General features: G+C 37.2%; 2 protein-coding genes and 2 long non-coding RNA genes across 28 annotated transcripts in view; 2 read left to right on the top strand and 2 right to left on the bottom strand.

Annotated features, from left to right (window-relative positions):
- Positions 1-11,042, top strand: part of suco (SUN domain containing ossification factor) — a 97,678-nt gene extending 86,636 nt beyond the window's left edge. For 4 of the 20 annotated variants that reach the window (XM_073933335.1, XM_073933332.1, XM_073933329.1 and 1 more), the window contains 3 exons: positions 731-822; positions 5,732-5,784; positions 8,937-11,042. In XM_073933335.1, the coding sequence (XP_073789436.1) occupies positions 731-822; positions 5,732-5,784; positions 8,937-9,389 (598 nt within the window). In that variant the 3' untranslated portion in view covers positions 9,390-11,042. Of the gene's footprint in view, positions 1-730; positions 823-5,728; positions 5,785-8,933 lie in introns of all 20 variants that reach the window. The other 16 variants (XM_073933333.1, XM_073933330.1, XM_073933327.1 and 13 more) reach the window with 4 other exon arrangements.
- A 3,662-nt stretch (positions 11,043-14,704) lies between these two features.
- scrn2 (secernin 2) lies at positions 14,705-60,206 on the top strand. Of its 6 annotated transcripts, none has more exons than XM_005160433.3 (9): positions 14,705-14,765; positions 21,734-21,896; positions 22,206-22,387; positions 24,072-24,271; positions 24,663-24,878; positions 30,557-30,722; positions 45,867-46,035; positions 59,565-59,723; positions 59,804-60,206. In XM_005160433.3, the coding sequence occupies exons 2-8, from the start codon at positions 21,735-21,737 to the stop codon at positions 59,715-59,717; spliced, it is 1,248 nt and encodes a 415-aa protein (XP_005160490.1). In that variant the 5' UTR covers positions 14,705-14,765; position 21,734; the 3' UTR covers positions 59,718-59,723; positions 59,804-60,206. The 6 variants fall into 6 exon arrangements, 4 of the variants coding, with proteins under 4 accessions (XP_005160490.1, XP_005160491.1, XP_073788810.1 ...); XM_005160434.3 differs by having other exon boundaries at positions 59,565-59,727; XM_073932709.1 differs by having other exon boundaries at positions 21,734-21,977; positions 22,153-22,387.
- On the bottom strand, positions 34,202-38,494 carry LOC141379266 (uncharacterized). The gene is made up of 2 exons (XR_012395779.1): positions 38,352-38,494; positions 34,202-35,886 (listed from the first exon to the last, which is right to left on the bottom strand). It is a non-coding gene; the product is annotated as an uncharacterized lncRNA (long non-coding RNA).
- Positions 59,601-65,687, bottom strand: LOC141379267 (uncharacterized). The gene is made up of 3 exons (XR_012395781.1): positions 63,164-65,687; positions 62,823-62,928; positions 59,601-60,363 (listed from the first exon to the last, which is right to left on the bottom strand). It is a non-coding gene; the product is annotated as an uncharacterized lncRNA (long non-coding RNA).
- Positions 65,688-72,089: the final 6,402 nt, after the last annotated feature.

Below are 72,089 nucleotides of genomic sequence, written 5' to 3'. Positions count from 1 at the left end.
AAGTCAGTATAGGTGAAAGTCAGTAGTGAAAAGCATGTGTATGGAAGTGTACTGAGCTCATGATCCAAACACAAACTAAAACAAATCAAAAGCGCCGAGCAGAGACGTCTGGCTAATCGAGCTCTCTCAGATAGAATGCCGGACTCCTTATAAATCACACACGATGAGTCTCAGGTGGGATGACCCACCCACCAATCTGCAATCATCATGCAGGCTCTGCAAATCACAAAAAACACACACATACAAACAGGTCCCACATGGGACCTAACTATTATATTATATTATATTATATTATATTATATTATATTATATTATATTATATTATATTATATTATATTATATTATATTATATTATATTATATTATATTATATTATATTATACTTCTCTGATGTCAGTTTGACACTTCAGCCACAATATTCTTAACCACCCCTCTCTTACCGTTAATTTGCTATGAGCGAATGATGTGCAAAAAAAAGCCCCGCCTCTTACTCAATATTCCGTTTCAGTTGGAAGTACATCAACATACTGTAAGAAATCGGTTTACGCAGTTGAACTGATCATTTTCATGTGTGGCCTGTTAAATTCTATCATGTTTATTATAATAGAAAATATTTATTTTGAATTGTAATAGTATTTCACAATTATTCTGTACATTTTATGCATGAAAAAACAATGCATTATATCCATGTTATACGAGTATATTTAGTGAATAATTCCTCTCTTTGTCAGGTGTTTTTCCTCATATGATGATATGAGTCTAAAACGGAGAGTTTCTTGCCCTCTGGTTCGTTCAAAGTCATTTCAGCTGCCTACGTCTGAAGGTAAGAGTCAACTTCGATTGCCAGTATGTTTTCTCTCTTTTTCTCTAACATTCCCTTTTTCTCTCCAGTAAAGCGCATTGTTTTACTCTGCTGTGTTTCTGTCTATTTCAGCCAGAATTAATTTCCCACATTCATTTCTCAGCTTAAAAATCAAAGATAATCTCACACCACCATATCACACCTTCCCACTTTACATTGTGCGCTCTCATTTCGGCTGCCGCTCTCAGAAGAATCAGGCCTTTTGTATTCAATTCCACACAGATCACTTTACAGCTTGATCTAGTTTTGCGTCCAGCTGTCACTGGTTTCCACAGCGTCTGGCACTGGTTCAGTGTCAGTGTGAGCTGCACTGGAGCACAGTGTGGTTTATAAATGAATGCCAGCACTGGGTTGCCTCGTGTTTGGTGGCACTAGGCCTGTCACAGTAATCAACATATCGACTTATAGACACATGGACATGCCCTTAATCATTTTTGGTGATGCAATATATATCGCCCATACATAAAAACTTATTCTAGCAACATTTTAGCTGATTTTGCAGCCTCTCATCTCTACTGGAGGTGTCAATATCAGTATGGTTAAAACACTATAGTGTTTACTATAAATTACTATAGTGTATTTTTATGTGTGTGTCTGACAGCTCAAAAATAAATCGGGTAGCAGATATAACAGCCTCTGTTACTTTTTACCTTGCACTTTTTTGTTAACGATTGTTATTTATTTTATTAGGATATGCATTTTCACTAGGGCTGCATGATATTGAACAAAACTGACGTTGCACTATTTTCATTTACTGCAATATATATTTTGATTAAAAAAGCAATTTCACCGAACAACTTGAAAAGCTTTCATAATTTTTGATTGATTGGCATGACTCTGTGGGGGAGTGTATCTGCATACAATATTATTTAAAATACGACAAGCAAAGTAAAAATACAACTTCTTGTACCCATACAAATGAGCAATGATTTATGAATTCTGGGGAGTTGAACAGTATTTAGAAACGGAAAATAAAAAATCACTGTATAATAATAATAATAATAATAATAATAATAATGCTATATCATTTTTATTTAGTAAATAATTCTATAACGTACAATTTATTTTTCTGCTACAGAGGTTTAATTTATTGTGTCCAATAGGGTATATGCAGAGCTAGTGTTTCTTTCCATACTAATAAACTTCCGGTGAATGGTTAATGTGACTTTTTCAAGTTTATATGGTTCCTTTTACAGCATCGATCTTGTAATTAAAATATTATCAGTTTAATAGCCTTCAGCATTCATTTAGTTGTTTAAGCGTAAACAGAAATAAAAAGCCGTTTACAAGTGCAGAAACTCTATTGGAAATACTGGAGTAAAATACATATAAATATTTTAAAGACATGGCAGGGGAAATGTAATTTAATGCAGTGCTTCTTGTGCATTCTGAGACCCACTTTAAATCATAAATTATTTAGGCAGTGAAGATTGTTGATTTTTAAAGAAAACAGATCTTAATTGCTCTGATTTTTGTTGTGATATAGAGTTTACTGGAAGCCTATGACCCAGGTTACTGACAAATCAAAAGTCCTTCTCCATATACCATATTGGGTTAAATTAGCTTGAAATGCTTAGTTACAGGGCTTAAAACACATGCAAATAATGAACTTTCACTTGTGCTGCATTTACACTGGAGACCTTGACAGTCAAATCCAATTTTGTAACTGTACCAGATTTTTTTTTACAACCTGCTTACATCACCTTTTATATTTAACTCGTATCCGTTTGTCTGTATTTACACTAGACATGGCAAAGACACAATGACAAGGAAAAAGAGAACGGGTGCTGACTAACAGCTGATAATTAAAGAGCGCTCCTTTTTCCACTCCTGTGTTTAATTTGTTTGCAGGGTAACATTTTTTATTATTCTTTTTGGCAAGTTATTTTACTAAATTTTAGGGCAGAGAAGTTCTCATTTAGCCATCTTTTTATCTAGGCTTTTTTAAACTAGTAGGCATCTTAATGCCATTTCCATGGTGTCATTTGTGCACTTTATTTATGCAACAGTTTTAGTTTATATTGTTTACGTGGCTTAAACATGCTTTAATTCTTGTGCTACATATAAAAATCCTTGTGTATGAGATTTAAGGTTTGGGACTCTGCTGAAGTCTGTCCCCAAATAAAAGCGTCCGAGTCGAGGTCATTCGCTATGGTTTTTAATGTTGCCCAACTTGCATTGACAGCTGAAAATCCAATCTACCTGCTTACAGTGCAGACACGAGGGCATGGATCCGATTCATATCAGATAAATTTCCACATATGAACCTGATTCTGGTTTGAGTAAATAATAATCCATGTTTTTTTTTTTCCTGCTTACATGTACATGGGCCACATCCCATCTGTGCCACATGGGAGAAAAAAATCGGAATTGAGTCACTTGAACCATGCAGTGTAAATGCAGCCTTAGATTAAAATTTGAACTGACTCCACTATGTTGTTAACTGTGAAGTCTGGTCAACTACAGTATAATCCCAACTACATTGCAGATCCCTGTGATGTGACTATGGACGATTAAATAGTTAAATGACTATAATAAATGAAATATTCTTAAGAATTTAACATTGTGTTCTTTAGAAGAGTTGTTCTTGCGTCAAGATGCTATTATATTATCAATCTGGCATAATAAAATGAATGACATAAAATGGTCTTAAAATGACAATAATATTGGTTATCACGATATATTTTGGTGGAATTTATCATTAAACAAAAAGTAGATATGGTGACAGTTCTAGTTGGCACCACACTTTGCTGATTAGATTTAAAACTCCTTAATGAAAAGATTTAAAATTAAATGAGTTCATTTAAGTTCATTATTATACAAATTAAGTTATAAAAGTAAAGTATTTTTTATAATATAGCTAAACCAGGGTTTCTGCAGGGTCTTAAAATGTCTTAAATCCTAAAATCAAAATTTTAGGCCTTAAAGTCTTAGATTTACTGAAATATTGTGTTGTAGGTTTACTTTTTTTCCCCTCCTTTGTTCTTGCATAGCTACCCAATCTCTCCAAAACCCATACAATCTCCAACAATCCAAATTTAAACTTTATTTATCAATAGGGTTTAAATATTTTCCTTACAATAACATTTGTTTGAAAGTGCTCCATCTTTTCACTACTGAGGACACCGACCTGGAGAGTTTACTGTCCACACTGTAGATTTAGTTTATTATAGTTTTTACAACTTTTTTTGAAAACAATATTATGTTAGAAAAAGTTTATGGATACAAGTGGATTTCGCTTGTTTTTACACAATATTCAAAATATTTTGCTAAGAAATATTAAAAATATCTATTTTTTTATTATTCATTTCTGATTGTATCATTAAATGTATTAAATAACAATATGCATATATTTATGATAGTAAATAAAATTCATTTCCATCTGGGCCATTTGAAAAATTCCTTAGCCTTAGCACTTTGAGTCTAACATTTCATTCAATATGGTCTTAAAGTCTTCAATTTAACTTTGTGAAACTTGCAGAAACCCTGTGAGTGTATTTTTGAATGTAATATGCATGAATTAAATATGTTTTTTTAATAAATACAAATAAATACTATAAATACAATAATATATATTTATTAATTTTACTTTTTAAATTAAGAAATTCATCATCATAATCTTGCTTAAACCTGTATTTTAAGGTAAAAAGAAAAATAAACATTTAATGTCATTTAAATGTGACTACATTTACAGCATCTTAGTCAATCTGGTGTATATATTCCTTTTTAAATGTAGAAATACGTCATATTTTTATTTCATTGGTCTAATTTCATGTTGAAGTTAAGTCGATATTAAATCTAGGGCTGCACGATCATTTCAGCATGAATATCCCAATGTGATCATTCACAATAAGCACATCGCGAGTATGCGCAATGTTGAGTCAAGATTATAAGTGATCATTTTGCAAGTGTTTTTTGAGGCCTGTGGTTGTGTGAGGGTTTTTAATGTGAAATTGTACCGTTTTTAATTTATTAATGATTAATTTGATTTAATTATTTATACAAAGAAAGACTATGCAGTATTATTTTACATTTGATTATTCGATTACTGTATACCTGAATATAGTTTGACTCCTCTGGAAAACAATAAATTTGTGTTTATTTAATTAGTATTTTTCTTTATTGAATTTGTCTATGCTATTGGATTGTTCAATATACTTTATGCACTCCATTAATCATCTCAACAATCTAAAATTATAATTTTTTCCAAATAGTTATTTACAAATCTAGTAAAATTGTATTCATATTGCAATATAAGTGGCAGAATAAAAATATCACAATGTTATCTTTTTCCAATATCGTACAGCCCTAATTAAATCTAAAGTATGATTACAGATTGAATTTTTTAAAACACACAAAAGATTGATTAATTGGTAGTATAATCATGGCAGATAAGCTGAACTGTCCTCACTTCTTTGAACAACAGATCCGTCCTGTTCTTCTTGTTTCTTTTTTTCCTGCTTTATTTCCTCTCATTTTGCTTCTGTTGTACATTTGTGTGTGCGTGTGAGCTCATCAATGGTTTGTCTTTGAGGCAAAGTTTGGATATTTTTAGCACATAATGCTTCTGGCTGGCACATGTTGGACATTTGCAAGTAGTAACAACAGGAAAGCGTGACACATTTTGCATCATTAAATGATGAATATGTGCATATCTCATATCAAAAAATGACTTTCAAATGTGTTCAGATTGTAGCCGATGATTTAAGTGAAATCAAATATGTGCAGATTAAAATTGAGGAAGAGTTTTGAGCACAGCGAAGGCTTTGAAGTGTCTAACCTGAGCTACTACTTGCAAGTGCTGTCATGCTTGTGTTATTGTTTGCCATACCATTCCGTTAACCTGCCCCCTTTCTCCCCTCTTTAGTAGGACCCGATGACTTGTACATTGTAGAACCTCTAAGGTTTTCTCCAGAGAAAAAGGTATGCAGTTTGTTCAGGCCGCTGTGTGTTTATGACAGTAGTGAGACTGAAGCTGACTTTCAAAACCACCCTGCGTCTGTTTAGCAGCTCTCTTGCCTTTGGTTCAATTTTACAGTTTAACATGATTCTTACTTATTTCTTAAGTATTTCAAGGGAAGCAGTGAGTGTTTTGGAACGCAGCTCTTTCTGGATAGCCTGTCTGACAGGCTGTGAAGTGAACCGTTTCTCTGCTAACTGACAATTTAGGGGTTAGGAATTATTTTCTTAAAAAGATTAAACACTATTTTTTAATTTTTTTCCACTTGAAACAGAATTGTTCCAAACTCTATACTGAATACAAGTATGTTTATATGAATATGTCTTTGAAATGACATCTTAATGTTATATTTTGATATAATCTTAATCAGTAAAGGGATAACTCACCCAAAGCTGAATATTCATCATCATTTATTGATCCTTTTCTCGTCACAAACCTGTTGTTGAACGCAAAATAAGATATTTTGAAGAAAGCTGGAACCTAGTGGCCCCTGACTTCCATAGTATTGGTTTGTTCTTACAATAGATGTAAAGGGTTAGTGGTTTTTAGCTTTCTTTCTAATTCCTTCTGTTGTGTAAAAAAATAAACTCAAACAGGTTTAAAACCAATTGAGGACGAATAAATAGTACATTTTCATTTTTTGGGTGAACTATCCCTTTAAAAATTGATGTCAGTAAATTTCCAGCCATTTACAGAGTGCATTAATGTGTGTCCGCTTTTATACCAGAATTGGTTCCAGAAGTATTCTTCCCATTTAAAAATCCAAACCAAAGCCTAACAGTGCATCCGGAAAATATTAAAAGCGCTTCCATTTTTCCACATTTTTTTAATGTTTCGTTCTTATTTCAAAAAGGATTAAATTCATTTATTTGCTCAAAATTCTACACACAACACCCAATAATGACAATGTGAAAAAAAAATTTAATGTTGCAAATTTATTAAAAATAATAAACCTGAAAAATCACATGTGCATAAGAATTCACAGCCTTTGCTCAGTACTTTGTTGATGCACCTTTGGCAGCAATTACAGCCTCAAGTCTTTTTGATTAAGATTCCACAAGCTTGGCACACCTGTCTTTGGGAATTTCTGCTCATTCCCCTTTGCAGTACCTCTCAAGCTCTATCAGGTTGGATGGGAAGCAAAAGGTGTACAGTCATTTCCAGATCTCTCCAGAGATGTTCAATTGGATTTAGATCTGGGCTCTGGCTTGGCCACTCAAGGACATTTACCAAGTTGCGGTGAAGCCACTCAATTGATATTTTGGCGGTGTGCTTTGGGTCATCATCCTGCTGAAAGATGAACCGTTGCCCCAATCTGAGGTCAAGAGCACTCTGAAGCAGGTTTTCATTCAGGATGTCTCTGTACATTGCTGCATTCATCTTTCCCTCTATCCTGACTAGTCGTCCAGTCCCTGCAAATATAGGAAATAAATGAATTTAATCCATTTTGGAATAAGGCTGTAACATAAAAAATGTGGAAAATGTGAAGCGCTGTGAATACTCTCTGGATGCCCTGTATATCCAAAACCTCCAGCTACAAGAAAAATAGCCGGTTCACACCAACACTAATGTTGTCTTGGTCAGATTTAGTCCAATGTTCTCATTAGATGATTGTTTGATGATAAAACAGCTGTTTAGATTGTTGTATGCATTTGTTCATTAAAAATTAGTAATATAGTCACTTAATAAATTTTATCACTTAATAAAAATGAATTGTTCATGAGGAAGAGCTTATGACCAAAAATGTGAAACCTACTGGTTAGACAGATTTCTTTGCAGTCCAATGCAAAAGGGATTGGAATTTAGAGATTAAAGATATCTGTTGCACTAACATGCAAATTTTTGTAAACTACAATTGTGAACACAACCAAATGTTTGTGTTGGTGTGAACGGGCCTCAACTTCTCCACCAATGATGCCTTGTGTTCTTTGCCCTCGTGTTTATCATCATGTTCCTCATATAGTGATTGTGCCATCAAATGTTCAATCATGCTCAGCACAAAGACGGTTATAGCAGCTTTAGATGTTTAAACAGTTAGTTCACACAATATTTAAAATGTATTTATTAGTTACTCACTCTCTTGTAGTTTCAAACCCCTGAAATCTTTCTTCAACTTCACTATTAAGATACTTTAAATGCAATCTGAGAGCTCCCTCATCCTCCAAAGACACCAGACACATTCAAAGTCAAGAAGAGGAGCCAAAAACATTGTTAAAACACTTCAACTTGAATCAAACGATGCTCCAAGAACACTTTTCTGCTCTTATTAAAATGTTAAAAATGAGTTCATTTGCAAATATCATCATCTGTCTTTTGGATGAGACGTTAAATAGTGGTCCTTCTCGTAAAGACTAGGGGTGTAACCCTGGTGTCCTGGCCAAACCAAGTGTCCACTGGCCCTTTACTCATCATGGCCTCCCAATCATCCTTATGCAAAGAATTCTCTCCATCACTGTCTCTCTACTCCACCAATAGCTGGTGTGTGGTGAGCGCACTGGCGCTGTTGTCCTGTGGCTGTCGTTGCATCATCCAAGTGGATGCTGCACACTGGTGGTGGTGTGGAGAGACCCCCCTCTTGATTGTGTAGCGTTTTCAGTGTATGGCCATACACAATAAATGCACTATATAAATACACATTACATTACATTCTCTTTCTTATCAGGTTTTCAGGGTGCATGTTTAACACAGGCAATAGACCTAATAGACCTAAAAGTTCAACACGGAAGCCTCATATTGCTGTTAATAAATGCACGCCATGATCTGACGCGGAAAACACTGGTGAACAAAGTCCTTTTTTACATACTCTTGACACACAAAGTGTTTTTGGAGCATCATTTAATTAAAGTTGAACCACTGAAGTCACAGGAAGTGTTTTGACTTTAAACATCTCTGGACTGTTTCTGTCTATGGAGGAAGAGAGAGCTCCAGGATTTCATCTAAAATAGCTCAATTCGTGTTCTGAAGATGAAATGAAGATCTCAAAGGTTTGAAACAACGTGAGGGGGAGTAATTAATGACAGAATTGTCATTTGTGGGTGAACTAACTCTTTAGGTGGCTCTCTGAATGCATGATGTAGACATTAAAGCACATCTTCACTTGCGTGTGTTTCAGAAGAAGCGCTGCAAGACAAAAGCAGGAGAGCGCGTGGAGACGCTCCGGGCCTCAGCGACGGCTCCTAACGGCCTGCTCAAGCTCAATGGAGAATCCTCACCTCCTCTTCAGTTCCTGCCGTCGACCTGCAACGGCTACACGTCCACCTGCTCGTCCAGAGACTGTGCTTCAGAGGGCAGCTCCGAGAGCTCCGTGTCCACACTGTCAGAGGAGTCGTTCGGCAGCGCCCCTTCAGTGAACGGACATGAGCTTGTTCTATATAACGGAGAGCCTCCGCCAGCCTGCCCTCCAGCCAAGAGCAGGACGGAGAAGAAACGCCGCCGCTCCAGACAGGGAGAGCAGGACAGCATGCTGAGCGCATCGCTGCCCCTGCCCGCGCTGGAGGAGCTCATCAAGGGCAAGACGGAGCTCGGCGTAGCCTCTTTCGGAAGGACAGCAGTCACAGGACGAGTTTGACTTTACATCTCCTTTCCATTTCATCATCATTTTTGAGATTTTATTGTTCACTACACCCCGGTTCTCAGAGCTTTGGTTATGTGCCTTTTTTTGAATTCCTTCAGGATCTCGTTATTCCCTTTAAGTTTTTTTTTTTATTGTTGCTGGGGATTAAATTATGACACAACGTGAGTATGAATGAGACCATGTTGTTCATGAGCCTCAGGTCTGCTTTCGCATTTTCACTGTCCTGTCAGGCTCTCTTCTGAGTCCTTGTTCATGTGAGATTGTTGACTGTGGTTGGTTTGTGGGACCAGTAATGTCCAGTGAATCGAGCTGAATGAAGAACAGATCCAGTCCTCCTCTTCATTTCACTCTTCTGCTCATTCATTATTTTCTTCTAGAGCCAAGTTACGGCCTGTTTGAATCATAATGTGACCAATGAGTCCAGGCTGGGCCTGAACACACACACACACACACGCACGCACGCATACATTGTGACGCACACAAAGTCTCCAGCTCTTCAAGTGTTTACAGCTTATTTTCTCATGTATTTTCTCACTAGTTGAGCCGTCATTTAAAAAACCTTCATGCAGACATGCATCTTCCTTTTTTTACACACACACACTTTCACGTGGGAGTTTGTAGGGGACATTCTGCTATTTTTAGCGCTAATTATTTATCTATTTATTTATTTAAAAAATGACCTGGGCTCTATGAGATCACGGTCATGTGACATTCGAGATCCCTCCAACCTCCACATTTAGATTTATGATAGATCCACACACACACACATGGTACGGAAAACATTATTCTGTCGTCTCATTTCGGTGTACTATTTGATTTGTTTCACCTTACTAGATCAAATCAGGCTGGAGGTGAATCCATTGCTCGTAATGTGACCAAGGAGATGTCGTACATCATTTTTTAAAGACATCTGGTTGGCTTAGCTTTTCTGGATCTGTTCCGACAGGCTTCGAGTGACTGGAGCTCTCGTCTTTGTGCTAAATATTATGCATGTGTCCGACAAAAGCAACCTGTCCTCTATCACTGTGTGTCTCTCCTCACACACTCCATGTCCCTCTTAACACACTTTATATGTACATGTATGTGTTGTTGCTGCTTTCGTAGTTGTTTTTAATGCACCATTTTGACACCCCAGTGGAGTTTCTCTGAGATTGTAAGTGTTTCCTTCATGCAGGCGAATCACAATATCAGTAAAAGGGAAAGATTGCGATGGTGGACCATCTGTGTGTGATTTCCAGCACACTTGTTCCAGCTTACTACATTTGTTTTTCTGAATGGCAGATATATGTGTGTGGGACTTGTGCTCATGTATGGATGGTTTTCTGTATGTTGTTGAATGAATTGGAGATGAATCTTTCCAGGATGAGAGCGTGTCTCTGCTGTGCACTTTGGAAAACTCCACTAGCCTTTGTGTTTTTCTACACCACACCTTGTACAAGTGCTTTTCTCCACGGGCTTTCCTCAGTATGGCGCCCTCTGGCGGCTGACACCAGACTTATTTAAATGTCCAAGAGGCGCGAAAATAAAGACTCACATTCTGTGGGGACGAACTGCACAGTATTTGATTTGATTTTTCCAGTTGTAACTACAGCGGCGTAGTGCCATTAGAAACTGTGAATTTATAAATAAAACACTTTGTTGTCTTTATTAACTGTGTGATTTTATTATGTCTTATTTCTGTTGACCTGTCTGTCAGTTTATCTAGTCTTATCAGGCGCAGGGGTTCTCAAAATCAATGCCGCACTGCTCTGTAAAACCCAAAAAAGTTAAGGTAACTTAAACCATTTAAGGAAACCGATTGCAACAAACCATTTAGGTTCAACAACTAATCCTAATGAGTATTGTGAAATTAATCTATGAGTAAATGAAGCAATTTGAGCACAGTAAAACCCAATAAATGAAGAGAACTCAAACCAACTGAGTACTGTAAAAATAAGTTTAGGCAACTCAAGCCATTTGAGGAAACCGATTGCAACAAACCATTAAAGTTAAACAAAAAATAATAATAATATGAGTACCGTGAACTTACTCTATTAAGTTGAAGTAATGAGGTATTTAAAAATTCTTCAAAAAGAGTTCAAAATTCTTTTCAAATGAGTAGAATTAACTTTTAGTCAATTTTGAGTGAACTACACTCATTTTGTTTATTTAATAAAGTTGACTGTTGGGATTTACAGTGTGAAATCCGGTGTCTTTACAGATTTTTGATTCAACTTGCCTCAGGACATCTGCAAAGATGCTTTTCGAAAGCCTGTAATAGCTTGATTAGCTAGCCCAGGTGTGTCTGATTGGGATTGGAGTCTGTTTGTGTGTGTGTGTGTGTGTAGAAAAATGCAGAATAGCAGATTGAATGATATAAGAAAAAAACTGCGAAATAATAATAAAAAAGGTGCGTTTTAGATCTTTTGGGCCTCAAATCATTTGTCAGGGGTGCTCAACCCTGCTCCTGGAGATCTACCTTCCTGCTGAGTTCAGCTCCAACCCTGATAAAACACACCTGAACCAATTAATCAGACCTATACAGCCATGGATAATTACAGGCAGGTGTGTTTGATGTGGGTTGCAACTGAAATCTGCAGGACGGTAGATCTCCAGGAGCAGGGTTGAGCACTCCTGATTTATGTGGTATAAAGTATCTGCTTTAATGTTTCAAATAATTTAATAATCTTAGGGGTGCTCAGTTTAATGCTTATTTTTGCAATATCTTTAAATAGAAAGGAAATCTGTTGCAGATATGTTTGATTGTTTTAGAATTATTAGAAATGCAAAAACAATGACAACAAATGGAAGGTTAGTTGTGTTCTCTTACTCTTGGACATATTGAGAGAACGTTCTTACCTTATTACCATAAGGTGCTCTATTTAATTTTAAACAACAAATATCCATAGGTTTCAACACAAGTTCCAGATTTGAAGGATCAAAACACAGTTCAAGGTATCATCAGAAGCATTTAGTCATAAGCACAAGTATTTAGTCATTCTTTAGCAAAATATCGATTTCATTTAGCCTCATTTAAATGCGCTGTGGTTGTGAGTGTGACCATATCAGACACAAATATGGTGGCGAGCGTAGTGGAATTGATGTTTTTTGTCCCTATGATATGAACACAGCTTTTTATTTAAAGTTCCTCACAATCACTCAATTATTTTGTTTCACTTTTCAACTGATGGCTATACAAAATAATTAACACAACTTCACACATGATCACTAGAATTCACCAGAACAGGTTTCAACATCGGAAACTAAACCATGTGTATGGTTTCCATGCTACTAATTTCAAGTATATAATTACAGTGACTGCACAGGATGAAGGAACTATTTTCACTGTTTAGCAGTTGTTTCTCTAATTTAAAGACAGTGCGCTTTAGGTAACTTAGCATGACCATGTTGGCAAGACAATGGGCTATATGCACAGTTTTTAAACCTCCAATAAACTTCCAGTTTATTTGACTATTTTCATTTTCAAAAGGTTCCTTTGAAAGCATTGTTGTTGCATTATAATTAAATTAGAACCAGTTAAACAGACCTTAGTATTAATGTAGTTGTTCAAGCATAATTAACGAGATGTTTGAATGGAAGTTCTGTCAGGAGCAGTGGATCAGAAACTCCATTGAAGATACTGAGGTGAAACAAATTTCTATATTTTAAAGACATAATGTGGAGCAATGGAATTGAGTACTTTTTGTCCGATATGATACCCACTTTATTTCGTACCTTAGTCAGGCAGTAAAAATCACAGATTTTTAAAGATATCACAGCGCAAATGCATCCATTTTGTAATGGCGAATTCACTGGAAGAGCTGTCTGATTTAAAAATAAAAGTCCGATATACCCAATTGAACTACAGTAATAAATATTTGCTGGCGTTCTGTCCATACCTGTCAACCCTCCCATTTTTCCCGAGATTTTCCCATATTTTACAGTTCTATCCCGCTATCTTCTCGTAAAGGTATTTTCCCGTATTACTCTCGTATTTTCAGTCTTTCTTTGAAGGGTGGAAATAAACATTAAAGAGCTGAGCCTCCTTATATGCAGCCCATACCACCCTTGCTCTACATGTGAGTTTGTTCTGTTCTTTTGCTTTGTTTAGGCATGAAAACACTGAGAATAATATAAAAATGGCAGAATTCTCTTTACTTTTCAAAACAGGTGCCGTCTTCCCTTTAATTGCAATCCTCAAAACAGTCATATAGCAGTGCGTGACTGTCAGCTGACATGCTCCATAGTGATAAATAGACGCTGTTTCCCAAACGAATTCTGTACACGTAATTTGAAGCGGAGCAAAAGTCTGGTTTTTGAGTGCATGTTAAACAGACATATACACATAATAAATAATAATAATAACATAAGATGTCGATCTTGGTGTTTTTTTTTTGTTTTTTTTTAAAGAAGTTAGGAGAGAAATCGAATGCTTTCATAATAACGTTAGATGTGTGCATTTTTTAAGTGACACTTCTATTATTTAATGTAAACAAACAAAAAAAGTCTAAATAAATAAGAGATTTATTCGTTGCTCATTAATCAGAATGTGTGAGTTATACAGTGAAGAAAAGGCTTGAGATTTGATAGCTTGATTCTATTTCATTATAATAGCTATTCATTTTAATAAGCTGAACTGTGCTAATGTATTTGCTGCCAATGTATACTATTTTTTTAATGTAAATAATAATAAAACATATTACTGATCATTTAACTGTTTATTTACAATGAAACAGCTCCAGATGAACATATTTAGTGATTTGGGGATTTTGGTTGATTGGTATGATTCTGTCTATTTATCCTACCTTGTCAGAGTGTCCTACCACCCATTCAAAAAGTAAGAAGCACATTTTGATGATGCAATATGCTACCCTTCAGATTTTGATACCAGTGTATGTTAATGTGGTAGAGTGATATGAATCTGTACTGTCGCCCTTAACCTTCCTAATCCCTAAAGTCAACCTCAGAACCATTCAAATACAGTGTTGGTAGCATAATCTGATGGGTAGGATAAAATGTCTGGACACCTGTTTCAGATTTTTCTTTATTTCTCACCTCAGGACAAACACAACTGAAGATTGCACTTCAGAGAGAAAAAGACTGTCGATTAATGTCAAAATTAAAGTTTATTTATTTATATATAATTGTATGCTTGAATTATTAAATTGAGTTTTTTATTATTTCAGTGGACTGGTTTTGAATAGCACCGCTGTTAAAGTTATATGAAATCAAAGGCCTTTTATTTTGAAGTGCCTGCAGTAGCCTCACTGACAGACCCAGGCAGACCGGGTGTGCTGCGGGACTTTTATTTTGAAGCGAACGCCTGCTGCAGGTTGATCAGTCTCAGCTCTGCCTCTCACAGGCTCGCTGGCCGATCTGGAGCTTATTAAGGTAATAAAACTTCGCCAAACACACAATTAGACAGTTGCACAATTATAGCAGCACTAAAAACGGACAAACAAAGCACGTACATGGATGTCACGCGATAATTTTGACGCGTGAATTTGATAAATGTTGATATAGATGCTCCGTTATCAGACACAGGCCATTTCTAGATCATCAGATATTAACAGCATCTTCTATGGAGCTCCTTTTGCTGCTGTTATGAGTGTTTAAAGTAGCTTTAGAGGTGTTGAGCGACTGGAGATCGGAGCTGAAGAATCGGTGAAATGGAGGTCAGGCTATAAGCCGTATAGACTGTCCAGACTTAACACTACCAGTAATCCTCCTCCTCTTTACACTCCTGTCAGTGGAGGACTCTTAACTATTGCCACACACACACACACACAAACACACACACATTACTGCTGACCCGTGCTTTCTCATAGAGGTTTCGAAGTTCATGAGTAAGGAGGATTTTGAATAGTAAATGTGATGTTTTGCATCTTTAAGTAATAAAATAATATTTAAATTTAAATGTTACAAGTTATAATTGAAAGCTATGTATAAGTTATCATAGAGTTGATTGAGTATATGTTAATGCACAGTGGTTTGTTACGAAGAGAAACCTATAAAAATTGAAAATATATTTTTAAAAGTTTTTTTGGAATATGTAAATATGCCAGCTATTACATAAACATATGCCATTTAATTATTTATTAATAAATGAATTGGAGGGAGCTTAAAACAATATTATATTTATGGCTGCATAAAAAGACATTTCTAATATTTAAAAATATATTTTAATTATTAATGTATTCCAAATTATTATTTATACTGATTGTTATACATATTATTATTATTATTATTATAACACTTCATAACGTTGAAAATAATAAATGAACAGAGGGGAGCGTAAAATAAGATTTTTAAAATGTATTTAAAAAAATATTTAGATTTTTTAATGAACTAAAATGTTAAATAAAAGAAATATCAAAGGCAGCTTAAAAAAACAGATATTTTTATTTTTAAATTTATTTTAAGTACTTCTATCATAAATTTAAAATAATTAAATGTTATAATGATTATTATGCATGTTGTTCTGACACTTTTATTCTTCTTCCCTCACACCTTTTAAAATAATAAACAGTGGAAGCCTAAACTAATCATATTTTAATAGAATGTTTAAATATTTAGATTTTTTTAGTAAACTGAAATATTGCAAAAAATGTACATCAACTGCAGTATAAAAATACATAATTATAATATATAAATATCTATATTTGTTTGAAAAAACTTATTAAAGTATTCTAAATTATTATTTATAATGTTTCAGTTAACACTTCATTACTTTAAAAATAATAAATTTACAAGAAGGAGCCTAACATGTTATATTTTATTGAATATTTAAATATTTAGAATTTTAATGAACTGAAATATTGCAAAAATTATTGAACATCAAAGGCAGCTTAATAAAGACATTATTTAATATATTTTTTTATTTTAAATAATTATACATAAATGCTAAATAATTATATTATATATGTAATAATAATTGTTATTATGAATGTTATTATAACACCTTTTTATTCCCTCACAACTTTTAAAATAATAAATAGGAAGGAGCCTAAAAAATTATATTTTGATAGAATATTTAGATTTTCAATGCTGCAAAAATGTACAACAAATGCAGCATAAAAAGTATATATATATATATATATATATATATATATATATATATATATATATATATATATATATATATATATATATATATATATATATATATATACATAAAAATATATACATATATTTTAAATATACAGGGAGCCTAAAATATTATTTTTTAATAGATTATTTAAATACTTAGATTTTTTATAAACTCAAACACTGCAAAAAATTTAAATCAAATGCAACATAAAAAAATTGACATTTTTTGTTATTTAAAATGTTTTAATGTATTTATTTTAATTACTTTGTTGTGTATTATAAATTATTATTTATCTGTGCACTATTTTTATACATCTGTCCTTATAGCTTTATTCAAAAACCTAATAAAAACCAAATAAAAGATGATTATTAAGATTATATTATAAAAGATTATGCTTATAGGCTTGGATAAAGGAAATTAATCCTTGCAAATGACACACAATTACAAACGATAGAGACAAGTAATTTAAGGGACATTTAAAGGCCCCTACAAAATCAAAGCTAACCATAGTATTTTGTTAGCTCACATTGTTAGTTTTGTGGTGAACAATTAATCTTTGCATGTCATTAAGAACAGAAAATAGTTTCTAATTTTAATAGTTTCTAAATAGATTCTAATTTTAAATTGAAATCTGTAAATGCACTTCCTTTTTTTCAGTTAAATTATTCGAAAACCTATATCTTAGGAATTGGGCATGGCTAAAAAATTTAATCACGCTGCTCCAGCAGTCAGTTTTGACAACAAACAGAAATGGTGAGCAGGAGGAGCCTGTCAGGTTGTTATTACTCTCCCCAAACCCTTTTCCTCTTGCTGAATGACATGCCTACTTTACTACATCCAATCAGCTCACAGTAGAAAAAACAAGCCACGCCCACTGTTGTGTCATTTAACATTCGCTGTGTCCGAAACCACCTACTACTGAGTAGGTACTGCATTTGAATTTAAACGTACTACTCGGCGGTTAGAAAAGTATGTTCTATACAGTATGAATGTGAAAAGTATGAATGGAATTTTGCCATGGTCACGTGACCTACCTGCGTCAATTGCGTTGCTTTACTCCCATTCATGAATTCTCTCGAAGGGGCATCCTGGGATAGCGCAGCATGCATGGGATGCGCACTCTAGAATCTCGCCGGAATTAGTAAGTCATCTGGGTACTTCTCACATACTGATTTTCGAATTCTATGAATTCGGACATAATACTTGGCTCACATACTGATTTTAGCGTACTATATAGTATGGAAGTATGCAGTTTCGGACGCAGCGAATCTGTTTCTCTAGGAACTGCGTCACAATACAAAAAAAATAAATAAATAAGGGTCACAGCTTCTGGTTCATGGGGACTTTAAAGTTGTTGATTGTATCTATAATAATATATTCAAAGTTTGCTGTTAAATATGAATATACACACAAATATATGTAGAGATCATCTATGGCGCTTCATGTGAGTGGGTGGGTTTAAAAGTTTATTTTGTCATGCTTTGCTTTCTGTGGCTGTCTAATTGGTTGAATTTTCTGCACAGCATTATGGGTAATCTCATAAGAATCACTATTATTGTGAGTTTTTTAAAAAACAAGTTCAATTAATGTGAATATTAGTGGTTTCTGCTTTCAAATGAATGCTTCATGAAACCTTTTTGAATCATTATTTTCGAATCAGTGGTGCGATGTTTGTATCAAAATTACAGGTCACGATTTCTGTAAACAGGGCTTTGTTATGGTATTGCTGTGTCGAAACTTTAAAAAAATTAAATGGTTCTTCACTGGGGGCGCTCATTGATTCAGATTACCCTTTACTGAGACTTTTTTACTTCATCTGCGAGTTTGATGATGCTTTACTGAGACGTTTTTACTAGGGTTGGGCCAATAGACGATGGCCGACAGACTTCACGATGCTGAGCTGGCATCAGGGGCGTTGCTAGGGTCGAAAAGGATATGGGGCTTAGCCTCAAAGAGGTCTAAATTCAGAAATTTCTAAATTCAATACCTTGCGAAATATTGACATTCAATAGGCTACTATTTTTGATATAATAACAATTGTATCAAAAATAGTACAAATAATAAAAATAAAGATCTATATGCTATAAATATGTTCAAATACTTCAAATTTCTTTAGAGAGAGATTTTTTTCAGTTTTCCTCAAAATCGGTTGATGTGGGCATTGTAGCACTTTAAATGCATGTAATGCCTGTTTCATTCATACTTGAGCAGAAATTCCATGTATGCCTCACAAAAGCAGCAGAACATTCCAGGAAATCCCTAATATAGATGAAGGAATCCTGCCATTGCTGTAGTTAAATGAAAATAAGATCTGAATAAACATTAAAAGGCTTTAACTGATTATGTACACGACTGCGGCAATAAATGTCTTATACAGGTAAAGTCAGAATTATTAGCCCTCCTTAGAATTTTTTTATTTTTTTTTTATATTTCCCAAATGATGTTCAACAGAGCAAGGACATTTTCACAGTAAGTCTGATAATATTTTTTCTTCTGGAAAAAGTCTTTTATTTCGGCTAAAATAAAAGCAATTTTACATTTTTTAAAAACCATTTAAGGGGCAAAATTATTAGCCCCTTTATGCTATATTTTTTCTGATAGTCTGCAGAACAAACCATCGTTGTACAATTACTTGTCTAATTAACCTAACCTGCCTTTAAATGTCACTTTAAGCTGTATAGAAGTGTTTTTAAAAATGTCTATTCAAGTATTACTTACTGTCATCATGGTAAAGATAAAATAAATCAGTTATTAGAGATGAGTTATTAAAACTATTATGTTTAGAAATGTGATAAAAAAAATAACCAGGGGGGCTAATAATTCTGACTTCAACTGTATGTGTTCTTCCAGCCATCTTGGGTATTTTCATATGAAAGTCGATTTATAATCCGCTGCTAACTGACATAGCATGTTACAGTAGAATATAGCTATAAAATAATATGCTAGATACATGAACTCACTGATTTAACTATTACAGAAACAGATGGCTATATCACATCTAGATAAAGATGTCTAGATATCTATATCATATCTAGAAAGCAAGTACAATTTACGTTTTTCTGACTAATTCACATGTATTTACATTAATATGATGCACATTTTATTGATTACCTACAGTTATTTTATTTCACCAAAACTACACACATTTTATACTGTGAAAACAAATATTAAACTTAATCATTAGTTAGAACTATTCTGTTTCGCGAAAAAATAATATTGTAATATTACCTCCTCAGCATCAGCTCGTCATAATAATGAATGAAGATCAGTGGCGGAATTTTTTTAAACCATGTGACAACAGTGCCACTTCCACCTGCCGGTAGAAACAGGTACTGCTGAACAGCTGACTGTTTAATTGCCCGTCACAAACGCTGCTTTAAGTGGAATGCGCGTGATGTATGTGCTCATTTTAAGGACTTCGATAACAAAATAAATGTTATACAACCTATTTTTATCTAAGTGCAACATATTTCAAAAAATAGCACAAAGCCGGGGCAAGCAATGCAGACTTTTTTTACTTCAGCAAGTTCACAATCACATAACAACTGTTTTAATTTGTTCCTGCGTTTAACGTTTTTAGGATCAAAGATGCATTCTGCATAAATGTCTCCTAAATCCGCGCACACGATGAGAAAAAAAAAGTGATAATATATGCCTTCGCACAAATGCTTCCAAATAGGGTCGCATAGATAAATTTTCGGGCGCATATGCGACCAAAACGGTTGAGCCTTAGCATCTTAACTTGTTATTATTTCCTCATAACAATAATAAAATAAGGAAGTTATCATTAATCACAATACAGATTACAGTAAACTCCAAACGAACTCTCGTCTCCTCCAGCAGCTGTGGGAATAGCCATTTAAACGACACAGATCACTGCCTATTCATGCCAGAGTCCCGCCGAAAAAAAGTGATTGACAGGTGGTAATTTGTGTATAACTTTATTTATTTATGGTTTGTTATGAGTGAAGCAAAGACTATGTGGGTCAGGTAGTGAAAACGGTAGGCTACAATTAATTAATTATTTATGAATTAATTGATATTTAACCACACTAACCACCCCCATGACGATAATGCCATCTACCATCACAATGTTTCACATTAGACATTGTACGATGCCAAATTGGTCAACATCGCCCAACCCTAGTTTTGACCTCATCTGTGAGTTTGACAATGCTTTACTGAGACGTTTTTACCTCATCTGAGAGTTTGACGATGGTTTACTGACATATTTTTACCGTATTTGCGAGTTTGACGATGCTTCACTGAGACGTTTTTACCTCATCTGCGAGTTCGACGATGCTTTACTGAGATATTTTTACCTCATCTGCGAGTTTGACAATGCTTTACTGACACGTTAGTAACACAAAAAGCAATAACATTAGTCAGTACTTATTTATTTTATAAACTAGTATTAGGTTTTGTTGCTTGAACTGTTTGTTCCATTGTGGGCCGGACAACAAAATACTATTGACTAATACTTAGTGGTTCTCCACTGGGGGCATTTATTCATTCAGATAACCCCTAGGGGCCAATCCTGGAGCAGGTATCATCGTTTTACCTCATCTGCGTGAGTTTGTATGTTTTAATGAGACATTAGTTAAACAAAAAGGAATAATATTAGTCAATAGTATTTTGTTGTCCTGCCTACAATGGAACAAACAACATAAGCCAGGAAAGTTGATAAAAGAAAGCATAATATGTAAACTACTGTATAAATGCTTAATAATATTAGACAATAAGCTAAGTGCGTTTGATAGGCAGTACATAAAAGCAAACGTTTGCAGAGTGTTTATAAAAGGCCCTTTTTAAACTATGTATTTTTGGACTATTAGTTGCATTTACATGTTTTTAACCAGCAGGTGGTGTTTCGAATGATTCGAAACAGTAAAGAGTTATGTAAAGAAATTTGTTCAATGGTTTCAAACCTCTTTCATCACTGGTGAATATATGGGTTCAGCACTGTAATCAGAGCGCACAACACACACGACATGACAGAGCTCCATGGAAAATCTTTAACAGTTAAATAATTATTAAGTTGTTTGTTCGTCTAGAGAAAATCATTTTACGTCCAGATTTCATGTCAACAAAAAAATGAAATGAATGTTTATGTGATCTGTTTCAATTTATAATAGCAGCTGTTGTACTATTTTGCAACTGGTGCATTTTTTTTAAAAACAGTTCTAAGCTTAAGTGTGTCACATCTGATCAGTCAGTGTGTTTTTATCAGGTTTGTGATGATCCTAATGTATTGATGTGTTTGGCACAGGATGGCTGAACCACCTCGGTCATGTGACTGTTTTGTATCTCTTCCTCCGGGTTCAAAGGAAGATTATGTGATATTCGGTAAAAACTCTGACCGTCCGCGGGATGAGGTGCAAGAGGTGGTGTATTTCCCAGCGTCTTCACACCCTCCTGCCTCCACTGTGGAGGTGAACCAAGTGTTTTTTATAAACAATTTTATTCACTCACGTTTGCTGTCTTCATTGTGTGTCGAGACCTATAGACCAAGGGTGCTCAATCCTGTTCCTGGAGAGCTACCTTCCTGCAGATTTCAGTTGCTACCCATATCAAACACACCTGCCTGTAATTATCAAGTGGTGTTCAGGTCCTAATTAATTAATAGTTCAGGTGTGTTTGACATGGGTAGCAACTGAAATCTGCAGGAAGGTAGCTCTCCAGGAACAGGATTGAGCACCCCTGCTTTAGACGATTGACTGCTGGTTGTGTTTTCTATGCAGTGCACATATATCTCCATTCCTCAAGTGGAGCACACTAATGCAGTGGTGCTGAGCAGACCTGCCTGGCTCTGGGGCGCTGAGATGGGGGCCAATGAACACGGCGTGTGTGTCGGAAATGAGGCCGTCTGGACCAAAGAGCCTGTGAATCCAGAAGAGGCTCTGCTGGGAATGGACCTGGTTCGGTGAGCCATTCCTAACCTGTATTTGTCTAGTTATTGTTACTTATGTTGAAACACGTGTTGACAATATACAGTGGTGATCAAATGTGCTGTGAGAGACTAGGACTCCCAGCTTCACAGAATAATGGATTGAGCACTTCCTTGAGGATAAAAACATTGAATTATTAATTTGTTAACCTAGAGTTCTGATCTAAACCTGATTGAAAATCTCTAAAACGATGGTCTGTGAGAGACTAACTATGTACTGTGAGAGACTAGAGCTGCATTCCAGCCTCACACAGAATAACGGATCAGGCAGTTCCTTGATAAAACACTAAAATAACAACCAAGGGTTCTGCTCTAAACCTGATTGAACATCTCTAGAACAATAGTCTGTGAGAGACTAGCTATGTACTGTTTGAGACTAGAGCTGCATTCCAGCATGCACAGAATAATGGATCAAACAGTTCCTTGATAAAACACTGAACTAAATAAATGGCAACCCAGAGTCCTGATCCAAACCTGATTGAAAATCTCTAGAATGATAGTCTGTGAGAGACTGGCTAAGAACTGTGAGATACTAGAGCTGCATTCCAGCCTCACACAGAATAACGGATCAGGCAATTCCTTAAAGATAAAAACACTGAAATAATGAAATGGCAATCCAGACTCCCCATTCACACGTGGCTTCAGCGTCAATGCTTGACAGAGGGCGTGTCTGAAGTTGAGGCTGACACGATCATCATAGCAGCGTCAGTCAATGAAATTAGTCGGCTACTGTCTGAGTTGGTGAATTTGCATACAGCGATCTGATTGGCTGACATTTCTGTTGCCGTTAACAAAGTTGAGCAAGTCCCAACTTCTGCAGCAAGCAACGCCACTAAAGCAGTGCTGATGGATCAACAATGTAGTTCGGCAACGCCTGAGATCACCCATTCAAAGTGAATGGAAAATGTTGAAGCTGACGCCCTGTGTGAATGGGGTGAGAGTCCTGATTTAAACCTGATTGAAAATCTCTATAATGATAGTCTGTGAGAGACTAGCCATGTACTGTCAGAGACTAGAGCTGCATTCCAGCCTCACACAGAATAACGGTTTAGGCAGTTCCTTGATAAAACACTGAAATGCAACCCAGAGTCCTGATCTAAACCTGATTGAAAATCTCTAGAATGATGTCTGTAAGAGACTAGTTATATGCTGCAAGAGACTAGTGATGCCTAGGAGATATTATAGTGCATTCCACTTAACTTTTAGACACACACTCACAAACCTCCCTGCCCTTATTCCCTCGGGAGAATCCCTGCCACCATTTTAAAGTGCGTTCCACTTCAAGTGAATGAGGAAAGTTTATATGAGCATATTCTTGATTTTGACAGAGGGAGCAAGTCAGCTTCATATGTCCACTCCAGCACCTATATGTTCCAGATTGCAATGAGATTGTGACATCACAACAGTGTAGTTTCCAAGTGCTCAAGGGTTTAGGGCATCCATTTAAACCCAATCAGATGTTCCGCTAGTAGTGACCATTTGTGTAATCAATGACGAACTGAGCACTGAGACAAAGGGGAGTTAAGGGTCAAGGACTTAGTAGATTAGACTGGATTGCAGTCTAGTTATGTCCAATGGGAGACTAGTGATATTTTGTGAGAGACTAGTGATGTCAAAGTGTAGATACAATATAAAACTGTTTGCATGTTGTGTTTGTAAGGCTGGGTCTGGAGCGAGGGGACAGTGCTCGGGCGGCTCTGAATGTAATCACGGCTCTGCTGGAGCAGTTTGGTCAGGGTGGAGCCTGCAGGGAGACCAGCGAACCCTTTAGTTATCACAACACCTTCTTATTAGTGGACCGACAGGAAGCATGGGTGCTGGAGACTGCTGGGAAACTCTGGGCTGCACAGAAAGTCACAGGTGGGAAAGAGAGAAAGCAGTAATTTAATTATGAACATATAATTTAATGAAATTAAAAGACAGTATTTGTGAAGCATATATGGGGAAAAGTTGTATGTATATGTAAGTGTGTGTGTGTGTGGGTTTAAAATACGTTAAGTTATTAAGTTGAGTAATTATATTATTTTTTTAATGAATTTGTGTATTTTTTATTGCGTATGAGAGGAATTAATAAATGAATGATGTATATTTAATATTTATAATTTTAAATTTTTTATCCATATATATATATATCACTGAACATTAGATATAAATCTGTTTGAATATATATAAAATTAAATGGTATTTTTATAATATATATCAAAACAGATTATCAATGTATTAGTATAATTGAGGTGATTTGTGTTGTCAGAGGGTGTAAAGAACATTTCTAACCAGCTGACGATAGACTTCGAGATCTCCGCTGAGCATCCGGATCTGCGCTCTGTGGCTCAGGCTCAGGGCTGGTGGAGTGGAGAGGGCGACTTCAGCTTCACTGCCGTTTTCAGCCCTGATCATCCGCCTGCCAGGATGGAAATGGCCAAGCAACGCTACAGGGGCGGCACAGCCCTGCTCCAGCAGCACAACGGTACCTCTGCTTTTTACTGCCATCATGACCAGTTGGTTTGCTGGCAGCTTTACCATGGCTAGCAAAGCATATGAGCGGAGCATGAATATTACTTTAAGAGCACAGATCGCCCATCTGAAGATTTTGCTCCTCTCAGTCATCCACTCAAAACCACTCGCTCTACCCAGATTAAGCTTTGATGGTTGTTATGCAAACGTTAGTTCAAGGTTTCGTATCTGTGCAATTAGCACCTAGTTATGGAGTTCAAGTATTGATTTAACAAAGTTGCGAATCTTGAACACATGTAAGTGCGGAGGGACGTTCAAAGTTAGCAAAGATTCATTCTGGAATCTAAAGTGGAAATATATACAGTTGAAGTCAGAATTATTAGCCCCCTTGAATTATTAGACCGCTTGTTTATTTTTTCCCTAATAACTCATTTCTAATAATGGATTTATTTTATCTTTACCATGATGACTGCAAATAATATTTTACTAGATATTCTTCAAGACACTTCTATACAGCTTAAAGTGACATTTAAAGGCCTAACTAGGTTAATTTGGTTAACTAGGCAGGTTAGGGTTATTAGGCAAGTTATTGTATAACAGTGGTTTGTTCTGTAGACTATTGAGGTAAAATATATCTTAAAGGGGCTAATAATTTTGTCCCTAAAATGGTGTTTAAAAAATGTAAAACTGCTTTTATTCCTGCCGAATTAAAACAAAAAAGACTTTCTCCAGAAGAAAAAATATTATCAGATATACTGTGAAAATTTCCTTGCTCTGTCAAAGATAATTTGGAAAATATTTAAAAAAGAAGAAAAGCATTTGAAGGGGGCTATCAATTCTGACTTCAACTGTATATACACACAAACACAGAGTTGAAGTAAGAAATATTGCCCCCCAATTTTTGGCTTTTTTAAAATATTTTCCAAATGATGTTTAACAGAGCAAGTAAATTTTCACAGTATGTCTGGTAATATTTTTTGTTCTGGAGAAAGTCTTGTTTTATTTTAGCTAGAATTAAAGCAATTTTTATTTTATTAAAACCCAAGGGTCAAAATTATTAGCCACTTTAAGCTATACATTTTTTTCAATAGTCTACAGAACAAACTATTGTTATAAAATAACTTGCCTAATTACCCTAACCTGCCTAGTTAACCTAGTTAAGCCTTTAAATGTTATTTTAAGCTGTACAGAAGTGTCATAAAAATATGTAGTAAAATATTATTTACTGTCATCATGGCAAAAATAAAACAAATCTGTTATTAGAAATGAGTTATTAAAACTATTATGCTAAAAAATGTGTTGAAAAATCTCTCCGTTAAACAAATTAGGGGGAAAAAAATAAACAGTAGGGCTAATAATATAGGGGGGCTAATAATTCTGACTTCAGCTGTATGTGTGTGTAAGTGTGTATATATAAATATATATATACAGATGTTACTACTTCAATGTGTTCCTTGTGCCGCCATTCATACCGCGGCGACGGCGTTACTTGATGCGCCAGCAGCATTTGACCGCTGGGTGGCACTTTAACCACAGATATTCAGCTTTGCCTTTTCACAATGCTAAACAGACTGTTCTGTAGGCGTAGCTTACTGTGTGTGATGTGATGTGTTCAATTAAAATATAATTTTAATTTAGTTTTTCTGGTAATAGACATGCTCTTACACTATACTATGCTGTAGAAAAGATACATGGTGAGAAGTCAAAAAGCAAATATAAGAATTAAATTATTAGCCTTCAGTGCCCGATTAAATTGTGTTGGGGTGAAAATAATGTTTTGATTTCTTTGACTATCATGGCAATGTTATTATCTCAAATCCTAAACGTGCGCATATGAAAAACAGCAAAATAATATAGATTATCCTGCCGGTAGAGCACATCACCTCACAGTTGTGAACTTGCGATCACCTCAACTTACATTTAAAATTTGTTTACCTGGTTTATTGTAAACTTTTTAAGTGCAAAGAGGATTCATTTTGGAAAATACAATTGAAGAAATGAAAGACAACTAAAGTGAAAGCATAAACATTCAGTATAAATAAGTAGTCTTAAATAAATAAATAAATAAATAAATAAATAAATAAATATATATAAATAAATAAAGCAGTCTTTTAGTCTAAATATAGAGAGATGAAGTTTGCTATTTTGATAGGACTAAGACAAGATATTTTCATTTATGTTTTTAATTTACGTTTTTATTTACATTTTCGTTGTTGATTATATTTTACTATCTCATTTTATGTTTCAGTACATAATAATAAACGAATAATGAAAATAAATAAATAATGAAAATAGGACATAAATTAAGTCTGGCAGGTTTATTTTTAATAATTTAGTTTCAGTTCCGTTTTTTTGTTTCAAAACGTCAATGTTCTGCTTTAAAGTATAACTGTTTTATTTAGTTTTTTTACTTAATGGCTCAGTAAGTTTTGTATTTTAATTTCATATTCAGTCACCTTGCATATGCGTGTGAAATATAATGCCGCATAACCGCGGAAAAAGAAGAAAAGGCTGTCAGTTAAAGCTAATCAAAATTAGCTATATTAAAATACAGCATTTATGTTAATACAGGCAGAGTGTGAACAAACTCAAGGCTAAGATATGCGCTTGCTTTTTAATGCATTTAAAATATAAATAAATGTTTTTTTTTTTTTACTTTTTTTGTATGGTAAAGGACAATGCACATTATGTTATTGATGTAAACTTAGGCTAAAACTTACCATTGATAAACGTGACCTACCTCAAGCAGATCACTTAAAGTGTAATAAAAATAATGTTGCCGCAGGACATAAATGAAGTCCCGCAAGTTTATTTTTAATAATTTAGTTTCAGTACTATTAATTTTTTTCTCAAAACGTCAATAGCACCTTCAATAATCTAAACATTAAAGATGGACCGCAAGATGTGTTGAGTGGCTATATGTGGTGAAGAACGATGGCAAAGCTAAGTGTGATTATTGTAATAAACTAATAAGTTATAAAGCAGAGAGTCCCGACCAACAGGACTGACTTAGCATATGCGGTTGGCTCATTCTTCACAAATATAGAATTAAAATAATGGCGCGTTAGGTTCATTGTGCATCCCGCAGGTGCAACCAACAAGGGTTGTGCATTTTAGTTCAACTTTTTTGAGCGTTATAAGCAAATTTTTTTTTATTTTTCAAAAAGAATCCTCTTTGCACTTAAAAAGTTTAGAATAACAATAAATCGTGTTAACAAATTTTAAATGATTAATAAAGGAATTATAAGGCTTTGACTTATTGTTTAATCTCATTTACAAGCACAATAGCATATTTAAGGCTGCTGTGTGGGCTATTTCTGTCGGTTCGCATCCCGTCCCTTTGCGCCCCCTGGCGGCTCATTCACAAACTGCGGTCATACACTAAAAACAAAGCGGCTCCTATTTCAAACGGCGGCGGTATATGACGCGGCGGTAATAGTCACTTTGAACTCTCACCTACTGTATATATATATATATATATATATATATATATATATATATATATATATATATATATATAATTGTCCTAACTGTCAATCGGCAATTGATTAACCTGAGGCTATAACCTTTAAGCGGTCGGAGTAATATTATAATTTGATTATTATATTTATAATTACATTTTCTGTCTGACACATTAAACAGCATACAGAACATCTTAAAAAACAACTTAAATAAATAAAACAGAGAAAAAGAGTAAGATAAATAGTCCTGCCCTAGATATGTTTCACTTAAATTACAAATTTAGATTACAAAACGAAAACACTGACTGAATCCTTTTTTAGAACCGGCACAGGGAATTTTTTCCCAATAACATGTTTGTTTTTTCTTCCGTCAAATTAAAACAGCAAATCGTTCGCGATTCCGTTCCACGGAAAGTATGCATTTAATTAATGTTCCATTGTAATTCTTATATCTCAAACCTTTTTCAACATTTTTAATAGAAGTAATAATTTTAAAGATTATGTCTTAAGCTTTCAGTTTTGCCTTTCTGTGCTTTCATTATTTAATATACTATATACTATATCCGGTATGTTTTGGCACAGTTAAGCTCTGTATATTCTATAATAATTACTATAGTATAAGATAACACACACAGCTGCCAAAATAAATAGGCTATAAAGTTAACAGTTTGAAACAGAAATTTATTTTATCGACATGCTTTAAATGACAGTTAATTACGATTTTTCAGTTACAAAGAAACTAGTTAGCCTACTAGAAAAATTTTGTGTCGGAACGGGATCTGAGCGGCATTTGTTTACCGGCAATCGTGAGTGGAATTTTAACGGAGCGCTTGCTTTTCTGTAAGTTGAGTGTGCAGCACCTGGAAACAAATCTGAGCGGATAAAAAAGCTGGGACGTTTATATTGATGACAACTCCCATTAATAACCATATAACTTTCTGAGAAATTGATGAATCAATGATTTACTGCATGCACACCCATTTGTTATTGTGAGGATCACTTTTCATAAACAATTCATCCCTTGATGTCGACATACATACAGGTATGCTTATTTTCTCGTTCTTGTTTTCCTTACAGTGAAAACGTTCAGATATTCTGTCATTTTGGTCATAAAGACGAGAAAGACATCGTTTAAACCAACATTTTTTTCAGTCAAAATTTTCAGTCAAAACTTTCAGTCTGCCTGAACTTTATGTAGAAAAGCATCACCAAAATAGAACAAAATCTACATACATGACCTACAGACATCCTGTATGTTTTGCTGACTGATCATTTAAAATATTGACACCTCGTTGTTGTAAACTTTTTAAGATATTTGAGAATAAATGATGTACGGTTGGATCTCAGACTGTTATTCTGAAGACAACTCCATGCCCACAAACATGGTGCAGCACAAAACGATACGTGATTGGTTGGTTAACCTGTCAGTCAAATAACATAGTAGGTGGTCCTTGACCTTTCAAAATGGCCAAAGCTCCCAGACCAGCACCGTCAATCTACCATAAGACTACCATGAACATAGATCAGCTCAGCAGCTCTATAATTGTTGCAATAACCATGGCAACAAGTCTGTGATTAAAGTCGAGGTGCTTTCATTTTACCAACAACTCAAGATTGGCACAAACCTAACTAAAGTTTAACTGGCTAGCCAGCTAATCCAGATTTATGGTACATTCTCCAGACTTTATTTGCAAATGTTTTAAGCCATATTCAAGTTTTGCATTTAAATCTAATCCACATCTTTGGGTGGAAACATAGCTAATGTGGGTTACTGTCAAGTCCAGCTAAATTTAAACTAAGTGTCAATTATACTGCTGTTTTCGCAGCTGCCACTATTAAAACTACCTTGTTTATTTAGTTTTATCACTCAACCAGACATAAACAGTCTTGTTCAAGTAGGAAGGGGATGTTAGAGCATTTATTGAGGTGTATTCGAGCTACAATTCACTAGACCGTGGCCCTCTAGCAGGCACGTGCACACATAGGGCTCAACCTGTGCAGTGCACATGACCTTTTTAGTCTTGGATAGAAAGTGCCCTTTCCAAATGATCAAAAGTGCCCCCATGACGCAACACACCCTCCGCCCCGCTCTTGAGTAGGCGCGTGACAACACCGCTCTTGAGTATGCGCCCCCCTCCCCCGCTTTACATTACGTGCGCGACAACACCGCTCTTCAGTACGCGCGCGACGACAACAACAACTACAATCAATATCTGTCCTCCTCTGACAGGCTCTGTGACGGCAGAGGTGATGATGAGTATCCTGAGGGACAAGGCCAGTGGGATCTGTATGGACTCAGAGGGTTTCCGCACGACTGGCAGCATGGTGTCCATCCTCCCTCGCAACCCAAACATGCCCTGCGTTCACTTCCTCACTGCCACACCAGACCCATCCAGGTAAGACCCTAATAACTCTTCACCACCAACTGGTGCTTGTTCAGAGCTAGTGCCATTGCCGTTTCATAGTTCCACTAGTAAGTGTCTTTTTGCTTTTCCAAACGCTGGAGAATCACCACAGAAACACTTATGTAACTAAATACATCTAATCTTTCCCAGCAACACTAGCATGGAAGCGCTGAAAACAAACACACTATCAACAATGGTGGACGTCATCCATATGCTGTGAATCCAACATGTAATGTCCAGTATCACATGTTAATCTTCACTTAAAGGGCCATGAAACCCCCTCTTTTCAGCAGGGTGTTTTCACACCTGTACTTTGGAAAAAGTCAGAAAAGTGGACGTGTCCAGCTCTGTTTAGGGGGAGTGTCGAAGGAAGAAAAGTGGGATGGTGTGGGAGTGTCTATTTGGGCACGCACAAGTTTCAGAGTCAAAATACACACAAACACACAGGAGAAAGTGATGGTGTTTAACCTACATGGACATGTGTAGTCGAATTATTTGCCAAATTATTAAATGGTGGACTTTAACTGCAGTTTGGCTCTTTCATTCAGGGAATTCATTCATGCCCCTCGCAACAAACGAGATATTTGATTCGACGAACTGCTCTAAGCGTGTATTTTTCATGCAATGTTTGATACGGCACGGCGAATGAGAGAAAAAAAAACTCTGCATTTCCTGGAAACTTAGATGCACACGGCAGGTAGCGTCAGAAAGCCGCATTTGTTATTCCGGTCACAAAATGCGGTAAAAACCCTACACGAGGTTAAAGTTTGGTTGTGGTGCTAACATGTTTACACTACGATACGAACAAACTGAATAAACAAAGAGCACTGTTCGCTCACTTACCAAATCTGTAGAGACAGGACAATCACCAGCAACTAGAGCCGCGTCTTTATGAAGAGAATACTACAAGTGAATCCGGATCTCAGCGTTTGCAGATGAGAACAGCTCTCAGGTAAACAATATTCCTCCTTAGACACGTAAGTTATTGTTGTCGAGCGTCGCGTACACTGTAATCCACACGTGACTCTGAGCTCTCACAGAGAGAAAATGAAAACGAAACTTAATTGTAGCAAACTATAAAAGCAACACTTCACGCTTGTTTTGCCAACACAACGTGGTGTGAGTGTCGTAAGCACTGTGACGGTAATGAATATTTATAAAGTTGCACAATAGAGCGCGCTGATTGGTTTGAACCAAGCCTTACTCATGCATTAATGCATCACACTGTAAAACGTAATAAGACACACTCTGGCACAGACGCCCAGTCTACACGCTTGAATACATGCTATTATGTCATGACCGTGACGCAGCTTCAAAAATTCGTTTTAAACCGGAAGTACGAATTTGCTTGAAATAATGCAAAAACAACCAGTTTACACTTTTTAGAGAAATATAGGTGTCCTAATAGTGTTTTTAGCAGTGTGGGACACATATACGACTGTCAACAGCTCAAAAAATGTGTTTTAATGTTTCGTGACCCTTTAATAGCTACATGAACAAGTGAGGATAATGTGTTTGTAAAAAATTCATACGGCTGGAGATCACAAGTAAGGGGTAATGTACATAGAGTTGATTGTTCCGCAAAATAAAGCTCCACAGGCTAATCAGTCGAAACAATTAGACATAAAAAATTGATCTGAGCTCTTTAATTTTTCATTCATTTATTTTCCTTTAGCTTAGTTCCTTATTTATCAGGGGTCGCCACTGAACGATCCCTGAATGAACCTGAATTACTCTGGCATATGTTCTATGCAGCGGATGTCCTTCCAGCACTCTTTAATTAGAAAAAAAGAAAATGGCTGAATGGATAATACACTAACCTATGTGTTATTCAGTCACAAGATGGCACCAAACAGTCAAGAATAGCGGCCTAAAAAAGATAAGCCTGAAAATGGATAAAAATATTCTCACTAATGGTCAAGTTGAATAAGTGAAAATAACATGTTCGTCCAACTCACCATAATTTGTGTAGACAACATTAAAGGGCCATAAAACCCCCTCAGAGTTTCAGAGTCAAAACACACACACACACACACACACACACACACACACACACACACACACACACACAGGGGAGAAAGTGTTTACATGGACATCTGTATTCGAATAATTTGCCAAATTATTAAATTGTAGACTTAAATTGCACACTGTAAAAAAATTGCTGTTAAAAAACGGTCAGATTCTACAGTAAAATAATGTTTTTTCACTAAAACAGTAATATTCTGTTAAAAACAGTGCTTTCTGGGTAAAATTTTTGTTTTCGAGAAAGAAACCAACTGCAGAAAACTGTGAGCTAACAGAGTTCAGATTCGATGTTTTGAAGTCTGTGTTTGAAATCACGCTTTGTGTCCTTGTTCACCATTTCATACACTAGTTAACTAATAGAGTTCACCTGACAGTTTTAATGAACACTAATGAGTGAATTCAGACACTGATGAACACCTGCTGTTAATAATTACAATTACTGAAGAAAATAAACAAGAAACACAAACAGTGACTTGAGTTACAACATTAAATAAAATAAAATAAAATAAAACAGCTTCAGTCTCAGCAGAGGATCATTAAACAACTCCACAAACAACAGCAGACACACACTTATTACTGACTGATTTGACTTCCATAATATTCTCATTGAGATCCAACAGAAATTAAGGTGTTTTTTGTGTCACCGTAATGGAGTGAGGGGCGGATTTAGTTGGGCTCTTCACCCTTGAACTCTTAAGAAGACTTTCCATCTGCTAGAATACAGAGTTTACAAAATGTTTGTACTATAGCAATAAAGTTGGGAAGTCAATAAATAGAGAAATCTATTTGTCTGAAATTAGTTCTGATAAATGTTTTGGTTTAAATCTGGAAGAAGGGCCTCATGCAATAGATTTTATGCTTAGTTGCAGGTATTAATTTAATTAATGAGAAGTGGAAACAGAAAATATACCTCCGTAATTACTTAACAGTTAAGAAATAACATACAAAAACAGTTCAGTTATGACAAATACACACTCAGACCTCATGAATCTGACCTTGTATCTCAACAATGGTAACATCTCAAATGTTTCATGCTGCAATGCATGCTGGGAGTGGCACTGTACAAATATCCCAGCATGCATTGCGGTATAAATAAATGTTGTATAATGGTCTAACAGTTTTCTTTTTTTGTCCTTGATTCTGCTGTTGTTTATGTTTAGACTTTCAGTTGCCTGTTTGTGAGTTAAGCTGTTAATTTTGTCAAATTTGTTTTCACCATTATTGAGGTTCATATGCTGATTATTGATGTCTCTTTGAGTGCGATTTACACCATAGAGCAGTGTTATTGTCCAAGATATTCTTAAAAACTTCCAGAAATCATTGCCATATATATATATATATATATATATATATATATATATATATATGTAAGATTTCCCCTATATTAGGCACCAGATTCAGCAAAGTTCATCAGGTCGACCCGGAGACATGAGAAGAGACCAAACTGTAGTTAGAATGGTTTATTCTGCAAGCCTGATGATAAGGATGAGCAGGGACATATATACATAGTGGGCTGACCTTTAAAAGTTATACAGAAGAAGGAAGACACTCTTAATATGGGCATGTTATACAAACAGAATAAAGAAGAAATGTATATATAGCGGGGCTTTCCATCCAGTGTGGGAGCTGTCTGCAAGACCGAAACCAGACGTTGACCTTCAGACCTCCGATGCACACACACACACAAAAAACCACAGACACTTCTGCACGTAGCTGCAAGCACACTAAAAAGAGGACAATATGTTCTCTCAGTCCCCTCTTTTAGGCCAAAGGCCTAACACAGAGGAATCTTATCATATCGTTGACCCATCATACTGTCCATTGTGGCATAGATTCGATTCATTAAACATTGCAAGAGAAAAGGACCACAACAACAAACAAGAAGGAAAATAATACATACAGGAATTATCATAGTAAGGAAAGGAGTCACCCAGCCGAACAGACCCATCATCCAACCCCATGTGGTGTCTGGGACATAATCAGAAGTCATAGCAATTTTTAACCCTTGGAGAGTAGACATAGCAGTACTCATTTACATACCTCCCCCTGGGATGCTGTTAAGAGATCTAGAGCCACTCTATTTTGCAAAACCATGGTACGTAGATTACCCAGCTCCTTATTCTGGGCCTCATTAATTATTTTTGAGGCATTCAGAAATAGGCCCATGCGATAGTCCAGGGTCTCGATTCTTAGTAGAGCTTTTCCCACACCTATTTGCGGAAATAGAGCCAATACCATTTTACTACCAGTGGTCCATAATTTGAAATCCTCGGGCACGTGAGTACCCCATACAGAGTCATGGGGCTTCATTTCAGGGACACTGCGTTTAACTCTTCGCTGCGCTGACAGGACCTGGGCTGTCACAATAAAAGTGTGATCAGTCACATGCACAGGGGCACACTGCCCCGTCCAGTTGGCCGGTAGGGACATGTAGGCGTTTTTCCCACACAACCACCACCCACCCTGGACCACATAAGTGCCATTTGAGGGTCCTGAGATGTCGACTGGGGCCCCCTCTCCCGAGGAGGCAATTTGTTGACAGTTAACAGTGCTTCCCATGAAATGAGAGCCCATGGTCTGGTTATAACACACAGGGTGTGTAATAGAGTGGTTAATAAAAACCTTGTGGCTAATAGGTGAGGGTTTAGCATGGCCAAATTTTACCCAAAATAGAGCATCACATGTACCATTTCTAATGCCAATCCGGTATGGATCGTAGTCATCGACAATTATATATATGGGTCCTGGTACCCTGATCCTGCAAAACTGGCAAAACATTTAGCAGAGGTCTTATTCATGGGTTTGGCATAAAGAGGGGTTTGCTTGGCTGAATGAGGCATAACAGAACATACATAACAACCAGATACATTATATGACCTAGCTAAAACTCATTTACATATTGATACCACATATTATTTCAATTGGATTGTCAGCCCCATCCTCTGCCCATCCAAATTCATGATCATGTGTCCAGCGTTTCAGCCTGGCTGCATTAGCTTGAGCAACAAGAAAGAGAAACAGTCCAATTGTCCGCAGCAAAAAGGAAGTCATGCTGACCCCTGCTCTAGGATATCCAGAAACGGTTGCGCGGTTGCAGAGGTGTCAGTTGTGCTGAGGGGGCCCCCAAAATCTGTAAAACAAAGAGAGTCTGCAGACAGATTATCATAGTACAAAACTTATACATTTTTATTATTCAATAGGTGCTCGTTTTATCCTGGTTGCATGGATCCACTGTGGAGAAGAGGAGGTTAAAACGGCGGTTCTGGTTACAGCCACGACATCCGTCGGGGGGCCATATTTGGGGTCCCCCAGTTCTGTGCTCATTTTATTGAACTGTCTAATCATTACTCTGTCACCAACCTTAAAGGGGTGTGTTGGGTCTACCGGCATCGGGGCTGAACCAGAATGTATGTTAGTCCAGTATGCATGCAATGTTGTTAGTAGCTGTTGTGCACATTCACTCATATGAATATCCAAAGAACTGTCACCCAGTGTGGTACCCCTTTGCCTCCATGGTGAGGGAAAGGGTCGTCCCATCACAGTCTCATAAGGAGAGAGACCGTGAAGACTTTTGTGAGGAGACATCCACATGTCTGCTAAAACAACAGGTAGCAAGGCGAGCCAATTTGAGTGCCCTGCATGTTGCATAGCCTTTCTTAATTTGTCCTTAATGGTCCTATTATTTCGTTCTACTATACCAGATGATTGTGGATGGTAGGGAATATGTAGCTGCCAATTAATTTGGAGTTCTTTAGCTAGATTTTGTATTACTTTCGCAGTAAATGAGGTTCCCTTATCTGAGTCTATGGCACATGGTATACCATATCTTGGAATGATTTCTCTTGTCAAACATCTGACAACTGTATTAGCATCTTCCTTACTGCATGGGAAGGCTTCAACCCATTTTGAAAATTTGTCCACAAAAACCAGTAAATATTTATTAGGACCCCTCTTTGGCAGATGTGTAAAATCTACCTGCCATTCCTGAAAAGGTGTTTCAGGGAGGGGCAATTGTTGATGTTTAGCTTGAGGTTTAGTGATATTATTTTGAGCACATATCAGACATCTATCTAGCGTGTTATTGACATGGTGCTGTAAATTATTGATGCATAAAAAGGAACTCATTGTGTCTATTAACTCATTGTGTCTATTAACTCATTGTGTCTATTACCCCTCTTCGGCCGCGGTGTGTAACACCGTGAAACTCGCGGACGAGAAAAGGTGCACAGGATGATGGCAGGCATAAACGGCCTTTGCCATCTAGCATTATTCCATTAAGATCGGTCGTGGCGTCACATTCAGACCAGTAAGTATGGTACTAAGTATTTAGTAAGCTACTGTTTTAGATGTGTCAGGAGCTCCTCCTGATCATCCTTCCACGCGAGGCGTGTTTTTATAGGAGTGCGTGTCTTTTTGCCCTCATCTGTTTCTTCCTTAACAGTTTCTGTTTGTACTATATCATGCTTGGGATCAAGAGCAGGTATTTTTGTTGTTATTTCTTCATTGTCATAGGACGAACCCATTTTGGTTTGAAGGATAAATCGATAATCTGCCCCAATTAGTTGGCAGTGACGCGAACTGCGCAACAGCATGTCTACAAATTGCAGTGGTTTGTCCACTTCGGGCAGAAGAGATATGAGATCTTTAAGAACAGAGGGTGAAGGGGGAATTATTTCTATCCCTCGTGGTTTAGCAACCCACACCGCAGCCACATTAGAGGCTGAAGTAGCGCCCTCCGTGCTGTCAGGGGAGTCTGGTTTAGTTTTAATCATTTCTGTCAGTGACGGATAAATAGAAGCATGAAATAGATTGCGGAGGCCCCGTATAAGGGGGCGGTGACGTCATGGTGGTTTTAGCAGCTGCAAGAGAGCCTCTCTTATCTGCCGTAAGGGCAGTATTACTTCTGCTTTTAGGTTTGGGGACAGATTTCAAAACAGTTTTAGGTGTAAAAATGCCTTTTTTTTTTTTTTTATCCCTTCATATAGAACTCATTTTATACCATGTGTCATATCCATTCATCATATATTGGTCATTCCATTCTGGATCCCCATATCAATTTGTAAGCTAACTGAAGGAAACCTGGGTCAAATGTTCCTTCCCTAGGAAAGTCTCTCCATTGAGATTGTCCCTCTGTCCACCCAGCTAAATTGGACAGCCAGGGTTCAGTGTAAAAATTCCCACCCACATCTATCCATCCATTGCTTTGGACTCTCACTGGGTTCTGGTTTTGGATATCCTTGTCCCATATTGCTGAAGCTGGTGCGTAATACTTATTTACTAAAATTTATTAAATCCCCTGATTTGTGGAACCCAAATTTAATCGGGTACAACAACACAAATCCTTCTGTGCAATTTACTGTTTGAAGTAAACTTGACAGGCTAGCAAGTGTCAAATTAATAAATTTTCCTGATTTGTGGAACCCAAATTTAATTGAGTACGACGACACAAATCCTTCTGTGCAATTTACTGTTGAAAGTAAACTTGACAGGATGTTCTGTGCTCTAGAGCACAGACCTCTCAACTCAATTGTAACTAAAATCTTACGATTTCCTGAGATACACCGGAGCAGGCAGTGTGAATAAAAATTCTCTTACCTGATCAGATGTATCCCGGACGAGCCCCCAGATCTGTAAGATTTCCCCTATATTAGGCACCAGATTCAGCAAAGTTCATCAGGTCGACCCGGAGACATGAGAAGAGACCAAACTGTAGTTAGAATGGTTTATTCTGCAAGCCTGATGATAAGGATGAGCAGGGACATATATACATAGTGGGCTGACCTTTAAAAGTTATACAGAAGAAGGAAGACACTCTTAATATGGGCATGTTATACAAACAGAATAAAGAAGAAATGTATATATAGCGGGGCTTTCCATCCAGTGTGGGAGCTGTCTGCAAGACCGAAACCAGACGTTGACCTTCAGACCTCCGATGCACACACACACACAAAAAACCACAGACACTTCTGCACGTAGCTGCAAGCACACTAAAAAGAGGACAATATGTTCTCTCAATATATATATATATATATATATATATACACATACATATAATGTAAAACAATAGATTAAACATTGAATAGGAGCAGTATATTTTAATATACGAAATGAGAACAGACTCTGCCATTTAATAGCAACATGAACATCACCAGATCTTATTTAGGTTTTTGGCTGGCTTGCCACAACAAAGGAGCTTTTCAAACAAAGTTCTTAACAATTGCAGCAGCCACAATATATAAATGTTAAATATGACAGGGCTAAGAGCCCAACTAAAGCAAACTCTGTTCTCCATGATGGTGACGTAAAACTTTAACTTTTTCTCAAGAAGAACTTTAGTAAATGTTATACAAAAATAAATGTATTAAGTAATAAGTGTAGCTGGTAATGATGTTTGTAGAGTTGTTTAATCATCCGCTGATCATTTAAATGATTTAATCATTTGTTGTTCTTCAGGTTATTTCATTATAAAGCTGTGACTAAAGTTTTGTATGTTCTGTTCTTGTTTTTTCCCTTCAGTATTTCTTCATTTGTTCATTGTTAATCCTCAATTATCATTTAATTAGTCAGTTAATTAATGAATTTACTTCAGCTTTGCTTCATGTTTCTTGAACACTCAGTAGTGTGGACACTTCAATTAAAACTGAAGTATATGCTCTGGGGTTTAAAGGGTTAAAGGTGTGAGAGGTAAAAACACAGTGTAAAAATGTATTTTAACAGTAATATACTGTTAATTTACACAACGGGAGTAGACTGTAAAAAAACAGTATATTGCTGGCAACCACAGCTGCCAGTAGATTACTGTTAAATCAAGGAAAAAAACAGTATTTTACTGTAAAACCTGAAGCTAATTTCTTCTGTCTGTCACCGTTGTGGGGGAGAGTAGAGCCAGTGTATGAGTTAAAGATGAACAATAAACTGCTGATGTTATTCTGCATGTTTCTCTATTTAAAGATAGCGGCTGTTTAGTTGCTGATGCAGTCAGAATCTCTCTGGTGATTCCAGATTTACATGTATGTGTGCTGTTGTGAAAAATAAGACATTAGAGTTAAACCGAACTTTTCTAATTAACTAAAATAAGTAATCATTATAAGTATGCTTCTAAGCATATATAGCACATTACTTCATAAACTCATTCAGCAGTTGACCAAGTTGAGGCAGTTGCTTTCAGTGAGCAAAATGAGTTCACTTGAGTATTGTGTAAATCAATGTAGTCCATGTATTTTTACAGCAACATACTGTAAAATAACAGTACATTGCTGGCAACTGCAGCTGCCAGTATTTTACTGTTTTTTAACGGGACAATTTTTAACAGTGCAGTTTGGCTCTTTCATTCAGGGAATTTATTTGTGCCCCTCGTGACAAACGAGATATTTGATTCGAGGAACTGCTGTATGTGTGTATTTTAGGGATGCTCAAAATAATTGATTAACCGTTAACCGAAAGGGTGCGTTTGTAACCGATTAATGCTATCAGTTAAACGATTAAAAATATTATTTTATATATTTTTAGTTTGGCTGCTTAAGGGCCGATTGAATGCGCCTTTGCGTTAAGAGGGGCATCTTTTGCACGCGGCTCATCCAAGAGCAGCAGTTTGTGTTGTCAAGACAACTATAGAGAACTTTTGAAGAGCATGGTTTCCGCTACATTCATTCTTCCATGACGGGGACCAAAATGCATCCCTTCACGGCTACATTACCCATTCAAAACATTCAGTCATTGTTGTTGTTTTTAATAGCGGATTATAATCGCACCGAAACGTATTAAAAAGTAAGTGAATCATAACAGTGCAAACTTTTCTGTAACCGTATAGTGCTGTGCGCTTTCTGTTTAACCCTTTGGCGTTACGTGCTAACTGACTGACTGACAGGTGCGTGATGCGTGAAGCCAGCAAACTCGACCAAGCTTTCAATTAAGATGAACACAGTTTCTATAGTTATACTTTATTTATAGATAAAGGTATATGGCTCTGTATATAATCACTCTATCTAGCTGGAGTTTATAGCCGTTTCGCTTTACTTCAAGACGCTACACCGCTCTGATGGTCTAATCGCTGTTTAAAGTTATCCAGAGCTGTATGAATGTAAAAAATTTTAATATCACAATAGTATTAAATATTACAATTGTAACAATACAGACAGCAACACTTTTGCACAATCGATACCCAGCTGATTCAGTCTTTTCATAAGAGGACTGCGCTTCTTCTCTTTTTTTTCCTTGTTAACATAAAGGCAGTGAGATGCGCCTTGTTTTCGGCCACTTGTTCAACTGCAAGACATATTTAACTTGCGGGACGATAACGTATAACCAGGGCTGATAGTGGAAAAAATTTCTGAGCCTGAACTTTTTTTCCTTGCTGATTTTTTAATTTAAACGCATTTATTTTATGTATTCGTAGTCATACTTCCGTACGTAATATAGTCATTTGACAGTACATGTCAGTCAAATTTATTGTGGCATGCTTATGTATGGGAGGGGTTACACTTATCTGTTGTACTGTATATTATTGCATGCCAGTAATGTCAGTGACACATGCCAGTAATGTCAGTGACACATGCCAGTGTCAGTGATCTTGTGACATGTGCCAGTAGGTGTCAGTATAAGCACGTTATAAGCACATTAATCTTATAAGTCTCTTTGCTTTAATATTTAAAAATCATTAGGCAAATGACACCTGTTATCTTACATGCATATATGTTATGAGTTTTTTTAACATGCATTTTATTATAACTTTTTAAAGGATATTATTTAAAATACCTTAACATGAAAATAAGTTAAATAATAAAATAAATGAATGAATTAAAAACATAGAGAAGTCCATATTGTAGGGAACAAAGGAACTGCCAGGATGCAATAATATACAGTACAACAGATAAGTGTAACCCCTCCCATACATAAGCATGCCACAATAAATTTGGCTGACATGTACTGTCAAATGACTATATTACGTACGGAAGTATGACTACGAATACATAAAATAAATGCGTTTAAATTAAAACATCGTGGAGTAGCTCAGCAAATAAACTAACTTGCGACGCGATAAATTAGGTTAAAAGTCGCGTAATGATTAAATATGAGTTACAAAACAGTTTTGCTCGTGTTAATTAATGTCATAAGCTTCGCCGGGTGTCGATGTCACTGCAGTGACATGCAGCGCGACACTCTGAGTGACATAGGTAACTACACATGCCAGCGAGTGACACATGACAGTGGAAAACCGGACGTGCCACCGGAAGTGTCACTACTCTCAGTGGCATGTGCCAGTGTCATCTGTACGTCAGATGTCGTGTCACTCCATGTTAAAACTGCAACTGTGAATCCGCGTTCAAGCGCACACAATAAGCTAAAACTCGCCCCAAGCACCGGCAAAAACAAATAACAATGAATGTGTCAAGGAAAGAGTAAGGACATATCTTAATTATTTATTAATAAACTTATTCTGAGTCAGTGTCGCAAAGATCCTGACTGGCAATCTCCTCTTGGACTCGCCTTTAGAGAGAAATTCATCTTTACGGATTACATGGAGTTTTTTTGTATTCGATTTGTTTTATTTCGTTAAGTAATAATTTAAAGCTTTCTATAAATATATTTATTATGTCTGTGAGGCATATACATTTTGCTTCATTTTGTTAAGCGCTCCTGTTCAAAAACCAGACGACAGAAAGCGCATAATTTTGGTTTTCTTTATTTTATAAAAACGCTGTAACATTTTTTGATGTATTACTCGTACTTTGTGAGCAAAAATGACGGATAACTTTAAATTGCTCCCACTGAAAAAATGTTTTATACTTGAACTGTTTTATATCTTTTATTTTAGGCAAGTCGTGATGATCTGAGAAGGTAAACTGATCAAACAGACGATGATGGTCTTCCGCTGGGCGCTGTTTGTTAAAAAAAAAAAAAAAAAAAAACAACAACTTATTTTTAACGAATAAAAAATGCTCCAAACGTTTTAAATAAGCTGAATAAAAAACGAAACTAAATATAAACACTTTGCCATTAGGCTACATACAAAACTGAACTATTTTATAGCTGAAACACTAAGTTGTTTAAGGCGAAGGGGGAAATATATTTTTGTCCCGTCTATTGTTTCACCGTTATTTCGAGAATAAACCCAGCGTAAATATGCAGATGTCATTCCCAAAACATCAGCGTATATGTGCCGAAAACGAAAGTTTCATACAAATTCTGAATGGATTATAGCCTGGAAAGTGCAAAGCACGCTCCTCTTATTATCACTAAAAAGCGTCACTAATCTTAGTTCATAGAGATCTCACAAAGATCCGTTATAATTTATAAAGCTCTCTAAATTACACAATTAATCTTTTATTTACATGGCGTCTACACTCAAAAGATGATTCACAAGCACACAAAATGGCACTTAATAAAAACCAATCCGGCGCTTTCAGCAGTGAGTGAATTCTGTGAATCTAGAGAAATGACAGATCAATATCCGTGAACCTGATTTTTTTTTTTCCCCCGCAGCCACAGTACGCTGGAAATCCGGCGTGGTGCCGGAACGCTATCACTCCTGTATAACTCGTGCCTACAGACACATTTGCCAAAGAAGCAAAATGGAAGAAGAATATTGCTGTTTAACAGACGTGTTGATGCCAAACCAGCGCTTATGTTGACCTGGATCTGCGTAATAAACGCAACAAATAGGCTTTACCTTTTATTTTACAGCTTATAAAGCATGTATGCACATTAATGCAATATCATATTTAAACAACAAAACTGTTTACAAAAAGTCAACATATGCGTGCATTGTTGTTGTCTTTTCATCACGCAGCGCGCACTTGAGCCGCGATGGAGAGAAAGGAAACCACGTCAAGACATAATCTTTAAAATAATGATTTCTATTAAAAATGTAAAAAGGTTTTTTGATTTATAATAATAACAGCGGGGCATTAAATAAAGGCATATTTTCTGTGGAGCGAGCAATTTGAGGAAGTCAGCTAATTTTATTTGATGGAAGAAAAAAACAGATTGGACAATACAGCCTATGCCGGTTATTAAAAAGAATCAGTCAGTATTTTCGTTTTGTAATATAAATTAATTATTTAAGTGAAAATAATTTACGGCAGTCCTATTTATTTTATTCATTTTATTTAGATTATTCTGCTCTTCTGTGCTAAATACTGCAGGTGCGTGAAGATGCTCTCTGATCTGTTATTAATATGCTAGCATTTAAAAATAAATCAGTATTTAAAAAATCCAATATTTAATGTGTCAGACAAAAAATAGACACGTCAATTTGTTTAATATAAAATTAATAGTAATCTGACCAGTTAACCATTAATAACCCATTAATGAGCGACGGTTGAAGGTTAGCAAAATTAACCGAAATGAGCATCCCTAGTGTGTTTTTCATGCAATGTTTGATACCGCACGGCGAATAAGAGACAAAATAATCTCTGCATTTCTCTGTAACTTAGATGAACTCGGCAGGTAAGCTGCATGTGTTATTCCGGTCACAAAATGCGGTGAAAATCCTCCACGAAGGTAATAGTTTGGTTGTGGTGCTAACATGTTTACACTCGGTGCAATAGTTAGTTCGATATGAACAAACTGAATAAACAAGGAGCACTGGTCGCTCACTTACCAAATCTGTAGAGACAGGACAATCCACAGCAACTAGATCCACGTCTTTATTAAGAGGAGAAGAGAAGCGAATCCGGATCTCCAATTGCAAAAGATAAAAGCTCTTGGGTAAACAATTTTCCGACACGTAAGTTATTGTTGTGTCGCGTTGTGTCGCATACACTGTAATCCACGCGTGATACCAGCTGGGCTCTCACAGAGAGAAAATGAAAACCAAACTTCACTTCAGCAAATTAGGAAAGCAACACTGCACGCTTGTTTTGCCAACACGATGTGGCGTCTCTGCCGTGATGCTGTCTACATTGTAACATTTGTGAATATTAATGAAGTTGCACAACAGAGTGCGCTGATTGGTTTGAACCAAGTCTTACTCATGCATTAATGCAGCACACTCGGAGACGTAATACAGTACACCCAGGTACAGTCGCCCATTCTACACGCTGGAATACACGCTATGATCTCATGGCCGTGACGCAGCTTTAAAAATTCGTACCGGTAGTATCAATTTGCTCGAAATAATGCAAAAACTACCAATTTTCACTTTTTAGTGAGATATATGTGTCCTAATAGTGTTTTTGACAGTGTGAGACACATTAACGACTGTCAACAGCTCAAAAAATGTTTTTTGGTGTTTCGTGACCCTTTAACAAACAAAACTATTGTGTTCATCCAGCATGTTGTCATTTCTGTAGACGACATTTACATGCAAAAATAATGTAATCTTTCAGCTCGCTGAAATTTAAGTAGACAACGTTTAAAGAGAAAATACCATTTTCACCCAAATCGTTGTAATTTGTGTGGACAATGTTTACAAACAAAAATAGCATGTTCATCCAGCTTGCTGTCATTTGTGTAGACAACAATTACATGCAAATATAACTAATTTGTTCAGTTTGCTGAATTTTTGTAGACAACTTTAAAAGCAAAAACAACGTATTCGTCTAGCTCGCTGTAATTTCTTTAGACAACGTTTCAAAGCGAAAACAACATATTCGTCCAGCTTGCCGTAATATAATTAAATGTTTAAATAATTGGGGTGTCAAAATTAATAGCTTCTTCGGTGTATATTGTTAGACTTCCCAGATAACCATAAAGCACTGTTTATTTTATTTTCATTTTTGTTGTTATTTATATTTGCTTTTAATTTATTATATTTTATGCAAACACACCGCATAGAAAAATACTTTATCGTCCCAGTTGATCTAAATTAATGAAATCTTTCCAAATAGAGCTATTTAAATAATATGGTGAAATTATAATTATATTGCAATATATATCGCAGCTAAACAAAATATTGCAATGTTATATTCAATTTTTCAATATCCAAATAGTTTTCCAGTTTAAGAGTTGGTACTTGTCCAGCGATGAAGAATTTTTATTTGTCGAAGATTTAAAACTAGGCTCTGGCTCTGAACCAGCACTCAAACTGCCTTCATGGAAAAGTGGTATGAGAATCATCTCTGAGCGGTACACAGGAGAGGCACCTCACCTTTCATGCTCTTCTGGCAGGTCTGTATTCAAGCCTTTTATCTTTTCGGAGAGCGTGAGGCCTGTCAGTATGGTGATGTCCCCTCAGTATGGCCCAGGCGACCCCGTCAGGACACTGCCTCGTTTCCAGCACCAGGTGGACCGCAAACATGAGCTCTACAAAGCCCACCAGATGGCCAATACCAGCTCTGTAAGTCTCACAAAAAAGAGAATATGTCATTTTCTTCCTAATATGCGATTTGGTTTGTTTCTTTGAGCTTTAGATCATTAAAGGTGCAGTAGGTGATCTTCCACAATGCTAACAGCTTAGCATAAATCTCTGAATAACAGACCCTCCCCTTGCCGTCCAAAGCCACGCCTCCTGAAATACAAGCACACGCAGCTTAATGATGACAGCAGAACCTTGTCCGGCAGCGTGCAGGAATTACACTCATTACTAAACCAAATTGTATGCATGGTAAACAATATAAGAACAGCGTCACAGGTCGTCATTGTTCAAAAATGAACCAATCTGATGTGAATATAAAACCAACTTCACCTCAGTAAAGCTGGCTAGGCAGAATAGTGCTATTTACTTGTGTTTTGTTGTTAAACTAAATAAAATCTATATTATCGATGCTGTAAACGGACCTTATGAAACTGAAAATAGTCAAATCAATCTTTCAACAAGATTTTAGTGGCTGAACAACATTTCTGTGCAGATAACCCATTTATAACAACAACATCTAACATTACACCAGCTTCGCGTGAAGCTAAAATAGTTTTAAAATAGAACCTGTCTAAAAGAAATACTTCAGCCATAGTGTCATCATTTCTTCAGCGTGCAAAGGTAACTCCAATATTTATCCAGGTTTTTAAAAAGCTTTAATTCAGCATGTTTTTACCGATCTCTCTCTCTCTCTCTCTTATGGACACGCAATGCACAAACGGCGGAGCTGCGTACAAACGACTGCAAAGTTGATCAAATCAGACTGTTTGACCTGCTTATCAGAATTATGAGAAAAATAAGAATACATTTAGATCATTTACTTTAATCAATACTATTGGAATGTAAAGAGACTTTCAACCAGCACAACAAAAAATGCTTCTGAAAACATTCACCTACTGGACCTTTAACACTGTAGTGCCTGTTTCATAAACAATACTAAGACTTATGACATTTGGTATCTTGGATCACCAGGACGATTTCTGTTCATGTTTATTGTCCGTCTTTTTTAGACATATTTTGGACTTCATACCCAAGTGATTCACTGGCGATGAGCAGAATGTACATGTACAGAAAAACCCCGATACACAAGGGCCCAATCACAATTCTATTTTTGTACCCCTTCCCCTTAGCCTTTGCAACCGAGGGTTAAGGACAAGGGCTTCAAAATTTACCCCTAAGAATTGGGACAGCGCTACATCACCTGCACACGTCATCATATGTCCTCGCAATCTCTTGCTTCATATGAGTTCAGATGATGGTGACTACTGTAGTGATTTCAGTTGTGTTATTTTTTGGAATTTATCTTCAGGAAATCACTGAAGGCCTATATTATGTTATCATAACGATCTAATGTGGCAATAAGATTGTAATACTGTGCATTTAACACAGTGGCCATATTCATTAATGTAAACACACCAAAAACAACATTAACATTACAGCAGACACTGTAAAAAGCCCATTCCTAGCCACTAGACTTTTCTGAAAAGGTATTCAAGTGTCAGAATGTTGTGGGACTGCTATGCAGAAGTTATTATTAGCGATTATAGATCGCGAAATTTAGCGGTTTTTATTTTTGTGTTTTTTAAAAAGCATGACGAACAAACACGACCGCGGTTATGAATATATTAAAACATGTGTTTGTTTGTTGTAAAAATTCGTAATAATGACAAAAAATAGTAAGTGGGTCTCCTTACTTCTGGGTGCAGCTGGAGCTAGTCTATTCTGGAAAAATTTTCCTACCCCTTGGTTTCGAGTGTGGTCCTGAAAAATCTTCGTTTGAAGGGGTATATACCCCTTGTCCTTAGCCGTATGCCTTCAAGCTAAAGAGAATTGGGACACCACTACCCCTTCACAGGCTTGCGCAAAACGTGGGGTAGAATTGGGATTGGACCAAGGTGGTGCTACACAACATTATGCTTCCAACTTTCAAGTTTGCACATAAGGCTGATTTATACTTTTGCGTCAAGCGGACGCAAAACAAATATTCAATCTGGAGCTCCTTCATGGGAGTCTACACTTGTAAACACTTGCTCCATCGGTGCTCGCGGCACTCAGCACCCCCAACCTCGCTGTCACTGACACCGACGCTAATGCTCACCTCTTAAAAAAAGTAATTACTTGTCGCAACAATGCTAGTAGCGCAAGCTCTGTGATTGGTCAGCTTGGTAGCTGTGACACATCGGCATCAGCCATGACGAGGGATATGCGACCGCATAAAGGCTGTGCCAAAGAATACGGCAATGGCTGTTTCTCAATTCCAAGAACAGAAAAAAGGACTTGGGTTCTTGTTAAGACTAGTCTTGCTAGTTCAACTCAAAAGAAAGAACCTAGGAGACCACTAGGACAGAGAACGTGTCCTGTGAGAAATGAGATGCTACATTCTTCTTGATGGTCACGTGACCTTCATGCATTTTTTTAATGGATAGGACAGTAGAGATTGTTGACAGGAAAGCAAGGGGAGCAAAGAAAGGGGAAGGATTGGCATAGGACCCAAGGGGGGGAATCGAACTCAGGTCTCCTTGAGTCGACGCACTAAACACTACACTACTGGCGCCGATAACCTTCATGCATTTTTGACAGAAATTTATGTAAACATTGCAGCAGTCATACAACGATTTATTGTTTTTCCCTTTTTCAATATATATATATATACCATGCACAAAGAATTTACAAATATACATGGCACAGTATTAATAAAACTGATTTTAAAACGAATTTTAGCAAAAAAACGGCCACCTACAGTCGCAATGACTTCTGGGACTTCTAGAGTGAGTTCGGTGCTCAAGTCTGCATCCATGCGTCCTTTATCAAGAACACATCCGGAACTTTCACGTGCCACTGTTCTTGCGATCTTGAATATTGGAACTGAACTTTGGGAGATGATGATGACGTTACACGAGAACACAAGTACACAAGATCAGTTGACCAGTATAATAAATAAATAAATAAATAAGGGATATTCTACCACAAACATACAATTTTACTTATTAAAAATGTGACAGGGCCTGACCTTTAAAGAGCCATGAAGCCCCCTTGTTTCAGCAGTGTTTTTTCACACATCTACTTCGGAAAAAGTCAGGAAAGTGGGCGTGGCCAGCTCTGTTTAGGGGGAAGTGTCAAAGGAGCAAAAGAGGGATGGTCTGTAAAAAATTGCATAAAAATGGGAGTGTCGGTTCGGGCAAGTGCTAATTTTCACAGAGGCAAAACACACACACACACAAACACATGGACATCAGTGTTAACATGGACATCAATGTTAATCAAATTATTTGACAAATTATTAAATATACGATACGAACTAACTTTGCCATTTGAATAAACAAACAAAGACCACTGGTCGCTCGCTCACCAAATCTGTAAAGACAGGACAATCAAAACCGCATCTTTATTAAGAGGAGACGAGCAGCAAATACGGATCTCACCATTTCAAGATGAGAAAAGCTCTTAGGTTAAAAAAATGTTTCTTAGACACGTATTGTTTCAGAGCGTCGCTTGCACTGTAATCCACACGTGAGTCCAGCTGCGCTCTCACAGAGAGAACATGAAAACAAAACCTTCACTGCGGCAAATTATAAAAGCAACACTGCGTGCTTGTTTTGCCAACACAACGCGACGTCTCTCTGTGGTCTGAACGCTGTATCAGGTACAAACAGTCTTGGAAGCTATCATGCATAATAATGAAGTTGCACCGCATAAACAAAAGAGCGCACTGATTGGTTTGAACCAAGTCTTACTCATGCATTATTGCAACACTCTCGGAGACATAATAAGGCACTACCACGTACAGACGTCCCGTCTACACGCTGGAATACACGCTAAGATCTCATGGCCGTGACGCTGCTTCAAAAATTTGTTTCAAACCGGAAGTTCGATTTTGCTCGAAAAAACGCAAAAATAATATTTTAGTGAAATATATGTGTCCTAATCGCATGGGACACATATATTAACAGCATGGGACACATATATGACTGTCAAGAGCTCAAAAAATGGGTTTTGGTGTTTCGTCACCCTTTTAGCTTGTCCTACTCAAAAAATCATTTTCAATTATATCAATTCAATGATATCCCTGATCACTGTCAGCTTCTCCTACGTCAAATCAGGCACGTGCACAAATAGGGCTCTACCTGTGCACTGCACATGCCCTTTTTAGTCTTGGATCGAAAGTGCCCTTCCAAAATGATCAAAAGTGCCCCCGCAACACATACCGCCCTTTAGTAGACGCACTACGCGCGCGACAACACCGCTCTTCAGTACGCGCGTATAATTTTTTTAGGTGAAATTTTTTATTCACTGTATTTAAGTTTTTATTTTAAGGACAGATAATATATGTTTCTGGTAGAATGTCCCAGAATTAAATGAAAATAGACAAAAAGCAGAGGTGTGCAAACTCACATTAGCACACTTTCTTTAGTCAGGAGGTGTTAAACAAAAATTAAACGCAAAAATTTTCCCGGGGCTTTCCAAAATAAAATTCACTTTAGAATATTTGCAAGATATTTTAGTTGAATTTTTTTTCTGTATTTTTTTTTTTACTGATTTTAAAAACTTAATATATAGTTGAAATCAGAATTATTAGCCCCCCTGTATGTTTTGTTTTTATAATTAATTCATAACAAACATTTTCTGCACTGAAACTTAATGATATTGTTAACGCTCTGGTTACTAAAGTAACCTTCGTTCCATGAGGAGGGGAACGGGAATGCCATTGGTGAATTTGATTTTAGAAAATCCACGAATGGGAGGATTCGGTTCAGAAGCCACTTTTCTGAAAGAGTATGGAACAGGCCAATAAATGCCAATGAATTGGCAGCGTAAGCTTGCGCACGTGTGCTTCATTGCCAATTATCTCCGCATATAAGCACAGGTGGAGCAAGCATTCGCTATTCTTTTAAGCTGAAGAGACTTGAACTAACAGCTAAGGGTCAGTCATTATGGCGATGGTAAATAGCATTTCTGTTCGAGGGTTACTTTAGTAACCAGAGCGCTCCCCTTCGGGTGGGAAACTCCAATGCTATTGGTGGATTTGATCTTAGAAAATCCACGAATGGGAGAGCTATGGAAAAATGCCTTAATGACTGCACCTTACCAACGCCTCCGATGAGAGGATAGTCAAGCAAGCGTGAACGCTCCTACATCATGGGAGGCGCGGTTCTCCAACGTGTCCCTGGCCCTCACTTATCCCACTTCATCGGAAGTTTTACGGATTTAGATATATTTTTTGGGAAGTCGCAAACGTCTAGATCAGTGGTTCTCAAACTGTGGTACGCGTACCGGGCTTCCTCCTAGTGGTACGCGGAGGAATCGCTGAATAATGAAAGAAACAATTAACACTTTTAATCCTTTAATGCGTGATATAACATTGATGTGATCAGCATTGGCTGTTTTGTGAAGCGTACGATCACAGCGCTGTGCTTGGAGTGTTTATTTTAGTGCATTGTGTCATAAGCTGCTGAAAATCAGTTTCCGAAGTTTAAGAATTGATTCTGAAGCGTGATTTGACTGACATGAAAAGTGGCCAATCACAGTCGACCTTGTCTAGTTGCGTGAAACGTAAGGGCGGGACAAAGGCTTTCTGTGTTGCAGAGACAGAAAAAACAACTTAAAAACAAATGTTTTGTTGGAATAATGCTTCTCGGATGTTTTCACTACAGAGATGTCTAGCAGAGTAATTAAACCGCGGACATATTTCCTGCCTATTTGATGATCTTCATACACGTTTCGCTCTCCGACAGTCAGTCGACTCGCCTCTGACCTGTCACTCCTCCAAATACATTCTGAATGGCGGCGCGGAAATGAAGGTATTGCGCAATTACTCATTTCTGCAAATGCGGCGAGTGCTTTATTTTAACACGAGAGCGCATTCATGTACGCAAATCGCTAAAACAGATATGCGAGCTCTTAAATAGGCTTTTTTCAAATGAACTGCAGTGCTCTCATGATCGCGTGTGTGCTCAGATAGAATACAATCGCGATCTTTCCACTATTAAAGTAGACATTATTTATCTTTGCTCCTTAACTAAATTTAGTCAAAAGTATTCAAAGTTATCAAATATTTAGAAATACATTGATACATGATCGATGACAATGCTAATGGTCTTCTTATTTGGCTGTGTTGTGAAGTGAAACTTACTTTTAGCAAAGGTGGAACATTTTTTATTTCTTTACGACAAAATAATTATGCTGGAAATGTTTCTGGATGAGGTATTTGTGTGATTTATACATTTAGCTGTATTCTGATCTGTCCTAAAGCATTACAGGTCAAAGCAATCCATTGTTAGCCTACTTATTGTTTATTTATCACAATTTACAATAAGACTCTTAAAGCACTGCTTTGATAAATGTAGTGTCTTCATATTTCAAATACCTCAAGTAAAATGAATTCATTTGTTTTATTTTTTTTACTGACAGTGTACTTGTATTTTTAACGTTTCTATTTTAGATTAAGATCAAGTGTAAAATAAAATTTACATGTGATGTACAGCTATTTAAGAAACAAATTTGTCATATTGTAAAGAAAATAGTGTAAAATATGTAAATAAAAGGCTAAATTTAAATCTTTTTACCATATACTTTAATTTAACCTTTCAAAGCTTAAAAATATATATTTTTAAAAATGGGCAAAAAGTGTCTCTATGGCCTTAAAGATTATTTGGTAGTTTTACCAGAGCTATTGAAAAAGATTAATTGTCATGAAAGGAAAAATTGACTATACTTCCTTTGTTAGTGCAAATAATACATCTAGCTTTGGGATGTAGGCAATCAAACCATTAAATCAGGTTTACACTTAAAAAAAAGTGATTTCATAATGAAAATCAGATTTTTTTTCAAAAGTAACCAACTAGTACTTTTAAAAGAGTAATTTGTATACCTAATATTAGTATTATTTACTAAATTTTTTGTTATTTTAGCAGTGTAATAGTATTTTTTACTTAAGTACAAAAAAGGTTTCACAAGCACTTAGTTCAGGCTTATTATATTATTAATATATGATTAATAAATATTATTATTAATGGTTTTTATTTGTATCTATTCTTATGCAATGTTTTATGGGTTGCTGAGAATACATTTCAGGTCTTCAATACATAGCATGTCAGTCTTGAAAAAAAAAATAGGTGCTGGAATTGATTTTCATTAGGCTGTGCCTGTATGAACCCTGTCATATGTACATTTAACATTTATTTCAAGATTTGTCTGAAAGTGTATGAATATGACATATAGCCTATATTTATATGGTCCAAGCAGCATTTCCAGATTTTGATGAATAGGCTATGAATACTTTAGATTTAAGTACAGCAGTTTTCTTTTTACTTTTTAAGAACAGCGCCATTTTTTTATGAACTTTTAAAAGCACATTTTAACTAAAACTTTTTTTTTTTTATCTGCAAGCACAGTTAATGTTCAGACTATTTCAAATGTTTAAAGTGACTGACAATAATACATATTCTTACTAATAGGAAGTAATCTGCATCGTTTTAAAACTGTGCACACCTGTAGCTGCTTAATTAGGCTTACGACGCTATTTTTTAATACTGGTTAAAAAATAGCATCGTAAGGTGGTACTTGGAGAGACGATTTTTTTCTAAGGTGGTACTTGGTGAAAAAAGTTTGAGAACCACTGGTCTAGATAATTCTAGGAATAATACGACAGTACGTTGGGAAGCGTGCAGTCCTGATAGGGAGGATGCTGCGGAGACCATCTGCTACCCAGTGGGGAGATTGATGGCAAGTACATATGGACTAGCCCTAAGGAGCGGAGTACACATAATAAAAGGTGGTTAGCGGAGAGGGAAGACACGGGTCCACCCGAGAGGGGGGAATGAACCGTGGCAGGATAAGCATATGGGATTACCTAGTGGGGATCACGCATAGCGGGCACCTATACCCAAAACGCGGGCTAACCAGTGGCCAGACCTACAACGTAGTGGGCCAGCAAGTGACTCCTCCACTGAGTCAGTGCTGGGGGCCTCGGAGGAATCTGCAGGGCTCACCTGACGGGGAACTTTACTGACAGATAAAAAGCCGCACGTATCTCTGTGTTAGGGAGAATGGCGCAGCAAGCATGTTTCAACACCTTTACCGAGTTGTTTCCTCAATCACCAAGGGTTACCTAATACCCTTGAGGAAACCGGCTCCACTCGCAGATTGTAAAACCTTGCAAATGTGTTGGGTGTCGCACAGCCTACAGCTCTACAGATGTCTGTTAGAGAGGCGCCGCGTGCACGCGCCCAAGAGGATGCGATGCTCCGAGTGGAGTGCGCACGCACTCTTGGGGGACACGGCTCACCTCGGCTCTGATAACTGAGTGAAATGGCATCCACAACCCAGTGGGATAATCTTTGTTTCGATACGGCACTTCCCTGCTGCCGACCGCCATAACAGACGAAGAGCTGCTCAGATGATCTAAAACTCTGAGTGCGGTCCAGATAGATACGCATTGCGCGAACTGGACAAAGCAAAGAAAAGGCTGGGTCTGCCTCCTCCGGGGGCAGCGCTTACAGGCTCACTACCTGATCTCTGAGGGTGTGGTAGGAACCTTGGGTACATAACCCGGCCGGGGTCTCAGGATAACGTGAGAGTAATCCAGCCCAAATTCCAGGCACGAGTCACTGACCGAAAATGCCTCCAGGTCCCCGACCCTCTTGATGGAGGCCAACGCGACCAGCAGAGCTGTCTTCAGGGACAGAAATCTTAAAGATACTGATTCGAGTGGCTCAAAGGGATCTGTACGCAAGCTCGTGAGAACGAGGACGAGATTCCAAGAGGGCATGAAAGGGGGGCGGGGTGGATTAATTCACCTAGCACCTCTGAGGACCGGATGATGAGGTTATGCTTTCCCACGGTGCTGCCAGCTACCACTTCATGATAAGTGTAGATGGCAGCCACGTAAACCTTCAGAGTGGAGGGCGACAGCCTGCTCTCCAGCTTCTCTTGAAGGAAAGAGAGCACAACATTGACATCTGGCAGTTTCGGGGGTCTTCTCTGCGAGAGACGCACCATTCAGTGAATAGACTCCACTTCAGGGCGTAGGCGCGCCTCGTGGAGGGGGCTCCAGCCTGGGTGATGGCATTAACCACCGCAGTCGGTAGGTTACCTAAGTCTTCCTCGCGTCTAAGGATCACACGTGGAGGTTCCAAAGATCGGGGCGCGCCTCGTGGAGGGGGCTCCAGCCTGGGTGATGGCATTAACCACCGCAGTCAGTAGGTTACCTAAGTCTTCCTCGCGTCTAAGGACCACACGTGGAGGTTCCAAAGATCGGGGCGAGGGTGCCAGATGGTGCCTTGTCCCTGAGAGAGTAGGTCCTCTCTCAAAGGGATCTGCCAGAGGAGGGCCGTCGCGAGGAGGGAAAGCTCTGATATCCAGGTCCGGTTGGGCCAGAGGGGCGCAACTAGCAGAACCTGTTCCTCGTCCTCCCTGACCTTGCACAGTAACTGCGCAAGCAGGCTCACTGGGGGGAACGCATACTTGCGCATGCCCCGAGGCCAGCTGTGGGCCAGTGCATCTGTGGTGAGAGAGCCCTCGGTCAGGGAAAAAGAACAACTTGTAATGAGCGTTCTCGGGGGAAGCAAACAGATCGATCTGGGCCTCCCCGAATTGCGCCCATATCAGCTGAACAGACTCTGGGTGGAGTCTCCATTCTCCGAAGCCTATCTGCTGCCGTGAGAGCACATCGGCTGCACGGTTGAGCTTGTCTGGAACATGAATGGCGCGCAGCGATTTCAGCCGCGAGTGACTCCAGAGGAGCAGACGGCGGGCGAGCTGAGACATACCCCCCATACGGTTGATACTGTCCGTCCTGACCAGCACGTGTTGCTGCTCCAGCACCGGAAAAAAACGGTGGAGAGCGAGGAACACTGCCAACAGCTCTAGGCAATTGATATGCCAATGCAACTGGGCACCCTTCCACAGGCCCGCAGCTGCATGCCCGCAACACGCGGCCCCCCAGCCTGTGTTGGAAGCATCTGTTGAAACAACAACATGACTGGGCGCCTGTCCTAGAGGCACACCGGCCTGTAAGAACGAGGGGTCGTTCCAAGGGTTGAGGGCGCGGCGACACAGCGCAGTGACAGACTCGGTGGGTGCCCGCGTGCCATGCGCGTCTAGGGACTCGATCGCGAAGCTAGTGCTGGAGTGGTCTTATATGGAGTAATCTGAGCGGCGTGATGGCGTCTGCGGATACCATATGCCCCAGAAGCCTCTGAAAATATTTCTGTGGGACTACTACTTTGCTGTGGAGCTCTCTCAGACAGTTCAGCAACAGGCGAGCACGCTTTCCAGAAAGGCGCGCTATCATGGTGACCGAGTCCTGCTCCATTCCGAGAAAAGAGATCCTCTGCACAGGGGCGAGTTTGCTCTTTTCTCGGTTGACCTGAAGCCCCAACAGGTGGAGGTGCCGGAGTACCTTGTCTCTGTGCATAATCAATTGCTCCCACGAGTGGGCTAAAATCAGCCAGTCGTCGAGATAATTGAGTATACGGATGCCCGCGAGCCGAAGGGGCGCTAAGGCACCCTCCGCAAGTGTGGTGAAGACCCGCAGAGACAGAGAGAGCCCGAAGGGGAGGACCTTGTATTGCCACGCTCGACCTTCGAACGCAAACCGCAGAAACCGACGGTGGCGTGGGAGAATGGAGACAAGGAAGTACGCGTCCTTCAAGTCTATGGCTGCAAACCAATCCAAAGGACGAACGCATTGGAGAATGCGCCTCTGCGTGAGTATTCTGAACGGCAGCCTGTGCAGACAGCGGTTCAAAATGCGCAGATCTAGGATTGGGCGTGACCCACCGCTCTTTTTGGGTACGATGAAGTACGGGCTGTAAAACCCGCTCTCCATCTCAGCTGGAGGGAACGACTCAATTGCACTCTTCGCCAGGAGGGCAGCAATCTCCTCTTGCAAGACAGGGGCGGACAGGGGGCTGACCCTGGTGAAATACACACCCGTGAACTTGGGGGGCCATTTCGCGAACTGGATCGCATAACTGAGTCTAATTGTGCGTATGAGCCACCGCAAAGGGCAGAGCCCTCGCTAAGGGACTCATCGCTACATTCGCGGACGTACCAGCGGTGGGGCAGTGCGGAGTGGGTGTGCTGATCCAGGAAGCGCGAGGGTCCTGCGGAAGAGCGATTCGCTCTGGCTCCACACCCTAACTCCGGAGAGGGGGCACGAGGGTTGGGGGAAAGAAGACCGACCCCCCCAGCGCTCGTGCGCCATTGGCGAAGCACACAGAGCAACTGGCAGGGTTCGTGCTGTCACATCTGGGGAAACGGAAAAGTGCTGAAAAGAACGCCAGGCAAGGGAGAATCCCAGCTCGACCGTCTCTCGCCGCGTATACCCACTCTGGACCGGGAGACACTCGTTCGCTCAAATATCGCTGTAGTCAGCAAGAGGAACCATCATCGATCAGAAAGTCTCTGAAGCGAAAAGTATAGCGAATGCTTGCTCCACCTGTGCTTATATGCGGAGATAATTGGCAATGAAGCACACGTGCGCAAGCTTACGCTGCCAATTCATTGGCCTGTTTCATACTCTTTCAGACAAGTGGCTTCTGAACCGAATCCTCCCATTCGTGGATTTTCTAAGATCAAATCCACCAATAGCATTGGAGTTCCCCACCCGAAGGGGAATAATAAAGTAAATGTCCCTGACAAATTGACCTAGAAAATAGCAACTTTCATTTTCTGTTAGTCTTAGTACATAACTACAGAAGAGACCACTTTTAATAAGAAAAGTTATCGTAACACTTTATGATTTTTATTTATTTAATCTGATTTATTGATTTATGTTAAGCTAAGCGTTCCTGCCGGACCCAGAGATCGGCTGAATGGATTCAAAAATGCTAAACCTCAACTGTTTAACTCTAGATGACTTGTAAAATGTGTTTCATTTTTCTAGTCTTTGCAATCTGAGCAAAACAAACAGCACCAGTTCATGTGCTAGTTTTATACCTGCTCCTGTGCTAAAATTTTCAGAGCCTTTAGATTAAAGATAAAAAAAATCTGCTAATAATAAATTTGCTTCACAAGATCTGAAGAACCATCAGGAGCCATGAGTATTCATTTTATTTTGGCTGTATATCTTCTTTTTCTACCCTCAAAGTACCAACAGTCACTGACTTGCATTTTATAAGTCACTAAGAACTATGACTTCAGCTGAAAACCGTTAATGCTCTACTGAAGAAAGAAAAAATATCACACAGGATGATCTGAGAGTTAATAAATGATTATCCAATGTTCATTCTTGGGTAAACTAACACCTAACTTTTACTGAGCATTCAGTTTAGTGCGGTGTTTGCATGTTTGTGTGCTTGTGTTAGTGTGTGTTTGCACGTGTCCCCACAAGTATAGTAATACCAGTAAATTTTGACGTTGTGTGGATTTTGGTCTCAGGAAGAAATGGCTCAGAAATCATACAGAATAAAATATTTTGAATATATAAAACGGCACAATGTTTATTTTGCAGTTGTGAGGGTTGTGTTTAGGGGTAGGGGGCAGAATATACGGTCTGTTAAATATAAAAATATTTACATTTATATAATCCCTAAGGACCATGGTTTCAGCTAAACATTACCTGGATGGTCTGAGAGTGAATAAACAACTATCTAATGTTCATTCTTCAGTGAACTGTGGAGATTCACTTGATGCTTTATTTATTGTAAAATAGGCTTATTTTGCAAACGTTTACACAGTTGAGTTTTAACATTTATGAATCCATTCAACAGATCTCCAGGTCTGGTGTTGGCACTTTTAGCTTAGCTTAGCATAAATTATTAAATCGGATTAGACCATTTGCATCTCGCTGAGTAATGACCAAAGAGTTTCAATAATTTTTCTATTTAAAGCTTGACGCTACTGAAGTCACATAATGTAAAATTAAAAGTTGCTATTTTCTAGGCCTATATGTCTAGGGACTATACTCTCATTCTGGCATAGTACATAATAATCGAGGAACTTTGATTCAATTATATTATCCAGCACCTAAAACTGGTCCCCAGCTACATAATGGCAAGTAATATTGTGCTGCATACATTTTAACTACAGAAGAGTCTAGCTCTCCGATTGTATGAGGAAACTCATCAAATGGTAATAATATACATTTCCAAAGTGATGTAATACTTCATAAAATCACGATCGCTGTATATATATATATTCATGCCTAATATCAGATGGCCAGAAAGTGACTCATTTTTGATAAATTGTTTTGATAAATTTGTGATGCAGTGAGTGCAGAGACTGATGTGTACACCTTGATTTTATATCAAATTCACTGTAATGTGTGTTATGACTAAAAAGTGATCAGAAACAAATATTTCCGCAATTCAAACGAGTAGCGGCTTGAACCCAGAAACGAACTAACAAGCAGGTAAATAGGTAAAATATCAAAAATTGAATATTTTTTTAGTTAGATGCTAATGGTCTAATCCAATTCAATGATTTATGCTAAGCTAAGCTAAAAGTACCCCCACCTGACCTACAGAGCTGCTGATTAAAATTATAAATGATTTATTGCTGTCTGTCAGGATGCTGGAGTCTCTCTACAGGACACTATGAGGTACCTTGAGTCCCAGTGTCTGGAGGAGATCGAGGCCATGCTGAGAGGCGAGGTTCAGGGCCAGGAGCTTGGGGATCTGTTCTTCGACTGTGTGGACGCCGAGATCAAATTCTACCAGTGAAACAGTGTAGGTAAACAGAAACGCCACACATCTGACCAGAGTCTTCCTCTGACTGATCTTGCCTGTAACCTGTGGCTGTTTTGCAGTTGTAATTGTGATTGTCACTAGTGCTTGCTGATCTGCCTGGAGAGAGAACGAGAAAGACAGAGAGTCCAGAGCGCACAGGTTCCTGCCTGCTCTCCTAGTTCCCCTGATGCCATGCCAAACTAATCGTGATGTCCATGCCACACTAACTGTAACTTTAAAAACACACACACATTAGATGTTGATGTGAGTGGATCACCATAACCATGTGTAATTGTCACCCAGGGTGTTCATATATGCATCACATTAACCGGTTTGTGATAGATTACTAAGGTGTGTATGTGCTGTGGGTAGATGTGTGAGAGAGATGTTAGTCAAAAACACTTCTCATTCCTGTAAGAGACGGGCTCAGCCACCAGACTGACCCTCTGAGGAGAAACACAATAAAATGTCCATGGTTCAAAATGGCTGGTGTTTTTATTGCTGCTGAAACATTGATCCCTCACTTTACCTCTGATGTTTTCCAGAGATGGGTTGCGGCTGGAAGGGCATCCGCTGCGTAAAAAACGTGCTGGATAAGTTCATTCCGCTGTGGCGACCCCAGATTAATAAAGGGACTAAGCTGACAAGAAAAGGAATGAATGGTAGTTATTATACTGTTAACCAAACTTTTAAGTTTTGAGAGACTGCAGCACTCAGTTTTTGGACTGCATACACCACAACATAGACTGTTTTTCTTACATGTATGTTTTCCTTACATTGCAAATCATACATCTAGTTTGCATCTAATTGGTGTGATATATGGAGGAATAGGTGTCCAGCTAAATCAGAGTTTGCATAGTTAAAATTGTTATTTTTGGCCATTACCAGACAGCACACATACAATTTCCATCGGCCCGATGTCACGCGATGAGTGTTGGCAATGTCGCCACAACGTCGGCATATGATTGGAAATGCTGTCCGGCCGATGTTGGGTTGACACAACCAGAAATACTGGCTGCTCCGCGGGGGTGCGGTTCACTGGCATTTGGCTCATACTGTACGTATAAAGACTTAAACTTAATTTTTAAATAAACTTGAGCTGAAAAAATTGCACAAACCGCAAGACATGAGTGAGATGATTATATATATAGCTATCTTTATATATGTCTTGTGCAATTTTATATTTATAATTTTTACTATATTACGTTAATGATTCAAAGAAATACACAGATGGAACAGCCCCTAATTGTATTGGAATGTATATTTAAAACCAACTTACTGACTAATACAGTGGGAAGTGCACGCCAATGATTAAAAAGTAGGCTACCTACGGTGCAAAAAAAAAAAAAGTAAAAAAAAAACTTAAAACACTTTGAAATAAGCGAAAGCTTGAACTTACCAATTTCTTAATTTGTTCGGGCTGCTCCTTTAGTTAATTTGAAATGAAATTGAACAAAGGATGGTCAAATGTGTTTACTAGGGATGTAACAATATTAAAAATACCGTCATACCGCAATAGTAATTTTTTTCAATTTTACCGTAGGCGCATGACTCAATAAAACTATATTTATGAGAAAAGTTTGCTTAGGCGAATGAATCGAACAGGAGGTAGCGGGAACTACAATTCCCATCATTCTTTGCGGTCTGTTGTCACTACAGATTCTGTAATGGGGAAATGGAGTGTGTTGCTAGTGGGGGGGAGGGGGGGGGGGGGGGGGGGTTGGGGGGGAAGAGCTGGAAATGATCGAACCTAAAGTGGGTTTTAAATCGGATGTGTGGAAGCCTTTCGGTTTCTTTCTAAAAAGATACGAAAAAGAAGAAAAGGTAACAGACAAAGAAAAAAACAATATGCAGGCACTGCCAGACTGTGGTGAAAAATGTCACCCAATGATACGACTATGACTAAAAACAGTCATGGGAACTGCAAAACAAAGTACACTTGTTAGATTGATGCAGACATTGACTTGTACCGCAAAGAGACCTCTATCTCACTCATGGCTTGTCCTCTCAAGTGGTGGAAAGACAATGCACAACGTTACTCATTGCTGTCAACCATGGCTAAATTATATCTCTCTGTCCCAGAAACCTCAGTCCCAAATGAGAGGGTTTTTTTTCTGTTGCAGGGGACTAGATTATAGTTATATGATAATTTTCCTTAAAAAAAACATCTCCATCTGAGTGATTAAATGTTGAATGTGATGAGTTTTCAACAATACTAAATTGAAACTTTATTTTATTATATGTTTTAATAGTTTTTTGTTATTAAAATTGAAAAATTGAAGTTCCTGTTTCGAAACTTACAGATAGATGGCTAATTTGTATGTCATTGATATGTTCAGTGCTAAGGTAAATAAACACTTTTGGCACTTTTTAAAGTCTTTTCATTAGTTTTGTTTTTCCTGTAAATTATTCAATAAATACTGTACCGTGCCATTCATACCGAGGTATTATCGTACCGTGAAATTCTGATACCGATACATCCCTAGTGTTTACATCTGAAATTTCATCATGTTTGTTTTGGTTTTGCTGGTTTTTGAGAATCAGGCCCAGCTGCTCCTTTTTGATGTCGCATGATTTTAAAACTTCAGTCAGTCGTGCTAAAAAAGAAAAATAAGGACTTAGTATAAATTAACCAGTAGCTTATTCTCATACAACTTGTATGATGTATGTATATGTAAATACTACAGTGGGTTAGATACTGCCGATATTCTCTAGTTGAGCTTTACTTTCAAGCTGCATTAAACCTTTACAAGTTAAGCGATGTCTTGCATTCCTAAAAACACATGACGAGTTGCAACAAGTTCTATCTTGATCTCCAACTGCACTGGAACAAGGACTGTAAATGTTCATAGGCATACTGGAATGTACAGTATCTGTGCATCTTGATGGTGGTCTGCATCGATTTCTGAAATCTTCATATGTGCTTTTTCTCCAGCCTCTTTGTTAAAATAATTTTTCTATAGTTGTGCCATATGTACCATGATCAGATACATTTACAAAACAAAACATAATTTTAGTATAGTGCAGGGCAAAACTCCCAGGTTGTAATAGATTAATGAAATAATGTTGACAGTATGTTTAAAATAATTGCAAACAAACCTGTTCTTTCTTTAGGTGTATGACGGGAGATCATCTTCCTCATCTGTCTGCAAATCAGACATTACAGTTGCTTGTGGATGTTTGAGTGGAGCTTCCTCATATGCGTCTATAAAAAAAACATCACATTGTTGTTAACTTCCCCCGCAGAAAAGTTCAAATCCTGGAATACTATCAAAGATAATTACTGGCTATAATACCTATAGTGTAAATAATTAGCACCCTGAAGGTTGCACAAGATTTATTTAGAGATTGATGCAGTCACAGCCTTATGAATCTTAGACATAGATTTGTACGATGGCTAAGCACATGCAACATTTCAGCCATGACTTACACATACTGACCTCTTCTGTGCCAAGCTTGTTTGATCTTGTTTAAGGATCTTGTTGTGGACTGTCAAACAAACATACAAAATTTTATAAAACTGCTTATCTTCACTAGAATCATTTTAAAAATTAATTATGACTATTTAGAAAAAGCCTGAAATATATTATACCCAATTAGCATAAGCCCAAAAATTCTATTCAAAACCTAGACATTACAGGATGAATACAGATGCTTTTGATTTACTTTGAGTCAGACGAAAGCCAATAACAGTAAATGTTTCAATCACGTTGTGACACAATGCACAAACCAGTTCATGAAACCAATAGGAAAGCAGATTAAGTCACAATCAGTCATATTTCTTTAAAATAAGAAACCTTTTGGATCAGATATTTGTAAGTTACTAAACACTGTTAACCTAACATTGTGGAAAACGTTTGATGATGATGATGATAGCCAATAAAAATAAACCATTTCAGCTGTTTGTGAAGCAATTAGTAAGGTAAAGTCTGAAAAGCTCAAGTACATTGAAAATGTATCAGCAGTTTACAGTTTTTAACAGACTTTAAGCACCTAACTATAACATGTCCATTCACATGTTCATAAGAGTGTGCCATTGGCATCTTTTGTCTCTGTGATGTGCTGCAAAATGACCTCACTAACCTTTGTTAAACAAGAACAATGAGACTTAACCGAAAAATATTACTTATTCATTCATTTAAATTAGAATTTATAACTGTCAATAATAAAAAAAACAATCTGCTTTAAGACGTTCAGTTTTACATGCGCAAATTACAGCTTGAACATAAGATATAACTGATTCACATAGGCTAACACATATGAATTAAAGCACATACTAATATATTTCTCTTAGAAAATTTAAAGAGAATAGTAAACAGTGTCAAGCTTGATCACTTTTCCTGTGCACTGCATAAACAAGTTAAACAAAAATATTTTATAAATCCAAAACAATTCATTTTTATTTGCAAAAACACTAATTATTAGTTGGGCAAGTATTTGTCTGTAAAATGATTTTTTTCAACAGCCCTGGTACTTTATAATGTTAATTTAACTCAGAAATAAAAAGCACATTTTGCCATGTTAGTGTTAATGGATTCATCTACAGAAACTTTGATAACGCTTTCTTTTACAACAAGCAAAGTACCACGTAAGTACAGTGAAATAACAGTGTACTTTTCTGTACGTATTGTAAAAGTATAATGAACGTATTTGTAGATATAAGGAAACAAACTATAATGCTTGGGTAATAAGGGGGTAACAACCAGATATTCAACACGAAAATTACAGCATAAGTACAATGAAATAACGGTGTACTTTTCTGTACGTACAGTGTAGGTATAAAAAACGTTTTCGTAGGTATAAGGAAACAAACTGTAATGCTTGGGTAAAAAGGGGGTAACAACCAGATATTCAACATGAAAAGTACCGTGTAAGTACAACAAAATAATGGTGTACTTTTCTTTAAATTGAAAAGGAACAAACCATAATGTTTACGTAATATGAGGGGAACAATAATATATTTAACATGCAAAAAACGTATATTATGTTTACAATGTACTTTTCTTCAAGTATTGTATACAATGTAAAAAATTGTTGTTAAAAAACTGTCAAATTTTATTGTAAAAAAAATTTTGTTCACTAAAACAGTAATATTCTATTAAAAATGTGCAAAAAAAGTGCATTCTAGAAGTCTGTGTTTGAAATCACACTTTGTGCCTTTGTTCACTATTCCATACTCTAGTTCACTAATATAGTTCACCTGACAGAGTTAATGAAAACTAATAAGTGAATTCAGACACTGATGAACACCTGCTGTTAATAATCACAAACATTGAAGGAAAGAGAAACATGAAACACAAACAGTGACTTCAGTTACAGCGTTAAATCAAATCAAGTAAAATAAAAAACCTTCAGTCCCAACAGAGGATCATTAAACAACTCTACAAACAGCAGACACACTTATTATTATTTTTTGTGTCAACGAAATGGAGTAAGGGGCTGGATTAGTTGGGCTCTACACCCTTGAACTCATTATTTTAGACTCTCCAACTGCTGTAATACAGAGTTTACAAAACACTTTTATATTAGCAATAAAGTTGACAAGTCAATAAGAGAGATAAATCAACTGGTTTGAAATTTGTTCTGATAAATGTTTTGGTAAAGGTCTAGATAAAGGGCCTCATGCAATAGTTTTTATGCTTAGTTGAAGATATTAATTTAATTAATAAGTGGAAACAGAAAATATACCTACGTATTACTTTCCACCAGTGGTCACCAAACTTGTTCTTGGAGGGGCGGTGTCCAGCAGATATTAGCTCCAACCCTAATCAAACACACCTGAACAAGCTAATCAAGATCTTACTAGATATATATTTGAAACATCCAGGTAGGTGTGTTGAGGCAAGTTGGAGCTAAACCCTGCAGAGAAACCAGCCCTCCAGGACTGAGATTGGTGACCCCTGCTTTACAGTTAAGAAATAACATACAAAAACATTTCACTTAAGACAAAGACACACTCAGACCTCATGAATCCGACCTTGTACCTCAACAATGGTAACAATTCAAATGTTTCATGCTGCAATGCATTCTGGGTCTGGCACAGTACAAATATCCCAGCATGCATTGCAGCATGAATAAATGTAGTATAATGTTCTCACAGTTTTCTTTATTTGCGTCTTTTTCTGCTTTTGTTTGTTTAGACTTTCAGCCTGTTTGTGAGTCAAACTGTTAAATTTGTTACTTGTCACCATTGAGGTTCATACGCTGATTATTGATGTCAGATTGAGTGCAACTTACACCAAAGAGCAGTGTTTTTGTCCAAGATACTCTTAAAAACTTCCTGAATTCGATGCCATATTTAGGCATATTATATGAAACAATAGATTAAACCTTAAATAGTAGCAGTTAATTAAATTATATTAAATTAGAACAGATTCTGCCTTTTTAATAGCAACATGAACATCACCAGATTTTATAAAGGTTTTTAGCTGGCTTGCTACATCAAAAGAGCTTTTTAAACAAAGTTCTTAACTATTGCAGCAGTCAATATATATTATTGATAAAAATGTCAGGACTAAGAGCCCAACTAAAGCAAACTCCGTTCTCCATGATGGTGACGTAAAATGTTAACCTTTCTCTCAAGAAGAACTGTAGTAGATGTTATACAAAAATAAACGTTTCAGTAATAAGTGTAGCTGGTGATGATGTTTGTAGAGTTGTTTATTCATCTACTGATAATTTAAATGATTTAATCATTTGTTGACCTTCAGGTTATTTCATTACAAAGCTGTGACTAAAGTTTTTTTCTTATTTTTTTCCCCTTCAGTATTTCTTCATTTGTTCATCGCTAATCCTCAATTACCATTTAATTAGTCATTTAATTAATTAATTTACTTCAACTTTGCTACATGTTTCTTGAACACTCAGTAGTGTGGACACTTAAATAAAACTGAAGCATATGCTCTGGGGTTTAAAGGTGTGAAAGTTAAAAACAGTGTAAAAATGTATTTTAACAGTAATATAATGTTAAAACTGTACAAAAGCACGCACATCTCTCTTAATTGGGTGCTCAGCCAAAACCGCAGAAAGTGCAAATTAAATGTAAATCAAAGACGGCAACACCAAGGCTCCAAAAATACAAATTTATTAAATTAAAAAGGCTGACACAGAGCGTGTAACGTTTCGAGCCGCCGGCTCTTCATCAGACAATGTTTATCACAATCAGGTGCTTTTTTTTATACACTTCCAGATCACATGATCTCCTCTCGCATATATGCCAACATATACATACATGCATATGTATACATATACAATCGTTCATATATACATATACATACACATGAATACGTATACACATTCACATATAGTCTATAGCTGATATTATAATCAAATTACAAAAAATATATATAAATACATCAATAAACTATAACATTACATCACAAATTATAATAAAGAAAAATAAATAAATAAGGAATATATATATATATATATATATATATATACCCTGATAAACCAGACTATACAACAAAATATAGCCAAAAAACCTTTTAACCAAACCCCTACATACACATGCATGTATGTATATGTTGGCATATATGCGAGAGGAGATTATGTGATCCGGAAGTGTATAAAAAGAAGCACCTGATTGTGATAAACATTGTCTGATGAAGAGCCGGCGGCTCGAAACGTTACATGCTCTGTGTCAGCCTTTTTAATTTAATAAATTTGTATTTTTGGAGCCTTGGTGTTGCCGCCTTTGATTTATATTTAACAGTAATATAATGTTAATTTAAACTATGGAGGTAGACTGTAAAAACACAGTAGGTTGCTGGCAACCACAGCTGCCAGTAGTTTATCGTTAAATCAAGGAAAAAACAGTATTTTACTGTAAAACCTGAAGCTAATTTCTTCTGTGTGTCACCGTTGTGGAGGAGAGTAGAGCCAGTGTATGAATTAAAGATGAACAATGAACTGCTGATGTTATTCTGCATGTTTCTTTATTTAAAGACAGTGGCTGTTTAGTTGCTGATGCAGTAAGAATCTGTGTTAATTCCAGCTTTACATGTATGTGTGCTCATGTGAACTTTAAGACATTTGAGTTAAACTGAAATTTCTAATTAACTAAAATAAGTTATCATTGTAAGTATGCTTCTAATCACATATAGCACAACACTTCATAAACTCATACAGCAGCTGACCAATTTGAGGCAGTTGCTTTCAGTGAGCAAAATGAGTTCACTTGAGTATTGTGTATATCGATGTAGTCCATGTATTTTTACAGCAACATACTGTAAAATAACAGTACATTGCTGGCAACTGCAGCTGCCAGTATTTTACTGTTTTTTAACGGGACAATTTTTAACAGTGTACATATAAAGAATTATGCAAGGGTGGTGACAACCTAAGGCAACCTGAAAATGTACATGCACCTGTGTAAGTACATTATTACTCTTATTCAGTGCTTTGGTTTTATATGGGGTGTTTAATTTATAAAAGGTTTACAACCAGTGAAATTATGAACCCTTATTGTATACTGTATATATTTAAAATCTGCAATTCAATATAAAATATATTTTCATACACTACTTACCTTATGAATGTTTACTCGTCGACTCGTCGGGGGGCGGGGGGGTACTTGTTCCCTGTACTTACAGGGTAAATACCAAATTTGTGGTATATTTCTTCATTACTTTGTACCCTTTATTTTAATGCATAGGCATTTTAAAATACTTCATCTTAAGCAAACATTGTCTTGTCTATCACTGCCTTTACTCATTAATTCATTCATTTTCTTATGGGCTTTGTCCCTTTGTTAATCTGGAGTTGCCACAGTGGAATGAACCACTAACCTATCCAACATATGTTTTCATATGCTTCCAGCTGCAGAACATCTTTGGGAAACAGCCACAGACACCATTCACACTCTATGGACAATTTAGTCTACCCAATTCACCTGTACCGCATGTCTTTGGACTGTGGGGAAAACCGGAGCACCCGGAGGAAACCCACGCCAACACGGGGAGAACATGCAAACTCCACACAGAAACGCCAACTGACCCAGCTGAGATTCGAACTAGCGACCTTCTTGCTATGAGGTGACAGCACTACCTACTGCGCCACCCAAACTTTAACTAGTTTCTCTCAAATATTTAAGGTGTTTTAAGCAATTTCATCTGACAGACTGGCACAAATTGGTGCATGTAGACTCTAATAAAAAAAATTGTGCGTCACGGCCAGACATGCAATGAACCTCTTCATTCTCACATTGAGTTTCTAAGTTCTCTCATCCTTCAGACCAAATTTGTTCTTCCTAGGTAATCTGTGAACACGTTCCGTGCTCCAAATAGCTTCTAAAGCCTGTCCTGCAAATTACTTGATTAAATTAATTAAATTAACAATGGCCAGTGCAATGGCTGATTTTATTATTAACAGTGAAAACAGTTTAATATAGGCTTTCCTGAAACTGTGAGTGTTTCACTTTAATTTTATTTATATTATTTTATTTATTTACCAAAAAGTTTGTGTTTTGGGTCTGAATAGCAGTACTTCTTTTGAAACACTTCACCACAAATGTTATTCATTCTTTATTTTCTAGATAACTGACCAACAAAAAATACATAATTTTTCAAGAAAAATATATGAAGTGGATGATTTGTTTCACTCCCTGAAAAAGAAGTATTTAATTAATGCTCTGCTGTGATTGGTTTATCCCAAACATCTGACCTATATTTGCTACAAACTTTAAAACTAACAAAGTTTATAAGTCGTTATTTTACAGATTATGTTTTAAGCATCTGAATTTTCATCTATGCTGATGTGCTTTCATTTTCTCCATCTTACTCGTAGCGAGTTCAGGTGAAAGAGTAATATGTAAGATTGGCCAAAATTTTATTTGCCTGCATCAAACTGGTAGGAAAATCTACATTTAAAATACATGAAATACAATGGCTGGTTATTTTACTGGTTATGAGGGATAATAGTAGCATTAAAGAGGAAATATCTTAATATTAAAAAGGAAACATAAGTTTGACATCAACAAACCCTATCAATGTCTTATCGAATGCCCTTAAATAATGTAGCCTATTTGAGATCAAGCCCCAAGTGTTTATTGAGTGTGTCACCTATCATATATAATCTGTTCTTCACAGAAGTGTTAAGGCACCTTTATTTAACCTAGCCTACTACTGTATATACAATTAGATTTTTTACATATAATGTTCTATTACTTAATTTCTTTATTTTTTTACATTTATAGTTTATATATAAAATGAGCACTTAGCTTATTTTGCAGTGATAATTATGCAAAAAGCATTTTGTGTATTGGTTTTATTCTTCAGTAACAAATTCATTAATGATGTACTTTTTAAACGGACTGTTTATAAGGACTAGGCTATTAATTACTAAGGGTGTCACGATCCTCCAAATCCTCGAATCGATTACATTTTCGATTCTAAAGGCTCGATTCGATATGATTTTCAATTATGAATAATTAATTAATTAATGACCAATTAATTAACAGTTTAAACTACCTGACCTGCATGGCCTTTGTTTTACCCATAAACAAATCATACAGTAAATGAATAAAGGCAAGATACACAAATAATTACCACCTGTCAATCACTTTTTTCTGCGGGACTTGTGAATAGGCAGTGATCTGTGTCGTTATAATGACGTCGGTAAAAAAAGACGCACAAGCAACAGGAACCAGCCAACAGTATCCGAGGTGTGCGCTAAAATGACTAAGTACAAGTGAGTGAAAGATTGAAGCAGTCCTCTGACTGCCTGGACCTGCTGTCTCGAGCGCATGGCTGTGAGTGCGTCTGTGTCTGTGTGGTCACGTGATGTGCATTTTCAGAGGTAGAGAGGAAGGAGGGCTGCTCAGAAATGCTACACGCCACTGTGGATGTCAAATCGTTGTCGTTCTTAAATGCCATTTAAAAACAAAGACAGTGTAAACAGGGCCTGAGTGTGTACTTTCCGCGAGCGGATTTGCAACGGGGGCGGGCGGAGGATCGCGATGCCGGTGTTGTCTATCGGACGAACCGTAAGTAATACGTACATAGCAGAACTTGCAAAACTGTGTTTTTTTTGTCGAAAACACGAATGTTGTCAACATAACTCACTGGAAATCCGTAATGCTTACACACCGGCGACTTCATTGAAAGAGGAGAGGGTTTAAGTTCTGTCGACGGGTCTCCTGCTTCTGCAGTTTAACAAGCACTTCAACAAGCCTGTTATTTCCCGCTTGGCAAGCCAAGCTGACGTGACATGGGGGCGTGGCAGCATCGACGATTCTTTTTTTTTTATTCGATAATCGAAATTGAGCATAAATTTTGATCGATTTTGATTAAAAATCGAAACCATGACACCCCTATTATTACTGAAAGTCTACAAATGAAAAAGTCTTGGGTGATTTGCTTAATATTACAAAACTTAATATGTTGTGTTTATGGAGCGATAATTAATGAGTAATGGATAATTTATCACTAATTTAAATGATCACGAATCACAGGATTTTGTGGAAATTGATATCCCTAATAGAAAGGGGTCTATTTTACTCAAAGAGAGTTATCACAACAACGTTTTTGAGATAACAGCCCAGGACAAACAGCCTTAAATGGCACTTGACCCTTCTACATCTAGCATTGTCATTGTCAAAGAGGAAATTAATTTGTTTGCAATAAGTTACATTTGGTGACGCAGTAGGTAGTGCTGGTAGGCACGCTGGTCGCTGGTTCGAGCCTTGGCTGAGTCAGTTGGCGTTTCTGTGTGTAGTTTGCATGTTATCTCTGCGTTCGCATGGGTTTCCTCTGGGTGCTCCGGTTTCCCTACAGTCCAAAGACATGCGGTACAGGTGAATTGGGTAGGCTAAATTTGGCCGTAGTGTATGAGTGTGAATGAGTGTGTGTGGATGTTTTCCAAAGATGAGTTGCGACTAGAAGGGCATCCGCTGCGTAAAAATGTGCTGCAGAAGTTGGCGGTTCATTCTGCTGTGACGACCCCAGATTAATTAAGGGACTAAGCCGAAAAGAAAATGAATGAATGAATGAATGAATAAGTTATATTTGCAGTTTTGGATAGAAACTCTGCTCATATCAAGAAGGAAATTAAATTCACTTTCTGGCTCTTTCCCTGATGTGGAAGTTTCTGCACTCCATTTGATCATTGCCATTGATGACTCTTCACATAATTCCTGTAAACATGAAAAAGAAAGGCACAAGATTGGGTCGAAAAGGCTATAAACTGTTGAAATATGATGTCACTGTAGACAAAAACCCAGAAGCGAGTTTGTGTTTTAAAAACACAAGTTTGTGTTGTTGTAATTTTCTTTGGAATAGCATATTTGTAAAATCCCTAAAATTATGGAGTGTATGGTCAACTCAAGCTTAAGATTAAGACTCAAGCACACCAGTTACACCACATAAG

The sequence above is a fragment of the Danio rerio genome, chromosome 20, assembly GCF_049306965.1.
Source record: "Danio rerio strain Tuebingen ecotype United States chromosome 20, GRCz12tu, whole genome shotgun sequence".
Classification (NCBI taxonomy): domain Eukaryota; kingdom Metazoa; phylum Chordata; class Actinopteri; order Cypriniformes; family Danionidae; genus Danio; species Danio rerio.
This window is presented reverse-complemented; position numbering and strand designations above follow the sequence as displayed.

Bases quoted from the DNA above. Each gene is read 5' to 3' on its own strand.
- scrn2 (XM_005160433.3), top strand. From the start codon at position 21,735: ATGGCTGAACCACCTCGGTCATGTGACTGTTTTGTATCTCTTCCTCCG. The intron at 22,388-24,071 runs GTGAGCCATTCC...TGTGTTTGTAAG, and splicing joins CTGGGAATGGACCTGGTTCG to GCTGGGTCTGGAGCGAGGGG. The intron at 24,879-30,556 runs GTACCTCTGCTT...CTCCTCTGACAG, and splicing joins CCTGCTCCAGCAGCACAACG to GCTCTGTGACGGCAGAGGTG.